This window comes from Cannabis sativa, chromosome 4 (genome assembly GCF_029168945.1).
Source record: "Cannabis sativa cultivar Pink pepper isolate KNU-18-1 chromosome 4, ASM2916894v1, whole genome shotgun sequence".
In the NCBI taxonomy this organism is placed as follows: Eukaryota; Viridiplantae; Streptophyta; class Magnoliopsida; order Rosales; family Cannabaceae; genus Cannabis; species Cannabis sativa.
This window is the reverse complement of record NC_083604.1, coordinates 79820638-79880827: the sequence shown is the minus strand read 5'-3', so window position 1 is coordinate 79880827 and position 60190 is coordinate 79820638. Positions and strand designations below refer to the sequence as shown.

General features: G+C 31.0%; 7 protein-coding genes across 14 annotated transcripts in view; 5 read left to right on the top strand and 2 right to left on the bottom strand.

Annotated features, from left to right (window-relative positions):
* Nucleotides 1–3329, top strand: part of LOC115712951 (RPM1-interacting protein 4) — a 3475-nt gene extending 146 nt beyond the window's left edge. The window contains exons 1-4 of one of the 2 annotated variants that reach the window (XM_030641386.2): nucleotides 1–217; nucleotides 1395–1940; nucleotides 2363–2545; nucleotides 2889–3329. The exon at nucleotides 1–217 is cut by the window's left edge and continues 146 nt beyond it. In XM_030641386.2, coding sequence (XP_030497246.2) covers nucleotides 212–217; nucleotides 1395–1940; nucleotides 2363–2545; nucleotides 2889–2918 — 765 coding nt within the window. In that variant the 5' untranslated portion in view covers nucleotides 1–211 and the 3' untranslated portion in view covers nucleotides 2919–3329. Of the gene's footprint in view, nucleotides 218–1391; nucleotides 1941–2362; nucleotides 2546–2888 lie in introns of both variants that reach the window. The other variant, XM_030641385.2, reaches the window with a different exon arrangement.
* Nucleotides 3330–6503: 3174 nt separating this feature from the next.
* On the top strand, nucleotides 6504–9012 carry LOC115712107 (uncharacterized). Its single transcript, XM_030640343.2, has one exon. The coding sequence runs from the start codon at nucleotides 6825–6827 to the stop codon at nucleotides 8616–8618; it is 1794 nt and encodes a 597-aa protein (XP_030496203.2). The 5' UTR covers nucleotides 6504–6824; the 3' UTR covers nucleotides 8619–9012.
* A 3418-nt stretch (nucleotides 9013–12430) lies between these two features.
* LOC115714715 (uncharacterized) lies at nucleotides 12431–15455 on the top strand. 2 transcript variants are annotated; one of them, XM_030643473.2, is made up of 6 exons: nucleotides 12431–12618; nucleotides 13272–13546; nucleotides 13634–13694; nucleotides 14013–14122; nucleotides 14661–14911; nucleotides 15117–15455. In XM_030643473.2, exons 2-5 carry the CDS (start codon nucleotides 13304–13306, stop codon nucleotides 14880–14882), a joined length of 636 nt encoding a protein of 211 aa, XP_030499333.2. In that variant the 5' UTR covers nucleotides 12431–12618; nucleotides 13272–13303; the 3' UTR covers nucleotides 14883–14911; nucleotides 15117–15455. The 2 variants fall into 2 exon arrangements, with proteins under 2 accessions (XP_030499333.2, XP_060970923.1); XM_061114940.1 differs by having other exon boundaries at nucleotides 12441–12618; nucleotides 14661–15455.
* A 4573-nt stretch (nucleotides 15456–20028) lies between these two features.
* LOC115712947 (oleoyl-acyl carrier protein thioesterase 1, chloroplastic) lies at nucleotides 20029–24680 on the bottom strand. The gene is made up of 7 exons (XM_030641381.2): nucleotides 24085–24680; nucleotides 22305–22438; nucleotides 22115–22228; nucleotides 21072–21167; nucleotides 20862–20949; nucleotides 20715–20783; nucleotides 20029–20626 (listed from the first exon to the last, which is right to left on the bottom strand). Exons 1-7 carry the CDS (start codon nucleotides 24439–24441, stop codon nucleotides 20342–20344), a joined length of 1143 nt encoding a protein of 380 aa, XP_030497241.1. The 5' UTR covers nucleotides 24442–24680; the 3' UTR covers nucleotides 20029–20341.
* Nucleotides 24681–32131: 7451 nt separating this feature from the next.
* On the bottom strand, nucleotides 32132–40519 carry LOC115712941 (probable inactive poly [ADP-ribose] polymerase SRO1). Of its 5 annotated transcripts, none has more exons than XM_061114938.1 (10): nucleotides 40287–40519; nucleotides 39718–39889; nucleotides 38562–38820; nucleotides 37856–37909; nucleotides 35823–37041; nucleotides 34993–35234; nucleotides 34655–34755; nucleotides 33870–34100; nucleotides 33469–33564; nucleotides 32132–32534 (listed from the first exon to the last, which is right to left on the bottom strand). In XM_061114938.1, exons 5-10 carry the CDS (start codon nucleotides 36914–36916, stop codon nucleotides 32478–32480), a joined length of 1821 nt encoding a protein of 606 aa, XP_060970921.1. In that variant the 5' UTR covers nucleotides 36917–37041; nucleotides 37856–37909; nucleotides 38562–38820; nucleotides 39718–39889; nucleotides 40287–40519; the 3' UTR covers nucleotides 32132–32477. The 5 variants fall into 5 exon arrangements, with proteins under 5 accessions (XP_060970921.1, XP_060970922.1, XP_060970920.1 ...); XM_061114939.1 differs by having other exon boundaries at nucleotides 33870–34097; nucleotides 40287–40514; XM_061114937.1 differs by having other exon boundaries at nucleotides 38562–38813; nucleotides 40287–40513.
* Nucleotides 40520–46951: 6432 nt separating this feature from the next.
* Nucleotides 46952–51039, top strand: LOC115714897 (membrane protein of ER body 2-like). Its single transcript, XM_030643655.2, has 6 exons — nucleotides 46952–47269; nucleotides 48094–48489; nucleotides 48592–48642; nucleotides 49201–49335; nucleotides 49470–49531; nucleotides 50112–51039. The coding sequence occupies exons 1-6, from the start codon at nucleotides 47194–47196 to the stop codon at nucleotides 50592–50594; spliced, it is 1203 nt and encodes a 400-aa protein (XP_030499515.2). The 5' UTR covers nucleotides 46952–47193; the 3' UTR covers nucleotides 50595–51039.
* Nucleotides 51040–55865: 4826 nt separating this feature from the next.
* Nucleotides 55866–59866, top strand: LOC133037496 (uncharacterized). Of its 2 annotated transcripts, XR_009687584.1 has the most exons (3): nucleotides 55883–56138; nucleotides 59048–59386; nucleotides 59560–59866. XR_009687584.1 is itself a non-coding variant. In XM_061114936.1 (2 exons), exon 2 carries the CDS (start codon nucleotides 59252–59254, stop codon nucleotides 59615–59617), a length of 366 nt encoding a protein of 121 aa, XP_060970919.1. In that variant the 5' UTR covers nucleotides 55866–56138; nucleotides 59048–59251; the 3' UTR covers nucleotides 59618–59866. The 2 variants fall into 2 exon arrangements, 1 of the variants encoding a protein (XP_060970919.1); XM_061114936.1 differs by having other exon boundaries at nucleotides 55866–56138; nucleotides 59048–59866.
* The last annotated feature ends 324 nt before the right edge of the window (nucleotides 59867–60190 follow it).

Here is a 60190-nt window from a genome sequence, read left to right as displayed (position 1 = left end):
TCTCATTCAATTTCTTTCTTCTTCTCTCTCCATCTCTCTCTTTCTCCCTCTTAAATTCTTTTGGCTTGGATCGTTAAAAGGGTTTTTGTAGAAGAGAAAAAACCAGGCCATAGTAGATTTTGAGGTCTGTTTGGTTACAGAACCTGAATTGGGTATAAGAAATTTTCCTTAGTTGTTTCTGGGTTTTATTCCAAGTTTGGTTGAAGAGAAAATGGCAGTAAGTATTTATATATATCTTAACTGATTTATCTCTTTGATGTTTTTTTTTTATCTTCTTTGAAATGTACAATTTTTGTTTGTTTACAGATTTTTATTTTTATTTTTTATGTTAAACTATAAGTTTTCTGTTTTCTTCTGTTAAAAATTGATTGGACTTTCCTTATTTTGACTTGTAATTTTCCTAATTTGTGATGTTTGGAGAAGCAATATGAGAGTTTGTTTTCTCTGTTTTTGGCATTTAGATAAATCATATATGCTGATTTATTTTAAATGAAATATTTGATACTCAAACTCAATCCAATTATTACCAAAAGTTTTGCTAAAAATCATGACTTTGTTGATCTTGTTTTTTTTTTTTATATTATTTATGAAATTTGAGAAGATTATCAAGATACTAATTAGTCAAAGATGGTTTTATATATTGTACTTCATCTACATTATATTTTCTGCATATGATGATTAATTATGGGATTTTGGACCCCAAGCCCTAAATATTTTACTCTGCATGTGGTTGAATACTTGAATTAGGATTAAAAAAAACAAATTAAAAGAGGAAGATAGAGACAATTTTTTTTTCTTTACAAATAAGTTTGAAGAATTAGTTCAATGCATGGTTTTCTGCATTTTTTTATTAGGAAAGTGTTAGCCCTTTGGTTCATTTCTTTGCCTATTTTTCTTTGGGGTACTTTTTGTTGCCTTTTCTAATCATAAAGTTGCCTTAGTTTAACCAATTTGATGTACCAAACTAGTGGCAAACCAACATAAAGTTATGAAGTTGAAATGGCCAATTGCTTGTCATTTAGCAAATATAACATTTTGACTGAACACTATTGGGTTTCTTTACTATGATAATACGAAAAAAGAGAAAAAGAAGAATTGGGAAAGATGTCTCTAAAAGTATGTCTTTATTTTAAAGCATATGAATTTCTGGTCTTTGATAAAGATGGGCACCATTAGTTGTCTTAATTCTCTTTGGGGTCAAAAAAATTGTTTTGAAAAAGCTTTGTATGCTGTGATTTTTGGTATTTGAACATCATGAATGGTAGTTGTAAAGATTGGTTTTTTGGTACTCTGAAGATTTAATTCTCTTTTTCGGTTTGTACATTTTTGAGTAGAGAATTTTCTTGTTTAGTTCACTTATTATTAATAACAAGCTCTTTTTCTTAATGTAGCAGCAACGGTCACATGTACCAAAGTTTGGTAACTGGGAAAATGAAGATAATGTTCCATACACCGCCTATTTTGACAAGGCTCGAAAGGGCCGAACAGGGGCTAAGATGATTAATCCAAATGATCCCGAAGAGAATCCAGATGCTTACTCATCTTCAGCTGATACTTCTCTTACTAAAGGCAATGCTGATGGTGGTAAACCAGTAGAGCAGCCTGTTGTAGTGAAAACAACTCATGAAAGGCATAGAAGCAAGGAGGATAATGATTTAAGGCAATTCTCAAATTCCCCGGGACATCATAACAACACCGCTCGTAGGGCCAGCAATGACTTATCGAATCAACGTCATGTTGGAGGTGTTGGTGGTGGTGGTGGTCGTGGAAGACCTGCAAGACCAAGTGTTGGATCCGAACAAAGTATTGAAAAGTCGCCTCTTCATCGCCAAGCGAGGGCTGCAGGAAGAGATTCACCATCTTGGGAAGGAAAGAGTTCTTATGAAGGTAGCCATGGTACTCCTGGAAGATCTAGATTGAGACCTCGCAGCGATGATACTGTAAAGTTTCTTTCTTTATTCCCTTTTTAGTTTTTTTGTTCATAAAGTTGAAATTTTTATCTTTTGTTCATATTTTTACTCCAAAAATGACCAAAAGAAAAATCCATTATTAGGAATAATCTGATTCTATTATTGATTTGTTTTTCATTTACAATTACATTTGGCTTTCACCAATCATTACTCATCATGTAGACATAAGTAACTAAAGTTTTGATTTTGTAACCGGTATAAATTCAATAATTTTAGTAAAATCATAATTTTCATCTAGCTTCGTTAGATTCAAAACTTTAAGTACTTATGCCGTTGTTTACCCCTTTCATCTTCTAGTAAATAAACAGGATCACCACCTTAATTAGATACAGCTTTTTGTAAATACTTGCTTCTAATATTGTCTCTGCTAAATTCCTAATGTATCATATCAGCCTGATCATGGTGCTGCTGTTCCGAAATTCGGGGAGTGGGATGAAACAAACCCTGCATCAGCTGATGGTTTTACTCACATATTTAACAAAGTCCGCGAAGAGAGGCAGACTGGAGCAGGTAGAGTTGGCACACCCGAGCCATCTTACCCCCATCGGAGGCCAGATTCTAATGATGCTGCCAAGGTTTGTCATTCATTCCTACTTTACATTGAAATGGAGTTAATCGGGTGTTTGTTGTGGGGGTTCGGGTTTTCGAGAATGAGAATGTAAAACCAAACCTATGATTGGTAGATTTAACTGGAAAACTTATGTTTAAGTGAGTCCTATCTTTTTTTGTCATCTCAACTCCTTCTAATCAGGCCGACTTTGGGCATTGGCGGACTAGGCCTGTGTCTAGGGTCAATTTTTTTCCACTGATTGTGAAAATACCACATTTTTTCTAAATGAAATTCTTACACCGAACACCCCATAAAAGTTAACTATTTACTTCTTCTCTAATAATCCCTTTTGTTTGAAATTTTTTCAGGGCTGCTGTTTCCCATGGTGCAGAAAATAGTGTCTGTAATATTTTTCCTGGCTGGTTGTTATAAGGTGTCAATGACACCAATGTGTATATATATATATTAATATATATCTTTGAAGAGCTCAATCTCCCAGAGGAGTAACTTCTATGAAGTCTCATTCAGTTTCTCAAAGTGTGTTGGTTTTGTATTAATGAAATATTCAATTCTGATTTGGATACACCTCCTCATCTATTCTTCTTCTTCTTCACATTTAGCTGGTTTTGCTGTGATTACTATTTTGATTAAGTTTTTTTCTTTTGGTTATGATATTTGAGTGGGAAAGACCAGAGTAATAGATTCTTTTAATTCATTCTAAATGTATGGCTACTAATATTGGTCTGGTTTAGTGTTATTGATGCTATTATGTTTATATACTTAAAAGAGCCTATAACATTGTTGTTTTAGTGTTGTGTTTCATTGAATTGAGAGAGACCATATCGGACCACTTGAGATTTTTTTTTTTTTTTTTTTTCAGTTTGAGAGAGACGAAGAGAGAGGGGTTGGGTCCGATGGTCGGACCTTGGGGTCCGATTGGTTGGACCCCATTGGACCCCACGGTCCGACTATCGGACCACCGGAGTTTTTTTTTTTTTTTTTTTTTAAGTTTGAGAGAGACGAAGAGAGAGAGGGGGCTGGGGTTGGGGTTTGCTTCGGGTTTCGTGGGTTGAGCGTCAGTGATCGTTTGGGGTTGAGCGTGGGTGACCGTTTCGTGGCCGTTTGGGGTTGATGGGTGGCGTTGGGTGTTGGTGAGTTGAGAGAGAGAGAGTCGGCTGAGAGTAGGAATTCAAAGGGGAGGGTTAGTTTTGGAAAATTAGTAAAATTGTCATATATTATCAATTTTAGTAAGTATGTATTTAGGAAAAAAATAATGGGGTTTTGTAAGTATGGAAATTCAAATTTTCCTTATAAATATGGATAAGAAAAAGTAATGGGAAATTTGATTTTCTATACTTAAAAAACCTTAATATTTTCTTTTTAAACCAATACATTTCAAACTAAGAAAAATATGACACTTTTATCTAAAACCCAAAAATACCCCTCTCATAACTCAACCCCATCTCTCTCTCTTCCTCTGTCTGAAATCGAAAAAAAAAAATCCCCCAGGTCCGATGGTCGGACCATGGGGTCCGACCAATCGGACCCATCGGACCCCATGGTCCGACCATCGGACCGCATGTTTTTTTTTTTTTTGCGATTTTAGAGAGAGGAAGAGAGAGTGGGGTCCGATGGTCGGACCATGGGGTCCGATTGGTCGGACCATCGGACCTGTATGTTTTTTTTTTTTTTTTGCGATTGCAGAGAGAGGAAAAGAGAGTGGGGCTGAGGGGGTGCGAAGTTTGGGTGGTCCGAGAGAGGGGGGCTGGGTCGAGGGTGTTGGTGCTAGTGGTCGGAGGTGGTGGTGAGGGTCGGAGGTGGTGGTGAGGGTGGGCGGTTGTGAGATGTGAGATAGAGAGAGATAGAGATGATGCAGAGAGAGTTTGAGGGAAAGAGAGAGAATGAGTTTGAATTGTGAGGGGGTATTTTTGGGGTTTTAATAAAAATGTCATAGTTTTTTTATTTTGAAAAGTTTTGGTTTAATAATAAATTTTTTTAATTTTTTAAGTATATAAAATCAAATTTCCCAAAGTAATCGTGTAGCATGATGTAGGGATGGAATTGGAAACTTGGACGGTTCTATTGCTTGAACAAATTTAAATATATTACTAAAATAATTTTAAATATGAAATATTAAGAAAAGTGTAAAATTAGGCAAAAATAAAATTAACAGAATTCTTAGTTTTTTTTTCATGAATATTTATTGAGTATAATAAGAGTTTGATACATTATAGAGAAGAGATGGAAAATTGAATTAGAGATTTCTTAGGAAAATTGAATTACAAACTAGCAATGTCATCTAGTAAAGATCCTAAGAGCATGTTTGGTATTGTTTTCTGTTTTTTGTTTTAAAAATTATTTTTAGAAATGAGAACAAAAAATAGTTTTTGAAGTTTTTAAAACACAAGTCACGTTTGGTTAGTGATTTTTAAAAACAATATGGACCAATTTTGAATTGGTTTTTAAAACAGAAAACAACATTTTGTTGTTTTCAAAATTCTTGTTTTTTGTAACTTTGTTTTCTGAAAACTGTTTTTAAAAAGCAAGGCCAAACAAGCTAAATTCAATTTTCTATTTTTAAAAACAAAAAACAGTTTTTTAGTTATGATGCCAAATATGCACTAAGTGATCAACAAAAATAGAATCTCCTAGCGAAGATTCTAAGTGATCAACAAAAATAAAATCTCCTACAGAATGTATAAATCACAACTAAACAATCAAACTCTGAAAAATTATTAGGCAAAAGTGCAAGAACACATAACTATTCTAAAATCTATTGAAGGTAGATCCACTTAATACATTGGCAAAGCATAGATGTTTAAAAGTGGAAATATTTCACCTCTAAACTCTTGTACTTAACAAGTTGATGTTTATTTCATGTTTATTGGTCGTCCACTATAGTTGTATATGGATTAACTTGATACATTCTTGGGTGGATAGATAGCTTATATGATTAGTTAGATAAGATCCTTTCATATTTAGAATTGGCCAACTATTTTTTTTAGTATCTTTAAGAATTCAAACCTTTTTATTTTTATAAAAAATACCGTTGTTTATTTTTACATTGCTACTATATCATACTATGTTGCTGTAATATGAAAATATCCTTATTTTCTATAAAACTATGACTAAAAAAATCTATAAAAAAAACAATGTAAGAAATAAAAGAAATTACATAACACAGTAATGTTTATATTTTTACGTTTAAAATTTTTATTACATTTTACGATATTTTATAAAAAAAAAATAACAATAAAAGCATGTAAAAAAAAATACAAAAATAACATTAAAACAACGTAAAAATTAATATACAAAGAATAAAAAATTAACAATAAAATAATTAGAGTATAACATAAAAAAAAAACCATAAAAATATAGAAAATTCTATAGTACTTTTGTAATTTATTTATTTTTGTTGGTTTTGTATTATTATTATTATTATTTTGAAATTATAAGGGAAATTTACATGGTATACTAACTTTTGCTATTTTTTTACAAAAATACTGCCAGGCGGTATTTTTTACTTTTTTACTGTATTTTTTTATAAGTTTTATACTGCAGTATACAATGTTAAGTTTTCACTGGTATTCTACTAGTGTTTTACTGGTGTTCTACTGTTGTTTTGAGTTGTTCTGCTTTGTGTTTTACTGGTGTTTTATAAAAACACAGTATTTTTGAAAAGATTTCCGTGTGACAATATTTTTGTAAAAATTAACCTAAATTCTAGTATTTTTGTAAGTTTCCCAATTATAAATATAAAGAAAATACATTTGGGTCTATTTTTGGGTCCATTAAGTCGCAATTGCTCACTGATTAATGCAAAACAAGCTTCACTCACTGTAATGAGTCACACCTGATCCCACCTTCACTCTCTCAATAAAGCCAAATATAAAGTCAATGCAGTGGTCAACTTTTTTTATCAAACGATCACCACCGTTGAATTTATGTTTTGACGAGTCAAAGAATCTACCATGTGGACGCTCGCACCGTATCTTTTTCTCTCTTCCCTATAATTTGTTGTAGCGCCAAATTTTCGCGGCGCCTTCTCAAAATTCGAATTTTCACGGAAAAGCATAGAAAGTTGAAAAGAAAATTTTAAAACTAAAACTAGAAACAACTTCATTATCCCTCTATTTTTCAGATCTGATTCTCACTCAATTCGAACTCTTCTCTGAATATCTTTACTTTTTCTACTCAAAATCTTCAATCATATTTTCTTTTCTTCTTGATTCTTTAATTAAATTTATTGCGGGATGAGCTTTGGTTTCTTTCAAATTTACTAAGCTCAAAATCGAACGAAATCAATGGTGAGGGAGCAAAGTGTCGAGTCTTTTTACTCAAAGCTCCGTCAATCGGCGAAGGAGTCTTCTAATTCTCATCTCTTGATATTTCCGTCAACTTCAGATGCGGATTCACTTTGCGCTCTTAAAATCATTTTCAACGTTCTTGAATCTGATTCGGTTCGATATGCTTGTTACCCGGTTTCTTCTTTTCAAGAAATTCACAAATATGCAGGTTCAGATTTGTCTTCTTCGTCTGAGAAACCTGTTTCTATACTTTTGATTAATTGGGGATGTCACCGGGACTTGAGGAAAGTTTTGAAATTAGGGCCGGCGGCGCGGGTTTTTGTTGTTGATAGTCACCGTCCGATTCATTTGCATAATTTGTGTGAGCAGAATGATCGAGTGGTTGTGCTTTATACTTTGGATGATGAAAACCAGTCTGATTTGGCGTATGATTTTGATGTTTCGGCTTTGGCTAATGCGAGTGAGATGAATAGTGATGACGAGGCTGATGAAGATTCGGAAAGCGATGATGATGATGACAGCGAAAGTGAAAGTGAAGGGGAAGAAGAAGCTGGTCGTGGGTCGAGGAAGCGAAGGAGAGTTTCTCCAGAAAATGAAGACGATCCAGTTCAGCTTTTTCGGAAACTGAAAAAGGAGTATTATCGAATGGGTACGTTTCATGGTAAACCTTCTGGTTGTTTAATGTATGAATTGTCACATTCTTTAAGGAAGAACACAAACGAATTGCTGTGGTTAGCTTGTGTTTCGTTGACTGATCAGTTCGTTCATGAGCGTTTAACTGATGAAAGATACCAAGCTGGGGTTATGGAGCTTGAACAACATATAAACAGTTCGGGTAATTTGGATGCTGTAACTTCTGTAACTCTTAAAGATGGAACAAAGATTCGTGCACCCTGTGCTTCTAGAATTGCTTATGAAGATGAGCCTAGACTAATGTTGTTACAAGAATGGAATTTGTTTGATTCAATGCTTTGTTCATCGTATATGGCAACTAAATTGAAAACCTGGAGTGATAATGGGATGAAAAAGCTTAAGCTTCTTCTTGCCCGGATGGGATTTGCACTTGTGGATTGCCAACAGAAGTTTCAGTACATGAATCTTGAAGTGAAGAAGAAGATGAAAGATGAGTTTGAACGGTTTCTACCCGAGTATGGACTTACTGATTTCTATTACAGGAGTTTCTTGAGGCTACATGGCTATAGTTCAAGGGTTTCTGCTGCAGATGTTGTCTATGGAGTTACTGCTCTTCTTGAGTCTTTTGTGAAAACAGATGGCTCTTGTGCATCTAAGCAGTTCGGTGTGGCCTATGATGCTTTGTCGTTGGGCAATCTTGATAAGCTCAAAGATGGAATGCAACATGCTATTAAGATACAAAGAGCGATTCTCAGACAGGGAAGCACAGCGATAACTAAGAGCGGTTGTATAAGAAGTGGAAGGAAGTTCCGGTGGGTGAAGCTTGAAGATTCAGTGGATACAAAACTATTGGGGTACCCACAAGCATTGACTAAGTTTTGTTATTTTTTGATGGATGCTCTGCGGGAAAAAGGCGCTAGAATGAAACCTTTGCTATGTGCTTGCTTGTTGCATGAGCCCAACAAGGTGTTGATTGTAGGGGTTTGCGGAAAGCCTCGACTTGGGGCTGTTCAAGGAAATGCATTTGGAATTGCATTTAGGAATGCAGCTGAGGAGATTGGAGCAGAGTTCTTCCATGAATTGTTTGAGTCTTCTTGGATTGTATTAGATACTGCTTCTGTCAATTCTTTTATGGTAAGGTTAACCGAGAAGCTCTGATGTGGAAAATCTGAGAAGCAACATAAAGTTTGCACCCACAGGCGACAAGGGCTGTCCTAACGGTCAGGCCTATGATTTACTCCCACAAGTTTGGAGTCAAGAAAAGAGAAAAGAAAGAAAAAAAATCAACTATTCAGCTACTTGAAGCAAGTATGTTCTTAACAAATTGTGGCTTGTTGTCTAAGATGTTCCAAAAATGAAATCTTGTAGACTTATAGTTGATCTGTAAGAAAAATGGTGTGTTTTTTCCCCTTTTATTTTAACATTATTTCTGTTGTACCATGATATTCTTCTAAACATTAAGTTAACTTTTAGCTCTCTTAAATTTGTAACAAGTACATTCATTTTATGAACTGAAAAAGTGGCATAAATGTAATTGTAGTTTCATTCTCCACTGTTTTATGTACAACTTTGTTTATGTATTACATATTCAAAAGCCATGCTTCTGTCATAAAATTGTAGATCACATATTTCTTTCTCACTGAATACATACATACAAATCTGCCTCCATCTTTGATTTGGTGCTTCTAGACACATTGCTCTTTGGCATGGTTTGGCTGTTCTTCAGCTACAAGATCTAGTATAGTGACATTGTAACTTGTATTTTGTTCATTTTCTTTTGATGTGTTCTTAGTTCTTACCCCTTCATGTAACTGTTTGTTTAATGAAATGAAATTAAATTGTTAGTTTATCCCATGTTAATATTAGTATCTAGAATTGCTTACAGTTTTCCCTGAAGCTGAAGCTGACCTAAGAACATGTTTAGCAGTAAGCTTTATTCTGATGCCTGGCTTTTGATTCATTTGCCTGTGAAAATTTAGCTGAGCTTTGTTTTGTTAACCACTCTCTCCACCAACACATGTTGATAACGATGCCAATATTTTTCTTGCAGACAAAGGGCCCGTTTGGCACAGCTTTAAAGTTGTGATATAAATATGTTTGGTAAACAGTCAAAAAAATAGTTTTTTGAAGAATTTTTTGTTGCTTTGTAATTTTTTTTTGGTTGTTTCATAGTTATTTTTATGTTGTTTGTTAAGTTGTTTTTTATTTTACTGAAACATAGTATTTATATAATTTTAAAACTTTAATAGTAAAAAATATTGTCAGTAAAAATGACAAAAAAAAATATTTTTGTAAGATCTTACAAATTTATTAGAGGAATTACCTCATGGAGTATTTTCTAATTTATTTTTCATTCAGATTTACGATTCAGGTTGTTCCGGTGATTGAACAAATTTTAGCTGTGATTTAAGTTGTTCTGTTAGTTGTTATATAAATTTTTATGTGAATTTTCGTATAAATATATAAAAAAAAAATATTATTTTAAAGTGTAAAAAAAATATTATTAGGAACCGTTATTATAATTAGTTTAAATGAACATTTATTATTTTGATTGTCAGTTATTTCTCTTTAGAAAGAAAAAAAGAAAGAAAAGAAAAAGATATGCCTAAAAAAAGAGAAGATTTATGACAAAGGGAAACACACTTTTCATCTACCAACAACGTTCAAACTTCAAATTTGAGTTGAGACATTTTTTTTTAAAAAAAAAAAACTCCAAATTTAAGAATCCAAAATACCTTTATTTTATTTTTACCTTACAAAAGAAAATAAAAATATTTTTTAATATAAAGTGTTAAGAAAAAAAAAGTTTTGTTGAATCTTTATTTTTAGAGGATGAAGCCTCACAGATCCTATCAATTCTTAGATCTAATCAACAACAAGATCATTTGATCTTATACTATAATTCTTCAAGAGTTTATATGATCAAGAGTGGGTATTGGAATGCCATAAAATTATTAAAATTGGGTCAAAACGATTTATTTTCGCGCTCATCTTCTTGGTGGAAGTATCTTTGGAATCTTTCTGTTCTTTCTAAGGTGAAGGTGTTTATTTGGAGAGCTTGTTTAGATTACTTTCCTATTAAGTCTAATCTTGTCTCTCATAAAGTTTCCACAAATCTTATTTGTTAAGTTTGTGGGCTAAAAAACGAAACTTCATTCCATGCACTTTGGGGTTGTACAAGTCTTGCTTCCATAGTTAAGCTCGTGGATTTTACTCTTACATCTAAAGAAATTTCTCGGGTTAGCCTTCTTTCTTTCCTTCGAGAAAAGGCTCCTAGTTCTTCTTTGGCATATTTGGTATCGTTGAAACCATTAGGTTCATGACCAAAAACTTCTTGATATCGAAGGCATACTGGGCTGAGCCTTTTAGTTTGCTCAGACCTATCAAGAAGCTAAGGTGAGAATTGGATGTGTACCTTCTGGTCATACTTCGGGTGTTAGTCCGACTGTTCGGCCCTCGAAGGCACCGTGATAACTTCTAGCTGGAGGGTGGTTCAAACTTAATATTGATGCTGGGTTACGACCTTCTGGCTGTTGTATGTGTTTTGGAGCGGTCGTTCGAAACTTTACAGGACATTGTGTGGCGCCTGCAGCGATGGTGGGTCTTTTAGTTCTGTCTGTCGCTGAAGCTATGGCTATGCTGGTTGGGTTGCAATTGTGCTATCATCTTGGATATCATAATATTGAGGTAGAAATGGATTGTCAAATTGTTACAAAACTTGTGAATAAAAGAGAGACATGTCTGACGGATTATGGTTTAGTTTTACAAGATATTTATTTAATTTGGGATAAGCTTAATGTTTCTAAGTTTTTATTTTGTAATCGATCTGAGAACTCTATATCTCATAACCTTGCCAAACTCGCTCTTTCTCCTGATGAGGCAAGAGTTTGTTGGCAGTAATTGTTTTTGAACTTATATTAGCGTTGACCTAATGATAGTTTTCTTTTATTCAAAAACAAAAAAATAATTTTGTAATCAAATTCTCTTATATTTTAATTTGTATACAGTTTACCTTCTCATTTTTTATAGTAATAATTTCTTAAATTTAATTTTTATTTATAAATTTGAGGTATCAATTACTTTTTTATTATATAAATACTAACTGGAATTATCATTTTATGTACATGTGATATATTTAAATTTATCTGAGATTTACAAACAAATGTTAAGTTAAAAGGAAAAAGAATTAAAAGATTAATTATATACAAATTGAAACATGAAAGTTTGACGACAAATTACCTTTAATCTAATAGGTAAAGTTTAATTGTACGTACATGAAAGTTTGGCGGCAAATTTAATTTGATTGGCGAAGCTGGAGCGTGTCGGTTAGCATTGGATTCTGTTGCTTTGATGAAGCACTGTTTTGTCTTAGTTGAGAGTGATTCGAAAAAAATTATCAAAGCGTTGAAAAGAATCTACTCTATTTGGAACATTGATAACCCTCTAAATATTTTTATGCTGTAATTTCTCGTTTATTTCTAGATGTTGTAATTTTGCGGCCCATAATGTGACTAAGTAGACTTTTGCTCAGAATGTTTCGGGTATGGTAGAACCCTCCTCTATAGCTGACTTTATCTTTTGTAATGACCAGGAGGTCTAACTCTTTCTATTTTATAAACGCTTTATTATAAAAAAAAAATAATAAATAAATTTAAAATTGAGGTTTTTATATAGAAATACATAGAAACTAACAGAGCGACTTAAATCGCAATTAAAATCTATTTAGCAATTCACATCAAAATTACTTGAGAAACTAGTAGAACAACCTAAGCTGTAAATTAAAAAAAGAAAATAAAAAAAATAGTATATGATGTATTTTTTCTTTGATTTTTTTAAAAAAAATATTTTTCACCAAACAAAATTATAACGGGCAACTCACACGTGCGATGGAAGTGGGCCGGTTTGGGCTATGACTGACACGTGCGTCAGAGACCCAAAGTGAGTCCTCTTCTGCCTTTCATCGGTGTGTTCTTATATATCCCTGAAACTACTTCATTTCTTCTTCTTCTTCTTATTTTTGGATTTTTGAACTCTGTTAATTTTTGTCTCAATACATATATTTATCTTTAATCTTCTGTCTTTGACCTACTTTCATTTGGGGAAAAATTTGGAGAAACTGCATCGACATTTCGATTCAATTCTCATCCCATACATAAAGGTCAAGCCTTTTCAAATTTTTATTTGTTTATTTTTCTTTTATGTGGTTTCAATTTATCGGAATTATTAGAAAAAATAAAATAAAAATTGTGTTCGATCGTTGATGATTGTCTAGGGTTTTAAGATCCCTCTCTGATTTCTGTTTTGTTGATTTCCCCTTTTTCGTTTCTGATCATTGTTGATGATTTTTTTCTTTGAAAAAATAAATTGTAATTTGGTCTATTAGGGTTTGAATTTTGCTTCTTTATTTCCAGAATTTTAAGAATAAAATTTTCCCGAGGTTATTATCCAATGAGTATTTGCAACTGTGATAGTATTGGATTCTCAAATTATTTTGGCACAAGGTTTTTTGAAATGATGAATTTTTTTCTCTTCTTTTTAGTGGTTTTACTTGATCATCAAACCCTTTTTTGTTTTTCTGATTTTCTTACACTTAGGAACTAGAAAAGTTCAGTTGATTTTATTTCTTTGTTTACATTATATCAATTTCTTTCACATGTTTTGTAGTTCTTACAATTGATTTATAAGAAGTTATGTTTGTAGAATCGACTTAGTTCCTTCATAAATGTGTTAAACTCGCTATAAACATATATTGTTTTGTTTCCAATAGAAATTTTGATATCTTTCTCTTTTTTTTTAATATATTATTCTCAGGCATTATCTTTGGTAGATAAAGGTTCATAGTTATGAGCACACAGAGCAGCAGGGGGTTGAATCTAAGGGGGTACCGGCGAAGGAAGGCTGCATTGGACTTAGACCTTAATAGTGCACCACCAGGTGATATTTGGGGTCAGGAGGGCACATCAACTCAAGTGAGAAGTCAGGAATCACAATCTAGACCACAAGGAAACTCCATTCCTATAACCACAATTGATGTTGAGGCAATTGATGATGATGTCATTGAATCTTCGCCGAGGGCATTTGCTGCGGTATGAAGTAGTTCGTTGCTAATATTTTTGTTGTTATTGTTATTGTAGGTGTAGCTTAAGCCATTTACTTGTCGTGTATTGTTTTAGGCTAAAAACAATAGAAGGAATCGTGGGATCACTGGGATGAATGTTGTTGATGTGGAATCAGGTAATCCTTTTTTGGTTTGCTGTTATTCTCTTAATAATTTAGTTTTCTCTAAAAGTTCTATAATATCTTTAGGTATCTGCTTGTATGTTTTATTCTCATTCTTTCTTTGATGGAAATGAAAAGTTGAAACGATTGGGCTCTGTTTGTGTCTGAAATGAGGGTGAGAAACTGTGGTTTATGTTGCGGAAAATGACAAGTTTGTCTTTTTTAGATTAAGGGCTATCTTTGGTGAAGACATTGATGAATTTGGCCTTTCAATTGAGATTTATATCCCATATTCTCTTTCTCCTCACGTTCTTTTCTTTTCTTTCATTGCAGAAGAGTGGAATAGGATTACTCACATTAACAAGCGCAGAAGAACTGCACCAAATCAGACTATCATTAATTGTGATTTTTACATAAATTTGGAAAGCAGTGCAAACTCCACGGTAATGATAATGGCTATAGATCTTCATCATCTTGTTTGATCTTACAGGGGTTTTACAGTAAAATGAATTCACTCTTGTTTTAAATAATTGTTGGTCTGGTTTCAGTAAATGGTTAAGATTTCTAACTAGCACTTGCTGAGTGATGTTTCTATGTAGTTAATACAAATACTTGTTTATGATGATGCCATATGGAACCTGTTCTTCCTGAAATGCTTCATTGCCAAGGAGATTGGATTGTTAACTCACAAAAATAGACCATAATCGTAATGCTAACTTACATTACTGTTAGTTAAGGCTCACTTGTCTGATCACACAAGTTGATTGTTCTTTAATTGTTGAGATGCTTCATATTTCAAGTATGTGTATGAAGTGCTACACTATTTCAAGGGAGCACCTGCTTCTTTCACAAATATATATTCTACATCATACATTTTTCATTGTGATTGTTTACTTGAGTCTGAATTCATGGAGCTTCCTAATAATTTCTAAAAGTCGTAACTATTATAAAGTTACTGAACTTATCATTCTTTATTTGCAGAGTGAAGTTGTCCCGAAGCCACCTCCACCACCAAAGGAGCCCACTTTTAGCTGCCCAATTTGCATGGGTCATTTGGTTGAGGAAATGTCCACTAAATGTGGTCATATTTTCTGCAAGGCATGCATTAAGGCTGCAATTGCAGCACAGGGTAAATGCCCTACTTGTAGGAAAAGAGTTACTTCAAAAGAACTCATTAGAGTGTTCCTTCCTGCGGCTAGTTGATTGTTCTGCTCTTATGAAAATTTGACTGTGTAAGTTTTTTAATACAGTATTTCATCAATTCCATTTCAGGCAGTGTAATAGAACAGAAGTTAGTGGATCTTAGGAATTGTGGGTGTTAAGCGGCGTGTCATTATGGCCCTCGACGCCATGCATAGTAAACATTGTCATTTAATGTCTTATGTTCGGTAGTTCTTGTATTGGTCCATAAGTTGTGCTTGTTTTGTACTGTTACAGGAGGATTAATCGGAGTGCTTTGGGGTTAGGAGATCGAAAGGATTGTTTTGGCGTCTCAGCAAAATTTATTTTCTATACATTTTATCGTTATCTTAAAACATTCTGTAGCATATTGAACTGTCATTCTATGACTAGAAGTTTTCTCTTATGGAAGGAACAGTGTCTTCTGTAGTTCAGTTTAAAAGTAGCAATGCCTAAATGAATATGATAAGATTGGCCAAATATTAATGAGTCTGCCAATTAATTAGTTCTTCTATATAGTTTGGTTTTCAAGACTAATATGAACTAGAGCAGTGTAATGTAAAGAGAGGAATAAATAGTGGAACACATTTATTTAAAGCCTTTTTTTTACATGGCAATAGCCATACATGATTTATCTTAACACAAGCATAAAGCCATTCAGGCACTTCTTATTTATAACACAAAACACACTTAGTTTAGGGAGATTGGCTAACCAGAGTATCACCTTTAGGAGGGTAGTACTCTTTTGACCCGTCGATCACATCATGATTTTTCCGTGGGTGCTGCCCTCCATATCCACTGTGTCGGAGCAGCCAAGGGACTTCGAGTATAGGAATGAGGGCTCCCAGTCCCAAACCAATCCATGGAAACAGACCACCGAGGACCCAGCCTGGGCCGAAAAGACCTAAGGTGCGCTGTGGACTATTGATGTCGGGAGAGGACTCTCCTTTTGTGGGCAAGTCTCTTCCTCCTTCAATGCGGACCATGAACGACACAAGCAGTGTCAAAGTGAACAAAGCCTTAGTGATTCTCTTCATTGCAACTTGAAGTACTTTTCTATGTTATGGAGTAAAGAGAGTACATTAAGACTCATTATATATAGTGTAGTTTTGGGGGGACCAAAGAGACTGTTAACAGCTACATATACAGATTTATCCTTAATGGGATTTCTTCTAAGGTTGTTCTGATGATGTTAGTGTGAGGAAAATTAGTAATTATTTTGATTAATTAAATTCATGGCTCCCCAAAATGGATTGATCAGAGAGATGAAGTACACGTTATTATTTGATAGATTATAAAATATGTAGATAGAGGAGCAGGGCAGTGGTTTTGGAGGTTAGAAGGTACATAACAATCTTAAAAGGCTTCATAATAATTCCCTAAATTCCATGAACACGTAACGCAATGCAACTGTTTGGGCATAGGGAAGGGATGGTTCTTTTCCATTACCATTCTTTCAGGGTCTGTAAAATGGTTCAGACACAATAACACGATCTAAAATCTGCACGAAAGTTAGTAGGTTTATGTTTGCTTTAAATGAGTTTGGGTTGTGTTTGAATTGATTTGTCTAACCCGTTTAATAAACAAGTCGCATTTGTATTCGAGTTGACTCGTCTAACACATTTATTTAAACAAGTCGTGTTTGAGTTAACACGGTTGAAATAAAATTGACCTGTTAATGACTTATTTAAAATTATTTTAATACTTTAATCGATCATAAATGAGTTATAAACGTGTTGAATATGTCATAAACGTGTTATGGTTGACATGTTTAAACAAGTTATGTTTATAAACAGGTTACACGGGTTGTATTGTGCCAACTCGTTTATAAATGGGTCGTGTTCGGATTTTATTTTCTGACATGATTATTAAACAGATCGTGTTCAAATCAAACATATACTTGTTATATATGAGTCTCAATACGATACGACCATTAATATTACTACCCCTATTCTTTCTTTTAACTAACTTATTACCCGTAATTTATTGATAATTTAAATTTTCTTTATTTTTTTTATATTTAGAGAAGATCCAAACTAAAATCTTTGAAGTGTAATCATTAGACTATGACAATAAAATTTACTATTATATATTCAAAATTTGTTAAGATACAATAAAAAGTAAATGTTTATTTAATATTTCAAAAATATAAATAAAGTAGAGGGTAAAATAAGTATTTTTTTTTGGCACTAAAGGAATAAAGGGAGTTTTATTTACACCACATAAATTTATAAGTATACTTTATTTTAATAATTTTTATTTTATATAAAAATACTATTTTTTTTTTAATTTTTTCGTCATTGTTATATTCTTAAAAAATGTACTTATAAAAAATAAAATATATTTCAAATATTAAGGCAAAAAAATATATATAAAATTTTATTAAAAAAAATTAAAAAAAAGTTGATTTGAAAAATGTGAAAATAAAATAAAACTAACTATTAAATTATTAAAAAAAACTAATGATATTAAATGAAAATAACGTGAAAAAAAAAATTAAATATTAAAAGTAATTTTTAAAAATTAATTTACGTCAATTGTATGGATTGCAAATAAAATTTCCTTTAACAAAGTTTTATTTCCACCCCATAAGTACACTCTAATCTTTTAAAAAATTAAGCTTAAAATAATTTTTAAAAATTAATCTTAATATTTTTTTCTCAAATCATTTTGTAATAATTTTAATAATTAAAATGCTGTTTTTCAACTAGAATAATAAATGTATTTTCCGTAGCTTTTTCTAGTCGGTTTGTATTTCCTTGCTTTTAGCCTATTTAAAGGCTATTTTCTGTACATTAATATTTTTCAATAATATATTTTTAATAAATTAATTTATTTGGCCGAGTAATTAAGGTGGGTTAACCCAAATCACTCTAACTAAAAATTATGTGTTAAGTTACTTGCGTATGTGGTCACTAATGTAAATCACTCTAACTATACAAACCTATAAGCAGAATCACTAACAAATCAATCCCTTAAAGCTAGTTCAGGTGGCTATAGGAGAATGCGTATGTGTTAGAGGTCTTAAATTCGAGTGCCAAATTATATAATATAATATATAAACGCTTATATAAAAAAATGACTAAAATATCCCTAGCCAAAAACCTCTTCAAATAAAAATTAAAAGTAAGGTGACGGTTTAGTTGAGAAAAATAAAAATAAAAGTGAACATGAGAATAAGAATAGAATAAAATTTAAAATGTATAAAATAAAATTGATAAAAGAAAAATATCATTTTTTTTTTCAAATCTTACATAATATTCTTTCTTTTCATTTTAAAATGGAATAATCATTCCACTAAATAGTGGAAAAACCATTCCATTAGAATGATATTCAATACTTAAAATGCAACCAAACAAAAAAATAAAGGGAAATTTGCGGTAATAGTCCTCAAAAAGTTCAGTTTAATACAGATAAGTCCCCAACCTCCAAAAATAGCGGCAATAGTCCTCAAGGTCATGTTTTTTATTTGTCTGTTGGTCTCCAAGTTAACAAATCCGTTAAACCCAATTCAAATGCCACGTGTCGAAATAATATTGGTCTAAATTATTATTTTAATTTAAAAAAATAAAAATAAAAATAAATATATAAATAAATAATTTTTTTTTTCTTTTTCTTTTTCTTTTCTTTTTTTATCTTTTTCTTTCTTTTCTTCTTCGTCTTCTTCTTCTTCTTCTCATGCCAGAAACCCAACCCCAAACCAGCACCACCACCACCAACCCCCTTCGACCACCGTCCACGGTCCCCTGCCATTCAACCTAGCCCTTCGACTAGTTCCCAATCGACCCAGAGCCCTTCTTCTTCTTCGTTTTCTTTGTGTTTTTTTTTTCTTCTTCTTCACACGAAACCCCACCCACCATCACTGTCATGCACGTCTTCTTCGTCTTCTTCTTCTTCTCACTGCCAAAACTCAACAATATCATCACGCCTAAATACCCACAACCCAAACTTGGCAATAACTACCCAAATACCCTCAAAGAAAAAAAAAACAAAAAAAAAATCAAACTCAAAAGCAAATAAAATTAGTACAGTAGGAAAATAGAGAGGCCTTCTTCATGTTCTTCTCTAGTTATAGTCCCAAAAGAGAAGAGTAGATAGCCTGAAATTACCAAAATTGTCTGGATCTCTTGGTGGAACCGCCATTATTATTGCTATAGGAAAGATTGATTTGGGGATTTGGGGGACTGTAAAAGCATCTTCGGCCCACCTTTTAGTGGCAGCGTTGATTTTCATATTTTTGGCCTCCTTTATCTCTGAAAGACAGTGGTTGTTGTTGTTGTAGTTGTACATGCAAGAGGAAGAAGGAGCTGGTGCTTGAGGGACCCAAAGCTCAGTATTATGCGTGTTTTCCATATCACAATCCCAACTGTGATACTAATGTAGCATCACCCTACAAATTAATTAAAGCAAAAATTAAAAAGATTAAATCTTTAGTGAAGGTTGCATAAAAAAAGTATTAAATAAATTAAAAAAAGCGAGAACCCACCTTAGAGCAACCGAAAGCGGCTGAGGAAGAATCGAGAAAATCTTCGGCTGCAGTTGCGGTTGCCTCCGGAAAACTGGTGTTGGTGGCTGCCATCGAAGGAAAAGAACAAAGGCGAAAGGAGAAAGGAGGAGGAAGAAGAAGAAGAGAAAGGGTTGGGAGTTGGTGGGTTTTGGCAGTGAGAAGAAGACGAAGAAGAAAAGAAAAAAAAGAAATTATTTTAAAATTATTTATTTATTTATTTATTTTTAAATTAAAATAATAATTTCGACCAATAATATTTCGACACGTGGCATTTGAATTGGGTTTAACGGATCTGCTAACTTGGAAACCAACGGACAAATGAAAAATATGACCTTGAGGACTATTGCCGCTATTTTTAGAGGTTGGGGACTTCTCTGTATCAAACTGAACTTTTTGGAGACTTTTGCCGCAAATTTCCTAAAAATAAAATAAAAATTATTCTTTTTTCATTCTATTTGATTTCATTAGCTCCCTAAGGAAAGATAAGCCATGTTTTCATGGATATGTATAAGAAAACAAGTGAAGAAAAGTGCTTTAGAGCATAATTGAATGCATTTGATACGATAAGATTCACAAACTTTATGTATAAATTCCACACAAAGATTTGGAACAGCTACAGAAACAAAGTTCAGACCTTTCACCTATTAATTAAACATTATAACAAAACCAATAATAATTATTATTATTATTATTATTTTCATCCAGTTTGAGTTTTTGAGTGGTATATCAAATTATTTCTCTTTCTCACTCTATCTTCTGCCTTCACAACTGATGATCTCTATATCAGTAAGAGGACAAAAACTTGATAAACCTAACTCCTAATGGAAACAAACAAACCACAACTTGAAAGCAAAATCCCAAAAATAAGATAAGAAAAAAAAAGCCTATATTTTTATTGTTCATATGGGAGGCTGATGAAACCAAAGATAATAAGACTAGGGAAGGAGGGAGCTGACTGAGTAGTAGGATTATTTCATTATCTTGGACACTTCTTTCTCCACTCGGTTCGCCCTCGGTTTATTTCAAGACCGTCGCCTGACAATCTCAGTAAATGCAGAAACTGCTTGCAGTCTTGTTGTTTATTTCCAGCTGCTGCAGCGAAACCATTTGTGATTCCGTTAAGAGAATGGATTGAATCCCTTTCCTCAATCGCTTCCACGCTTGTAAGGGATTCAACTATGTCGTCGTGTTGACATTCCCGTCTATAATCTAAAGTGATAGACTGCAATTCATGGCTATCAATGGTTTCTTGAGGTATGCTCTGCCATGGAGACACAACATATTGATGTCAGCTAGGTGTTCTCTAACAAAAAGGTAAAAACTGAAATACACCGAAAATAGATACTAACCTCAAGGACCCAACCAATGTATGTTACATTATTAACATGCTGATTCATGTCGAAATCAGCTCTGCGGGGCTGCCAACAAATTCAAAAGCATGCTAAGAACACATAAAGAGATTAGAATATTGTTTTAGACAAGTTTAGGTATCATACCACAAGCCCCTTCGTGTGATACTCAGCCGGATCTTCCAGTTTTGGTATTTTCCGTAAGCTGCTATTGTTCTCCTCTGGGAACGCTAATCTATAAATACAAAGAAATACCAATTAATACCGGTCTATTCCTGTTAAGCTATAATCATATAAAACTTAACAAACATGAACTCAGCAGACATCCAGTACTGGTGAATAAGAAACAGAACCAACCTAAGTTCTCGAGGACAAAATACTAAGTATTCATCTCGAACGTCATCGCTCACTTTCTGAAGTCGTCTGGTGTCTTCATTCATCATCACCCACTTGCTGAAAAAATACATACATACATACAATCAGTTCTCAAACTGCAATTTGAAAGATGAGACATGCATAGAATAGGAACCAAGATAAATTGATCAGAAAAGTAATATCAGTTGAAGTTGAAGAAATGTCCAAACAGTTCAACTAAGGTCAAAATTAAAGACAATAACAAAATCACAAGAAACTGCAGACAAAAATTCTTCAAGCAGCGAGGCTGGCATAGTTAAATGGCCTAGAAAGCGTCGTTTTCATCAGTTAGTATAATTCAATGGTTATTAATTATTTCCAATCAAGTAATTATAGTGGAAAGTGATTACAAAAGATATAATAGTGCAGGACCTTCAGGTTACGATAAATATCAGCTGCAAGAGACTCAAAATTAATAGTAGTCAAAGAGTATGAATCCTTGATAAGATAACAAACTCCACACTCAACATCACATTATTGTTAACAATCAGATGAAAACTAGACAATCTTTCGACACAGTAGACCATGATCAAGGTACCCATTTAAGCCATTATGTCTAGCAACAACCGAAGATACTACAGCTACATTTACATTTACAAGGAAGAACATTGCAACTTTTCAAAGCCACAAGGGATTAGTTGAAGCATTAATTCCTATAACTTCAAACAAGTCAACCTTCAAGGCACCTACTACCAACTATAAGAAATTTTTTTTTAGGAAATTGGAAAGAGCAAGAAACTATTTTTCCAATTAAATTATGTTTGCATTTAGACATAATCTAAGTAAATGTATTATTAAATTCCACCCCCATATCAATAATTGGAAGAGGAAAAAAAAGGCTAGTTTGGATTTAATTTTTTTTCACTTTTATTTGGGCATGAATTAATTGTTTTAAATATGTTATTTTTCTTACTCGTTCCATTACCGAACCTAATGATTCATGTTTGCATTTTATAGGAAGTACAAAATGATGGCATGATAAGCACCTTGTTGCTCTTCCAATGACTTCACCAGTGGCGTAGTCCTTGAGTATCCAATCACGTCTAGTTCCAATTCTACCTTCACTTTGGCACCATGTTTCTATTTCAACCACATCACTCCTGCCACACATGCTGACATGTTAGAATCACAGTTAAAATCAGAAATCAACTGGGAGTATCGAAAAAGAGAACCTACCAAGCAGGGTATTTATAGATTTCAATGTGCATTCGAGCAGTAACCCATATGAGATGCATTTTTCTCATGGTGGTTGTTGTTGCAAAACCATCAGTTGAAAACCCAACACTCTGTGCATGGTTACATCCAACCTCCTGCACCGTAAGTTTCACCAAGATATTTTATTAAATGAAACAAAACTGAGACTTTTATAGAATAGTTACAATTTATCTACTGTCAATAAAGTAACTGGCTCTTTGCAAAGCTGACAACCTTACAAATTTCCCATAATGACATACAAAGTCTACTAGTGTGATCAATAATGTAAAATATAATCTTCTAATCACAAATCTGCAGTAATCAAAGCATGACACAGTTACAGGACCAGAGGAATGAAAATAGGAAAAGAAGCTTAGAGAAAGAGAGGTGTATGAGTGAGTTCAAGGTAGCTATGAAACTTACATGTGGCAACACTATCAGTCCTTAACAGTAAAAGGACTATCTACTAAATGAGGGAAGAGATTGAGGGAACTTAACAGTAGAAGGTAGCTATCTATTAAATGAGAGTAAGAGAGACAATGAAAAGACATGTAACCCTGACACCCAAATTTAGCAATACTTCCTAGTCCCCCCATTGAGACAAACAGAGAAAAATGAATACACACTGACAGTATGAGACTAGAGAGAGGACATTTATGACCAGAAGGTACTTGGAATTAATCACCTGTCTCTGTTGATGATATATGAGACAAAACGAATACAACATGGATAAATGAGAATTCCACAGCAAAATATTTGTGGGAAAAGATTAAATTCTGGATTGCTCCTTGGTTTTAAAGAGCAAAAAATTTTGAGGGGCTTTCTTTCTTAGATCTTAGTAGGAAATTTTCTGTATTAATTTTGCATTTTTTGTTTGTATTTGTTTGATCCTATACAAACTTCGTGCAGTAACTTGTGAGTGAGGACTCTCAAGAGAGAGAGAGAGAGAGAGAGAGAGAGAGAGAGAGAGAGAGAGAGAGAGAATGATTGCTTATGAATACGAGGAGCAATAAAACTCAACTTTTCTAACTGTCCCTAATCCCTATTGAGTTAGGTGAGAGAATGAATAGTGAGAAACCAATAGTTCTAAGAGTTCCTAGTTCCTATGAATTATGGGAGAAAATGAGTAAAACATAGAGAGAGTGTAATTAGACTCCCTCCTAACAATACCCAAGAATCCAACTTTGACAACAGTACCTAATTACCATTGAATTCATTAGTACAGGAAATAAGAGAGTGAAAGATTTAGCTTATGAATACAATGCAGCCTAAATAAAAATCTCATAATTTGCAATAGCGTCTAGTCCCTATGAATACAAGGTAGAGAGAGAGAGAGAGAGAGAGAGAGAGAGAGAGAGAGTGACTTGAGATAATTTATAAATAAATACAGGACAGGCTAAGTAGCTATGACTCATAAATACAAGGTCACTAAGAATAATGAAAACCCAGATTTTCAAATCTTCCATTCCCTACTAGACTCCCTCCTAATTCCCCTAGATAAGAAAAAAATGATAACTTTACTAATCACATCCACATGAACTTGGTAAAGCAAAAATCTTAACACAACAAAAATTTAACTTAAACTTACTTAAATTAAACTATGTGACTCTTTAATTAATTATTCAAAAACAAAATAACATAGATTAACAACAACAACAACAACAACAACAAACTCAAACACAATTGTTTAAGAAAAAGCCAAAGAAAACAAATCTAATTAGAAAAAAAAAAAAAAAACTAAATTTTCAGATCAATGGAGAACCTGTAAGAGATTAGCAATGGTCTCAACTGTAGCAGTCTTGTTAATCCCAACTTCATAACAACGCACAATAAACTTCTCCTTATACGATAACCCATCTTCAGTTAAGCTTCCAAGTCTCAACCGGTCAGCCAAACTCCCCAATCCAGTATCAACATCTTCAGAAGCAACAACACCACCGCTACTCCGGTCAGAAACCACAGCAAGAACGGAACTTTTCGTCGTCGGATTACAGAACGAGACCCCAACTCTCCGGCGAGTAAAAATGGGCCTGGGCTTTGACTTTGGCGGCCCAAAGAATCGGCATTGGGCTAAGGAGTGAATTTGTTCCGCCGCATTGCACGAAACCTTCAACATCATTCCTCTGTGTCTTCCCCAAAATAATAAAAAAAAAATTGAAAAAGATCGAAACTTTCTCTCTCTAGAAAATCAAAATACTGGTTTTCTAGTTTCTCTAGAGAGAGAGAGACTCAGAAGAGAGTGTGTGACAGAGAAAGGTTCCAACTTTATTTTATTTATATTTTTTTTTCTTTTTAATAATAAAATTTTAAATAATTAATTTATTTATTTTTTTGGCGTATTTAGTCTATTTTTGATCGATGGTAACGAGGTGAAATAGGGGTGATATAAATAGGCTTGTATTTGAGTTTAATTACGAAAATGCCATTGGCGAGTGCCAACTGTTGTTATGTATAAGAAAGTTGTACAAGTGGAGCTAATGGTAACTTCCACTCAACCACGTGGTGGCTTCAATCTGTCCATTTATTCAAATATTAAAACGGTGCCGTTTTGCTTCGTATATGTTGTCGTACCCTTTTTTGTTTTGTGTCGTAGTCATTAAAGCATAATTTTGACAATAATTTTATAATTAATATATTAATAATTGTCCCATTAAATTAGACAATTAGAGCTAATAAAATACAATAAGTATATATTTATTGCATGTTTACTAAAAGCATCTCTAATAAAAATATTTTATGAAATCAATCTTATTGTATAATATCTATATAAATGTTTAGAATGACATTTATGTATAGGATCTCAATATTTTACCATTTAAAATATGAGCATTGTTATTAGGCACCAGTGATATCTAGCACCTTCTCGACATGTCGCGTTGCGATTGGCTAGCGATACTCTCTAAAAGCTATTACATTAAATTATATGAGACCCGATAATTAATTGAACCAATAACGATATTGACACATAGGAGGGTGCTAGACACTAGGGGTGTTCACAAAGTATCCGATCCAATCCAATCCGCACGATCCAATCCAATCCAATCCGCAAAATGCGGATATCTGCACTTGTGCGGATTAGATTTGATTGAAAAATCCAAAATCCACACTTGTGCGGATTGGATGTTGTTTGACCTCAAAAAGTAACCGATCCAATCCAATTCGCACTTAATTATATATATATTTTTAAAAAATTATAATACATAATATATATTAATCAAAACAAGACACAAATTTCTAATTTCTTAATTTTTTTTAGTAATATATTGAGTTTGTGCATTTTATTTATTTTATAATAAAAAACACAATATTTTTCACATAGATACATACACATAAATTTAAATATATGTATACTAGCTTATTTATTTTAGTAAGATATACATATATATTTTAGTATAAATCTAAAGATAAGTACATATATATTGATATATATATATAAATATATATATATATGTATATTGGTTTGATTTGTATATAAATAGAGAAAGAAATAGATTATTATTGGAGATTAAGAAATAATAGTCCTTTTTTAATTTTTTTTCTATGAAATATTAAATAATTTATTATTAAAAAAATAACCGATCCAAAATAACTGATCCAATCTGCACTATTGTGGATTGGATTGAATTGGATTTAAACTCTTATGCGGATCGGATTGGATCCAAAATATGAAATCCGCACTTAGTGCGGATTGGATGTTGTTTGACCAAAAAAGTGTGGATTGGATCGGATGAACACCCCTACTAAACACCATTAGCGCCCTTTAGCATTTCTCTAAAATATCCACCTCAACAAGTATTTTTTAAATTTTTACTATTAGAGATACTCTAATAAGCCATACAAATCAATGGTAAGAAGGGTCGACTCTCAAAATATATGAGGGTTATATCATGAGAATCGAACTCATACCATTGTGTAATGTGTCATACACCCCAACCAACTAAACTGTGAATTTTTGTTGTTTACAGTATCTTTAGGTGGCGTTTGGTTGGAGGTAATAAAATAGAATAGAATGGAAATAAAACAATCTTCATTACATTCTTTATTTGGTTGTATATTAAAATATTCAAATATCATTCTAATAGAATGGTCTTTCTACCATTTTGTTACAATGACTATTCTATTTTGAAATGAAATGAAAGATCATTTCAATGTATGATGAGAAAAAAAATTTAAAATATTTTTGTTAATTTTTTTATGCATTTAAATTTTATTCTATTTCTATTCCTATTTTCATTCTTATTTCTATATTTTCATTCTCTAAACATTACCTTAATTTTAGAGAAAATTACATCAAAATACAGGTATATTAAATTATTTACAAAATTACTCTTCACTCTATTAATATAAATTAATACCAATTTTTTTTAATTATTCTTTTTACACATACATCGAAATGAAAGTTTCAACTCTTTCTTTTTTTGAAAATAAAATCATCATTTTTTTATATGATTAATTCGGTTATCAAATAAGGTAACAACTCAATGGGAACATTGTCCAAGTTGAAACGACGATCAAGGTGGGATATAGCAGCTCTAGCGAAAGAGTGAGCTACTACATTTGTTGATCGCTTTACAAAATAAAAGAAACATTACACAAAACATGAAATAAAATTTTACAATCACTAATCACTTTGCCAAACATTGAAATCATGGTCATTGAACTTCGGATAGCTTGAACCACAGAAAGACAATCCGTTTCCAAAGTCACATGGGTCCACGGATGGTCTTTGATCCAACTCAATACCTCCCGAACCCCAATAGCTTCGGCCACCTCAGGAGTAATTGAACCATGAAAAAGTTTTGTACCGCCTTCCACGAGGATACCACCAGAATCTCTAGCCACAAAACCAACTCCATATATTGAGGAGTTACTAAACACCGACACGTCGACATTAACCTTAATACTATTGCCAATTGAGGCACTCCATTACTCATCACCGTCCCCCGAGATGTACCTAGTGAATAACAGTTCATTGCTTGATTTTTGAGCGATACACCATTGATTAAGGTAGTTCGTAGCCGATACGACAATGCTCTGAATTCCTAATGTCTTGTTTTGCCATACCTTATCATTTCTAGCGTTCCAAAGTGCCCAACAGACAGCCACCAACGTGCATGACTGGTCTGTATTCAACACAATAAAACATTCCATGCACCAGTCGAGGAATGAGGCCTACTGCTGGACAAGACACAAGGGCATGTAATATGGTTTCAGCATCCATACTGCATATTGGACAGCTCAACTCTTTTCTTTCTTTGTTAAGCAAAAATAGAACTCTTTTCTTTCTTTTTCTTTGTTTTTTTTTTCTTTCTTTTTTTTCTAATGAAGTGACACAACACATTGTTTTGCCACTTTTTCTTCTGATTGAGAGTTTCTTTATTAAGTTTTCTTTCTTTTCTTTGTATTTTTAATTGTTTTTGTCATGCTATTTTCTTTCTTGATTTCATTACTTTTGTATTTAGGATAAATATCATTTTGGACCTTGTGTTTTGTAAAAGTTACCAATTGGATTATTATTTTGTTAAATGACAAAATGGACCATGTATTTTTAAAAATTGTACAAATAAGACCCTGAACTGATTTTTTATCAAAATAAAACTAAATAATAATCCAATCTAAAGATGTTATGACAAAACTGGTTACATTTTCTGTATCTATTCGTGTTAGAAATTATCTTAAAGTTGGTTATATTAAAAAGTAAAATTGTTGAAAATTGAGTTCAGAGTCCTATTTTTACAATTTTGAAAAATATCAGGTTTATTTTTCATTTAACAAAACAGAGAGTCTAATTGGTAACTTTTGCAAAACATAAGGTCCAAAATAATATTTACCTTTTTATTTAATATTTTGAGAGGTTTTATTGTTTGTGTACGTTAATATTAGTGAAGAACTTTTTTTTTTGTTTTTTTTTAAAAAATTTACTTTCATAACTTTTTTATTTGAAAGAATTTTACTTTTATAACTTTAAAAAGAATATTTTAATATTTGAGAAATATATTTTTTTTCACCTTAAAAAGAGCAATATTAAATAAATAATCACTTAGTTTTTAATATATTTAATTAACTAAAATGTAAGTAAACTTACTGGTAAATAAATTATACTTATATAATTTACTGAAAAATATTTTTATTTATATTACAAATTTAAAAATTACTAAATTATATTTTCATAAATTTATTTCTAAAAAAAATTTATTAGACTTCTAAATAATTTAGAAAGACCCATAAAAAAATAATTGTAGTTATACAGTTATCGTTTGAAATTTCTCTCAATATTTTATTATTAAGCTATACCTTATAATATTTTCAAAAAAAAAAGTTATCCCTTATAATCATGATGATAACATAGGAGCATAATCAACTAAGAACAGAAAGATGTGACTAGATAAAACTTGTTTAACGTTTAATACGTCGTATTAGATTAGATTATATTGTAGAGTAATTTGCGGTATAAATGTCTAAGTTTAACTTCTAGTTGTAAATAAATACTTAAATTTAATTTTTGGCGGTAATAATACCTAAGTTATAATTTTGGAACTTTTGTAGGTGCCTAGTTAAGTAAATTTCCACGTGGCAATTCTTGATTGGTCAAAGTCATTAAAATTTTATTATTTTTTTTTAAAAAAATAGTTCAAATATACTAATATAAAAATGACATGTGGATTTAATGGCTTAATATTTAACGGTTAGGTACCTACAGAGTTCCAAAAATATAACTTAAGTATTATTACCTCCAAAAATTAAACTTAAGTATTTATTTGCAAATAAAAGTTAAACTTAGGTATTTATACTGCAAATTACTCTATATTGTATTAAATTAAAATATATATCATAATATTATATAATAATATATTAAATTTTAATTTATATTAAAATATAAGTTTATATGTCTATAAAAATTAATACTACATATAATTTTATATAAAATATAATTTAATATAATACAATACAATATAATACACATATCTTTTCATACGATAATGTACGTCATATGAGACACATTCAAATACCTATAAGGCTAAGTGTCACTCGTTTGGACATACAACCCCTAAGTCGTGGAACATGGTTAGAGACTCGTAAACCTTTAATGATAGCTTAATTATATAAGTAGTCAAAATCATTTTAAAGAAAAACATTAATAGTAAAATATTTTTAACGCAAGCACCCAATTTGAGTACTTAATTGACCTTACATTTTCCATTTAGTTAATTAGATTTTTTTCTTTTACTAAATATTATTAAATAAATAAGTGGGCATCATTGCCACCACTTCACAATGATATTTTATATATCTCAAAATATTACTTCTCTTTTTCTTTCATTTTAAGTGGTTTCAGGACAATTTATGACAAGCAACTTAAATGACACTCCTATCATTGTTGCCCTTGTTGGATTCTTGTTCAACATTCAAGTTCAAGTACTTCATCCACTACAACCACTTTTAATAAATCAACCTCAATCCCGTTTCCTTTCTGCCATAATTCTCTTTGTGGACTTGTAGATGTATGAAATTTTATCTCAAAATCAAATGGTTACGAGAGGAGTAGTTCATGGATTTTATATATAAGATAGTAGAAAATATAAGATCAATGAGCTACTCCTCTGATAGTCAATTGGTTTTGAAATAGAACTCCATGCACCTTATCAAACTCTAACATGGTATCAGAGCCAAATTGAATTCTAACGAGCCAAATCTCAAAATCGGTCCAAAAGAAGTCAAAAGAGTCGCTGGTGAGCCAAAAACAGCTGTTGTCAGCCAAAAAGTCAATTGTTATTGATCCGTGCAAGATTGGTGAGAAAGAATAATCACCATCTTAAAGACGACATTAGAGAATTCCACCATTTTAGTTTTGAGATAGAACCTCATACACATAACACATAAAAACAAAACAATTATAGCAAAAGTATTAATTTTAAACTTTTGTACCATTTTTTACAATCACAACATCAAAATACTACTTTTACAAATTAAAAACACATTTCCACAGCGGATGTTCAAAAATACCTGAGGAAAATGTTGCTTTGATGCCACTAAGACCCTCCAATATGGCAGCTTGTTCAATTGGTTCCTACACTAATATTCAGCAATTAAATAAAATCTACAAAAATAAATTCACAAACAAACTCATCATCAAATTTTTACTTTATTATTAATTACAAAATATCCTTTAATCCTAACAAAGTGTCAAGCTCACACCCCAATTCATATATCTATGATTGCAATTAAAATGAAACTTGATTGCATTAAGTCTCACCTCAATGCTAAAAACCAACCCAATTACCTAAATAGTTTCTTCCATTCACATCCCACAAAACAGGAAATTTCCTTTAAGATTCATTCAAAGAGTATTAAGAAGTTGAACCTAAAATATTATGTTTGGTGTAATTAAATATGTATAAAAGAATGTTCAACCTTCAATCCAAATACAAGAATAGCTAATCTAAAGTACACTTGTAGTAAGTAAAAATAATTATTTGGAATTTTTTTAAAAAAATTTACAAGTGCTCCTAATTAATTATAACGCATAAAACCAGTAAAAATAATTAAAACTATAAAATTCTTCTAAATACCAAAACGGATAAGAAACAAATTATTTGAGGATATTATAGATTTTCCCATTAATGTTTAGGTCAAATAATATTTAAGTGTTTTGATATACCCTATATCTGTATCGACATCTAAGATATATGCATTAGTTACTTTAGATTATTTGTAAAATTTCATAAAATTCCAATTACTTTGGTATTTTATTACACGGATTACTGTATTTGTACTCACTGCATGAACTTAAAGTTAAGCACTATAAATTATTCATACCTTTTTTAAAAAAAAAACACATATGATTCTAAATAGAGTAATTTGCAGAAATTTAATCCCAATTGTAAATAAATATCTAAATCAAATTTTTAAAAGTAATAATACCTAAATTATATTTCTAAAACTTTGTAAGTACCCTTAAATATCAAGTTATTATCCACGCCTTATTTTCATATTAGTATATTTAAATCAATTTTTTTAAAAAAAAATAATAAAAATTCATAAATTGGACCAATCAAAGATTGCCGCATAATAATTCAAACATTTAACAATCTGATACTTACAAAATTTTAGAAATATAATTCAAGTATTATTGTCGCTAAAAAAATAAATTTAAATATTTATTTACGACCAAAAGTTAAAATATTTTAAATAACTACAGAAGAAACAAATAAACTAAATATCATTAGGAACCGAAATAAATTGGATTTGTAGTGTAAACATTTTTCCTAAAACACTAAACAAGATTAAAAGGATTTCAATGGATAAGATGGTGATGGGTGCTCGAGATCTCACCTTCAAAGTTCTCCTATGGGAGATAGAGATCAAGAAAGAGGAGGCTCAAGTGGAGTGATATAGAAAGAATAAGAAAGCTAGAGAGAAATAGGAATGGAAATGGGTGGTATTTTCTTCTTTAAAAAAAAAAAAGAATATATGTAACATTAGCATATTTTATAGACGGGTGTAATATGTAAGATTATTTTGTTAAAAAGTAACTACAAACATAAGAAGTCAAATTCCCATTTGTTTTTCAAATTTTCACACTAAACATGATAAAAAAAAAAGGCAAAATCAAGTATCACCATTACAAGCTCATTTTTATTTATTGATGTTTATTCTTTAAAAGTAAAGATACAATATTACTATGATGATTATGAATCGTAATTCTCAATTCATTATCCAAATACTACATACATGTTTATATATGATTAAATTTAGGATAAAGACTAAGATGAGAAGTTATAGGAAGAGGAGCTACTAAAAAACACATATGTGCAAAAGATAAGAAGTAATTATAATATTTGAAAAAACACTACTCAACCTGGCTTAATGTACCATACAAAAGTTAAAAGCAAATGAATGTTCCTTACTAAACTACTAAAACATATATATGTATTTTAAGCATATAATAAAACCATACTCAACAAAGTAATTAATAACTAGCATGAAAATAGAACATTGAACAGGTTTCTTATTACCTAAAACCTACCAAGTTATCCAAACCAGATACATGATAGCCATCACAAAAGATTATGTCGACACATTTCTAGCAAGCTAGCGCAAACAGAGCAGGCAGCATACCAGTACGACTCCTCCAACAACCAATTAAAGGCATCCTCAACCTTCAGCTTTTGTCCCGAATGCTTCTAATTCGGTCTTCGGTTGCACTGGAATCTGCAATTTGCAACAAAATTTAATTATTAGAATTCACAGTAAATCCTTCACCAAAAGATAATGGATATTTGGAAATAGGCTTCAGGGACATTAAGAAATAGGCATGACGACAATGCAAAAGATAACAAATACCAGTACCATGTGCTAATAACACAACTCAACTAAGTACGTGGCCATGCCACCACCGTTCACTTTGTCAAGATCTGTCTATTCGAACGTGTTGTGTTTTTCTTTCCCCAAATTTTTGGCCCTGCCACTTCGACCGTGGCCCGAAAGTTTTTGAGGGTAGGATTCGAACCTTCGAACAAACACACCTCCTTAACACTAGGCCACCCTCGGGGTTTGAATGTGTTTTGTATTTAGAATTGCCAAATGGTAAACTACTGAATACGAGCTCTCACCATTATATTATATCATATCAAGATGTCAAGAATAATCAAATCATGAACCTCTAGTTTAAGATGTTGGGGCTGAGTTTCTCGTGCGAATGGTTGGCTATTAAATATAAGAACCTAATTGGTAAAACGAACAGATGGCAAAGTTTATAGGATGGAAGGCAAGTGGGTAGGGAGGTAAAGCAATTTTTTGGTAGTTCAGTCATAACTTCTCCAATTATATTAATAACAAAGTACAATTATTTTCATATACATTATAAGTTATAACCTCTCTTTATCTGTAGTTTTTTTTTACTACTACTCCACGTTTCAATGAAAAAAGAAGTTGCATGATGTTGATGGGTACTTTTTAACAAAAAGGTCACTCATTCACATCAATTCAAATTATGTTAAACCAAAGAACCTTGATATGACTTTATAGAGAATATTGAGCAAATGGTATTGAAATAAAAACAAACATTAAGTGTATAGTACTACACATCTGAGATTTTCCAAATATGATAAGCATTCTTGCAAAAAGAATAAAAACAAAAATATACCTTGCATTGAAGCTTCGTTATGGTGGACCTCAACAAATTATCTCCAACTATCAATCTCAGCTTTTTAACAAATTCATCACGATCTATCTTCTTTGCCTGACAATATGTCAATACAAGGAAAATATAGAAAATGAAAATAGTTTAAACAAGGCTTTAGGACACTTCCAGATTACAATGTATTTTTGCAAAGTTGACAAACATACCATTGTCTATTTGGAAATTACAAAATCTACAGTCTACACATCACATTTTATATGTCTTGCAAGTTCCTTTCGTTAAATAAAAATACAGAAAATGTTTCAAAATTCTTTAAAAATAAAAAATGTGTGTGTGTGTGTGGCTATACATTCAAAGCACTAACTGTATAAAATATAATTGTCCCAATTGATAAGTAGGCATACCCTAAAAAGTTCATAATGCTTATTTATGAGATCCATATCTTTTGGAAGAACTTCTTTTGAGATAGCAGTAAACAGCATGGGGAAAGGCATCCAAGGGGATTTGGGAATTCTTGAAGTGCTAGAACCCAGACTTGCCGCATGTCCCTGAAACTTTCCAGAATCTGAAATTAATTGACCTCGGCTTCCCAGAGGCCTCCCAAAATCTGACATTGGCTGCTGCTTATTATTCTCCTAAGAGATAACACAACGTTAATATCACTGCTAATATAATCCAACACACCCTATAGAAGCTTACACTGAAAATGTGAAAAATCACTCGTACTCCAATTGCATGGACAAGAACAATGAACTACAAAAAGACACATACACCTACAGCAAAAACAAAGTATAACCAAACAAGTTTAAAAGCCAAATGAATTTGACCGGTATTCAGGTTTGCATGAGAGGTCACAAACAAATAGTCTTTTTTTGTGAAACTAGCATCCCCGCCTTGCTTTACCATATTGGGGATTAAAACACTAAAACAATTGCCATCCCATTACCTCACACCATGTGGGAGCAAACCACATGCTTGACTATTAGAGCTACCCTTCTTGGGTATAAACAAACAACCTATTATCTGATGTAAACATTTGGGTGTAAATCAGTAGTTGATGAAGCCTAATTTGATTAACATTCAGGTAAATCCAAATGAAAAAATCTCAACTCAAGAGATAGCATCAAAGCTGATTGCTCATTGCCATTATCATTATTAACACAAGGCATAAATATGATTGGGATGATACCATATTAACTGTAGAGCGATTTATTTGTAGCCGGCCTAAAGGCTGTGAAGATGAAGTAACCACGGAAGCATCATGCTTACTCTCAGTTCCAACCATATACCCTATAGGAGCAAATCAAAACACTACCCATAAGCATTCATTAAATTTCAGAAACAAATTTAGGTTACTTTTACAAATCTGCAATAGAGAAAACTGACTGCTTCGCTGACTTTTGCACAGCCTAGAGAGAGAGAGAGAAGGAGGGGAGGAGGAGAGAGAAACAAATGTATCTACTAAACTTTCTCATGTTAATGTCCAAAATCAAAAAAGAAAGTACCAGAAAAAGATAACTAAAATACCTTGTGTGAAAGATGGAGCCTTGAAACTAACCACAAATTCAGGATAGATGTGGGTATTGATATTCATGTTCCAGACAATATAGTGTCTTGGATTCTGGAGATCATCTACTCCAGTATCATACTCATTGCTACTAGGGTAAAATTGTTTACTTCCAGGGTGAATAACTTCAACATTCCCCGTTATTACGCGACATAACACTATGTGCTGTACATTCTTTTCGTCAATATCACAGTAACTTGCACTGTGAATAAATTGAAAGGTCAATTCTTCTCTTAAGCGTGTTTACAAGAAACAAAACAAAAATATACATTTTACAGATGGAAGTCATACAAATATCATATTTATAGAAACAAAAAAAAATATTAATAACCAACCCATGAAATCAAGCTAAAAAAGAAAACCCATATGAGTGCAATAATATATTAAAAACATTAATTACAGCCTCTCAAGCCTGAATATACAACCAGAGGAAACAAGGCCACTTATATGGAGTTACTGCATCGTCTACTAAGATCAGCCAAGAAATAACACAGTAGGATGATACACATCTCCAATATCACATAGCAGTAATACCTTGAAGCTTGACTACAGTGCCAAAAAGAACTATTCAACAGTTCCTTTTGTAGTGCCCATCACAGAAGCAAAACAGCGAGAGGGCACAGGAAAATTCACCCGTGATGCTTTACCTTTTCATGTGTATCCCATTTTATCCAGGACGCAAGGCTCTCACGCCAACAAAGAAATACCGTAATAAACACGAAAACAATGAACATTTAACAATAGAAAGGAGGGACTGAAAATAAAAAGAAGAGGGGAAAATTTTCCAGACCTCATTGATGGAAAGCTGGCAGCTGTCATGTGAACACCAGTGCCATATCTGGACTTAACTGAAGCTGGTCCAGAATAACCAAGCCCATAAATTGTTAGTGCAGATATTGCTTCTTTCGAAGAAGGCAGCCATGCATACTGTATATTTGCATTACCACGGCACTTTCTAGTAATTTCAGCCTGCTTCTCAAAAAGCTCCCATCTAGATTGCATCAAAGAACTTATGCAAGGGTGTATATCAACTATGTCTACACAGCCCAAGCCTCCCATTCCCACCAAAAACATATTTCGCACAGTATCACAATCTATCTTCTTATTTACAGATTCATCTATTGACAAGGATTTGACTTCCATCTCATCACACTCAACTTTCATAGTAGGTTCTCTGTTGCAACTATCCTCAGCATCAACAATAAATGCATTACTAGCAGGCTCATGCTCAACGTGAATTTTCTTAACAAGAACGTTGGACTCCCCGCAACATTCATCCAGCATAGTATCAGCCACTGCATTTATTTCAATTTCCACTTGCAACTTGAAATCACGAGACCCACAAGACTCAGCTAAAGCATCGTTATCATCGTAACCAGCATCATTATTGTCATCTTCAGCATCATTCGAGAAAGTTTCAGGGAAGAAGCAACTTCCTGCTTCATCAATCCAAGCAATGGGTTGCTGGAATCCTGATCTCAAATCCACTTTGAACATGTGCAAAAAATCAAGCACATATTGCCGACCATGCAACTCAATTTCACTAGTTGCCTTCTTCGCAATAACATCTTTTCGGACCATCTCAACAAGATCTTCAGGGAAATCAGTCCATTTACCATTCTGATGAAACATTAGACGCTGTGGTGCACCACTTCTCATAAAATTCAAATAACATTTCAGCAAAGATGTCCTAGAATGAGATCCACTGCTTGTGCATCCTTTTAATTTCCTTCGCTTGCCATGCCTACTAGAGTTCGGTGACTGCGGCAACTCTGAGCGGGTAGCTCCTGTAAAATATGCAGCACACCGGGTTGACCGCTTTCTTTTTAAGTTGAGTGTGACTCTTGGACCACTATCCAATGCCTCTTCAATATTTGCATTCATTTCTGTTTACTAGACTAATATCTATCCACAAGTTGAAACCCAAAACTATGATAAGAAGACTACAATAGAACTCTAACTCCAGATCAGTCTTAAACAAACTGGAAAATGGAAGATATTACTAAACCCTGTGATAAACGGAGAAAATGTCAGTATATAGTAAACCAGTCTATGATAAATCTGCCTATTACAAGCTTTGAACATAGGAAAGTATTCAACATGAGGAAAAATAAGCAGCATTTCAGATAAGAGCAACAGGTGAAGTACAACAATATTTCAATCTAAAGCACCATTACCAACAACACAAGAACACATTGGGAAATGAAATGATATGTTAATTTAGAATCAATATCAGAATAAAAAAAAATGACCCAAACTCTTGACAAACATACTGAATAAAATTTAAATTAAATAAAAGCTAAATCAGCTTTCCTTTAATTAAATGAGGTAAAGCGAAAATAAATCCAAAATCAAGAACATCAATTTCGGGTTCATAATATTCTTCATATTCATCAATTTTGATTTAAAAAGGAATTCAAAATGAAGAACAAGCATGCATTTTCACTAACACAAATAGAACAAATCGTTCCAGTAAAAAAAGATAGAGCAATCTGAGAAACATCTCAATCACAAACTCATAACAATCTCCAATATCTCAAATGCCACAAATAAACAAGAACTCATCAAACCCAAAAAAACAAGCTCAAATTTTCAGATTTGCACATACAAACAAGATATATCCTTGCAAACTTATATCTTACCATTTTCTCAGCTTCCAAACAAAAAATAAACAGAAACCATAAATCAATGACAATGAACAAGTACCAGGACGAAAATCACTTTTTCCCAAAATTCAAGATCAAAACTTTAGAATAAATTCATATCACAAATCAATATTCAAGAATGATCCATATCAAAAGATCTATCTCATTAGAAGCGAACCTAAAATTGAAGATGTATGTCGCCTGACTCGAATTGGATCTGTTCTCTGTCTCCCTGCACAAGGTTGGAGAAAAACAAAAAAGAAATTGGAAGAACGGGTTGTTAGGGTTGAGAAACAAAACCAAGGGGAAAAAATGGAAGGGCAAGGGACAATGTGGTGTGGGTTTTATCGCATTTAAAAGTGAACAAAACTTGCATAGCTTAACATCAAAATACAATTACTCATTGGTTTTAAATCTCAAAACAAAACATATATTGAAAAAGCACAATTTGTAACCACAATACATACAAAATTTGATTTAATCAAACAACGTAGAGAAAATATGTTCCTTTCTAACCTCTTACATAGGTGTGATAACTACTGTCCCCAACTATATAAACTGAATCCCTTACATTGTTAATAGCAATCATCAAACTATGAGTACTATATAGTGTACAGCAAAACTAAACATCTAATAGGTTCCAAAAATATTTCAGCTTCTGAACTTGGCCAAAAATTATCAACAAAAATGAAAGTAAAAAGAGAATTCCTAAACATTAATGACTACAGACAATTCAACTCCAATTCTCATCTTCCCTCTGAAATCCTTGCCTATTTTGGAAGGCAATCCAAAACTTTCAAAACCAATGGAACAGCCAAACAAGGTCTGGCAAAAAGCAAGAACAACACAGTTGGCTGCATTGTCCTTACTAATGGTAAACCAACCTGGAAATTAATCATCCGAGGGAAAATTTTAGTTAACTTCTGAAGCCAGAGCCCCCTTGAAGGATCACTACCCTTGGACATGGCTGCTATAATCATCATTTCTCTTCTGAAGTTGAAGCTACATTCGAGTTATCATTCTCTTAATCTATAAGAGACTGCAACTCTTCGTTTCTATAATGGATGAAAAAGTTCAACCTGAGTAATCGAAGAATATGAGCCCTCACCATTGATCCATCAACCACAAACTGATTCCTGAGATCTTGCAACCATGCATGGTCAGATTTCCATCAGGGTTAACACAAAATCTAGGAACAGGGTATATATAAACGTTGTCATTGCTTCTCCATGAATAAAACTGAAAATAACTCCTTGTTCCATCTCTGAAGTTGGCACATACCTAATCTTGAGGCATTGGTGCTTCGATGGAAAATAAAACTGAAATAAAACAATTAAAGGATATTGTAGACTATACAATTTCTATTTGTTGGCTTCCTCTTCATTGTATCCTTTTCTTTTTTAGGCGCACAAAAGGGTTAAAAAAAGATAGCACTAGTCTTTCTTTAAGTTCCATTTTTGAGTAACTTAATGCCCTTAGCTTGACCACCACTAGTAGAAGAAAATGTTTTAATGTGGGAAAAAGAAAAGCTGAGTTCTATAAAGGCCTCTATCCAGACTCAGACCACTCACACACCAGTCTATAACACCAATTCTTGTGTGAGATAATATATCCAAACGATATATTCAAATTAAACAATAAACCTTTTTCACTCCTAAAAAAAACAAGTAAAAAAAATGATTACAACGTAACAAAATAATGAGAAGTTGAATTTTATAGCTGCATCCAGTACCCAACAGCAAAAACGAATAATGATTAAATTAAAACAATTTTTATTATTTTGAAAATTTGTTCGTAAACAATTGCTTGAGAGTATTTCAAGGCCCTTAAATACTGTAATTAAACAACAGAAAATCTAGCAAAAAACTCTTACCCTAAAATATTCAACATCAAAGCATATATCAGCATGCATGAAAAACATATACATACATTATTTTTCAACAAAAAAAATGAATCATACATATATACATACATAAAAATATACATAAATATATATATACATACATAAAAACCGAGATATATAAAGTGGAAGAGATATACCTAGGTTTGCAGTTGCCGTTGATGTCACCACTAGGTATATACATATGGGTCATCATGATGTTTATAAACACAGAGCTGAGCTTTGATAGAATTTTCACAGCTTAAAAGCCAACTCTATATTTACTTACACCCTCAATTCATAACTAGACCAATCCGATCTGATCTTTTTCACCTATATACAACCACAAATTCCAACTAATAATAAAAAATAAAGTTTTTTTTTCTTCTTGCACAAATCAGACCACAAAAACTACATCTAAATAAATTAAATAACTTATTTTCAATCTTCCAGTAAAAAAGACCAAAATCAAAATCAACAAATCATCAGAACCATAAAAATCTAATCTTCAAATCAGTAGAAGCTAAATTCTAAACAAATTTCGAGAAATTAAACCAAACCTCAAAACAAAAAATCCTAAACCAACTTCGATCTAATCGAATTACTAAACTTTACACCCAAAATAAAATCTAAGAACTTCAACGGGAAGAAAAAAAAACAAAAAAAAAGGAAATGACAAAAGATGGTAAAGGAAAAATCAGAGAAAAAAATCAACAAAAATATATATTACCAGCTATATAGATAGGAAAAATTGGCTTAGTGTGATGATTTTCATAGGGAAAATTTGTGTGGAGGGGCGTTTGGAGGAGGGAAGAGGGAGCCGATAATCAAAACCCTAAGTCTGTGAAAATCGATACCAAACGGTGTAAGAAGACAAAAGAGGAGTTAACGCCGTTAATAAACGGAGCAATAGACGACGTAAGTCGGCGGGTCTCTCTCACACCAGTCACGCCCAACGAAATGAGAGTGGGTTTCTTTTTATTTTTATATTTATTATTTTTTTTTTTTTTGAACTATTATTCTTGCGCGAAAAGCAAGAGTAGCCCACCACCGTGGATAATCATCACGAGAGAAGATAAAGTTACGGGTAGGTGATTTGTTTCTTGTCACAGCTGGTTTTTATTGGTCTAAATTTGTGGGGCCGGGTAATATTTGAGCCTTATTGGTGGATATATTGTCTGTGAGTAAATGAGTTAATTAGTTGACTTAAGTAATTTAAATTGGATGTTTTTAGTACGTTTAAGTGGGGCCCTCAGCGTATTGTCCAGTCAGCTCACAACAAAAAAATGGTGGGTCCACCACTATGAAGCTTCTTCTAAAACGACTCAAAATTCAAATTTATATGATTTGCATTTTATTTTATTTTTGTTTAATTAGAATAGAATAATAAATGAGATAAATGAATTGGTTTAAAATAAAAATAAGGAGAAATAATATTTTATTATACTTACGAAATTATAGTAAAAAAATTGGCCGACCCTAGTAAAAAAAATTATACTTACAAAAAATTAAGAATCATATTTACATAATTTAAAAATGTAATTAAAATACTTTAATTTAATAAAATTACTGTTATTATAACATGTAATTATTTTTTATTAAGTAACTTACAGTATAAATACCGAAGTTTAATGATGTAATTAAATATTTAAGTTTAATTTTTGGCAGTAATAATACTTAAGTTATTTTTCTGCAACTCTATAAGTTTTTATTTAACGTATGTATTATTACTATCAAAAATTAAACTTAAATATTTATTTACAATTGCGAATTAAACTTAAAAGTTATTGCACAAATTACTCTTTTTTATTTGTAGAATTTTAAAGAGCATATTTTTTTTAATTAATAAAATTAAAATTAAAATAAAATAAATTAAAAAAGGAAAAGTATTTCCTATAAAAATAAAGAGAATCTTTTTTTTTATTTTCTCCCTAATTTCTGTAGGCCTCACTATTTCCTCTCTTTTCAAAATTTAGTAAATAATTATATAAAAATCAATATCATACCATTCATTTTCATTTCCTCTAAGTAAACATATCATAAAAGTATTAAAATGTCATTCTTTTATTAATTTTTTATACATCTTAAATTTTATTTCATTTAATTTCTATTCATATTCTCATTCATATATATTCATTCCTCTTATTCAAGTGCCACTTAAGGGTGGAAAAGACCAATGATGTTATGTTTGGTAACAAGGGAGAGTAGGATAGACAGAGAATAAGAGAGAAAGAGGAGAGTGATAATTCTTTTTTATTGTTTGGTAAAAAATAGAGTGATTGGAGAATAGATACTTACTAATTTATAAAACTATTAGTGTATTATACTTACTAATTTATAAAACTATTTAGTGTATTTTTATAATTACTCTTTTAATAATATTTGTTGAGAGTATTTTTGTAATTTATAATAATTGAAGAATAGGGGTTATGATCCTTCTATTATTGGAGGTAAGGATGTACATCAGTCGATTTGGGCGGTTTATCTTATATATTTTCTAACCCAATCTAAAGTTCGGATTGCTAAAATTTAAGTGCAACCCGCTCAATTTAAAAAAAATAATAAAAAAAATTATAAACCGACCAACGGTTTGTACGGTTTGGTCGGGTTAACCCGTCCAAACTAGGCAAACTTTTTTTTTTCAAAGTCAAAGTCAATAAAATTTAAAAAGATAAATTAAAAATATCAAATTCTACCAAAACACAACACAATACATATGACTTTAAAACTAACAATTAAGTATATAACTTTATATTATTATATATTTAATTATTTAAAATATATATAATAAAAACTAAAAGGTAAAAAAAAAATTAAAGTTGGGTTGGTCGGGTTATTTGGTTTAATTGGGCGGGTTGGACTTATTTTCAACCAGCTCAATTAACAGATTGGACGGTTTGTAATTTTTTCAAGTTATTTCGGTTTGTAATTTTTATCGGTTTTTTCAGTTTAGTTTGGGTGTGTTATTCGATTTTGGCGGTTTACGAATTTTTTGTACAACCCTAATTGGAGGGATTCTAAATTGGGGATTTTAGTAGATTTAGTATCCTCTCACTTTTCATTTCTCTCTTTTGTGATGTAAGTTTGTGTGTGACGTGTTGATCCAACTCATATTTATTCGTATTTTTTTTAAAAAAAAAAGTTCGTATTGTGCCATGCTACAAAAAAAATATAGGTCGTGCATTATCGTGCAAAATTTTTTAAAGAGTAGGCCCAATATTTTTGTGTCGTGGTCGGATCCGTGGCATGTTTCACTCGTGTTGGCCCGTATTTCTTAAACAGGTCAAACCATTTTCAAATCCCATTTTAAATTTGGTTTTATTTTTTAATATTTTTTTTACAATTACTAAATTATATGTATATTGTAAAGCTTTAGTTATATTTATATAACTTTTGAATAATATTTTACAAATAATCATATAAAAAATTACTAACATTTATATTACATCATATATCAACTTTTATAAATTATTTATTTAATATATTTTAAAAATTAAATAAATATAATAAATTACAAGAACCGCTAAAATTATATTACCAACTAGGTTCCGAGCTTCATAAGACCTGTTAATCCACTCATCAAATTTCGAGGGCTAATAAACTTGCCCCAATTTAACTAGTAATTTCAAGAATTACTTTAATTGCAGTCAAAAAATAAGTAAAAGTGAGATTCATTAACTTCACAAGAGACCAAACAAAGAGAAAGCTCAATCGAAAAAAACATTCACTAAAGTCTTAAGTGAGAAGGTTCTCATTCAAAGTTTGCCACAAGATCAAACGATCTTTTAGGATCTAAAGCAAACTAATAAAATAGATATTTAAAAAATAGCCTCATAAAAAAAAAAAAAAAAAACTAACAAAGAATATTTTTTGTTTATTTATTTATTTTGTGACAAAAATATTAATTTCATTATTAAAGTAGCATATAAGTGAAAAATGTGTGTGACTGTTAAAGCAAACTTTTCATATGTCAGTTATTTGGGATTGAGAAAATTACACTTAGTATGGGATTTTAAAAGTTCTTATGATAAATATGGCACATTTAAGTTTGGCCAATTTATATGGTATTTTTTTATTTTTAGGTTTTTTTATGGTATTTGATATGCCATATATATGTAATTAGATTTCTAAATCTCATATTTAATGTTTTTATTTGTTTAGGAATTTTTATTTGTCATTGATGCCGGAAAAGTCACCGGAGTTCTTTGCCGTCTTGGGAAAAGTCACCGGAGTAGCGGTCGGTCTTGGGAAAATTCGTCGGAGTTCTTTGCCGGCGCCGGAAAATTCGTTGGAGTTGGCATTTTTGCCGGAAAAATCACTGAAAAATCACCAAGAAACCGGTTTCTTGAAGTCTAAGAAATCGGTTTCTTGGTGATTTTTCCGTTGACAATGCCAATTCTGACGACTTTTCTGACGCTAGCTCTCCGAAGCGACTTTTCCTAGCGACAGTAAACTTCAGAAAAGTCATCAGAATTGGCATAGTCGCTGGAAAAATTACCAAGAAACTGGTTTCTGGTTTCTTGATGAAGAAACCAATTTTTTGGTAATTTTTCCGGTAATTTTTCTGACGACAATGGCAATTATGACGAATTTTCTAGCATTGGTAGCAACTCTGACGACTAATACACCGACATCTACTCCGGTGACTTTTTCAGTACCGACAGTAAACTCTGAGAAATTCGTCAAAATTGGCATTGTCACCGGAAAAATTATCGGACTAATCACCAAGAAACTGGTTTTTTTTCGGTTTCTTGGTAATTTTTTTTGTATTTTTTTTTCTCTATTTGGTTGATTGATGAAACTGGTTTCAATTATTTTTCAGTGTATATCATTTTTGTTTTGTTTTCATAATCTTTATTATTGTTGTGTAACAAAATTAGTTCCTTGATGAAGAAACCACTTTCTTGGTGAAGAAACCAGTTTCTTGATAAAAAAACCACTTTCTTGGTGATTTTTCTAATGATTTTGCTGGCGACAATGCCAATTCTGACGACTTTTTTTACGCCGGCAATAACTGCGGCGATTTTTCCAACACCGGGAACTACTCCGCAACTTTTTCGCACCGACATCAAACTCCAGAATAGTCGTCGGACTTGGCATTGTCACTGGTAAAATTACCGGAAAAATCACCAAGAAACTGGTTTCTAACATCAAGAAACTAGTTTCTTGGTGATTTTTCCAGCGACAATGCTAATTCTGATGACTTTTTCGGCGCCGGCAGCAACTCCGACGACTTTTCCGGCACCGACGGCTACTCCGGCGACTTTCCGGTGTCGGCAGTAAACTCCGATGAATTTTCCAACACAAGTGACAACTTCGGCAATCACTATAGTATTATTTGTTTTATTTTTTTAAAAAAATAAATATGAAGAGAATTTTAATATTTTTTATGGTAATTTAATTAAGTTTTTATTTTTTATGAATTTTAAATTCAGATTTCTTTTTAATGTCTTATATGGTTTTTTTTAGAAAAAAACCCATATTTTTAGTTTGATTGGTTAGATAATGCCATATTTAGTGACATTTACTTTTTATGCCATATTTATCATAACCTTAATAATTTTTCCCATATTTTTGAAAATAGCCCTTTGGGATTTGATGGGATATCCCATCTTTTTGGGCCAGCCTAACAATTCCATTAAACTTCAAACCGAAATGGGCCTCAGAATTGACCTCTAAATAATAAGATTATTTACACCCTCAAATTTTTAACTTTTTTATTTTTTTTACGCGGGGCGGAATTTATATTTTATACTGTGTATTGTGTTAAGTTTTTACTGTTATTCTACGGTTGTTTTTTAGTCGTTTAAATGTTGTTTTTAGTTATTTTGTTTTGTGTTTCATTGTTGTTTTATAAAAATATAGGATTTTTTTAAAAAAATTCGTATGACAATATTTTTGTAAAAATTAACTAAAATTTCAATATTTTTATAAATTTTTCAATGAAAATCGGTCATTTAAAAAAAATCACACACAACTAACTATGCAATAATTCACAAGAGTATATATCACGTGTACATGTAATGGTAAATAATAAGAGAGACCTTATATTTGATAACGTTTCCTTACAAGAGTATAGCCAAAAAAAAAAAAACCCAAAGAATTAGCTGTGTAAGAACTTTAAGCAAAAAATAAATAAATAAATAAAATGTGTAAAAATAACAATGTATTAAAATTTAACCCCAAATTACTCTAAAAATATTTTAGTGTTTTCTGCTTTTATGGTTTGATGACAAAAGTTAAGAAACTTTATCAAAGTATAATATACTATCAAGGTTATCCATGTTAGGGGTGTTCATCAAACCACCCAAACCGCTTAAATCGCTCGCAGTGCAAAAAAAATGCGGTTTGAAATTTTTTGCGGTGCAGTCGCGGTTTAAATTTTTCCTAAACCGCGCGGTGCGGTGCGGTTTGCGGTTTTGAATTATTAATATACGGTTCAAACCGCACCGCACCGCATATTATAAAAATACCAATTTTTATATTTATTTAGGTCCGATATATGAATGTTCAACTTAAAGTCTACTATTCTTTCAAAAAAAAACTTAAAGTCTACTAATTATTGTATTGTTGACACTTAATTTTTTTTTAATATTTATTTTCAAGCCTTATGGTATTTTGACAAATTTTGCTCAAAGTTTGTTGTATTTGTGATAGTTTAATTATTTAGAGATAGTCCAAACTGCATAAACCACAAAAACCGCACCGCACCGCACTATTTTTTGCGGTGCGGTTTTTGCGGGTTTTCAATTTCGCGGTGCGGGTGCGGTTTGAGAAATTTAAAAAACCACATGTGCGGGTTGGTTTGAAAAAATAGTCAAAAACCGCACCACCCGCACCGCGAACACCCCTAATTCATGTGGAGTGTTATGAAAGCTGGTCTGAGATTAAGTGGGCCCTAAAGAAAAAAATTATTGGATCATTTATTTAAAAAAAATATGTAGTTATTTGGAAAGTTACTAAAATATATGTATAATTTTAAATGAAAAATATTTTTTTGGATCTTGAATTGGATGAGCTCTAAGCACGGATTTAGACCACCTTAACCCAAACACAACCTTATATGATTAACTTTTTTTTAAAAAATAAAATAAAATTATACCACCACATTATTTAGTGAAAAGAGAAAGTTTATTCGTAGCACGATTTGTATGTTTAATGATTAAGTTATTATTTAAAATTTGTATCATAAAATATATTTAATATTTCCTTCTTTCTAAACTCAATCCAGCACAAATAAGCTGGAACACTACATAGATTTATAAGACTTATTGTTTTTCTTAATTCAAATCTTAATAACAATTATTGTATGTAAATAAATATTTAAAAAGGAACAATTTATAATTTGGTCAAAGTTGTAATATGGAATATGTATATCTGTTAAAAAAAATAATAATTAAGTTTGATAGTGGTATCGATCATTTTATTAAATAATAATAATTCTTTAATTGAGAAATAATTAATGAAGTAGAGGATCATAGTGTTACCTACATTTGCAAGAAAAGTCTATTTAAGTAGGATTTTGCATAGAGAGAAAAGAAGGCCTTTTGTCTTTCTCACTCATATATATTCTCAACACTTTCAATCTCTTCTTTTTGTTTTTTTTTTTGTTTTTTTTTTTTTCATTTTCACCAAAAATGGAAGTAGTGATACAGCGGGATAAAGTCTCTTCAAAGATTGAAAAAGAGGTTGGAAGCCTGCCAGTTCATTATGGTAAGAGTTAGTTTTATTTTATTTATCTTATATTTTACGAGGTAGAATTTTGTTTCGGAAAGATTAATTTTGTTGGTCGAATTAATGATGGGATTCATTTGACAAATATTAGTTATTACAACACTAATTACATCCCTTTCAAAAAAAAAAAAAAGTGCTAGTTACAAAAACCAAGCTTAAAATATATTAAAGCTAAACATATATAATCATATTTTTTTGTATTGTCCTACACTTACAAATTAATGATATTGTTCATGTTTTTTTTTGCTAAATTGGCTTTGACTAGAAACATTATTTAAATTGAAATATATATCATATTCATTGTTGTTTCAATTTGGAATTTGTTCCAACTAATTTGTTATTTTGTTTAGTAACAAAAGTTGTTATTTAATAAAGATCAATCTTGAAAATGATATATTGCAAATATTAAAAAAAAAATTGATAGTTAGTGTCAATATCATTATAAATTTTTAATTTTATAATTTTTAAGGTATACATTTGAGAAAGTATGCTTTTTTTTTTAAAAAAAATATATATATAAATATTTTATGGATTTTTTTTTTAAAAAAAAATATATAAAAAAATAGTATAAGATAATTAGTTATTCCTTTAATTACCCTTGTCTAATGTTTCCATGTTCTTCAACTTTTTCTTCAATTTTTTGATAAAATAATTTTTTTTTTAAAAAAATACTATATTTTTTCACAAAAGGTATAAAAATTTATAATGTCATCCTTTTATTAAGTTCACATAATATATTTTAATTTAATAATTATTATAATAAAAAAATAACTCGTAAATTACATTTGCGTGTGTGATTTCAGATACTAAATCCAAAAAGGTGTATTACCGAACATCGGAAGATGGAGTAGTTGTTAATATAACCAAGGAAAATGTTTCAATAGAGATATTAGATTCGGAATCAAATAAATTAACTAGTTTTCAACTAAAAAGTGATGATCCTTCATCATCTTCTATGAGCAGTACTTATCATTACTTAAAAGAGAAAAGTATAGAAGAATTAAGAGAATTATATCTTGAAAAATTATATAAAGAAAAACAAGGGCAACATGAGTTTTACTGTCCTAATTGTAAGGTGTGCATCACAAAGGTTTTTGTTAAAGATTTAGATCATCATCAGCCAAAAATTCCTGATCATGAAGATGATCAAATTAGACCAATCTGCACCTCATGCTTCAGTTTCCTCATTCCTGCTTTAGGTACTATATTTACATATATTTAACATTTTGATTATGATTCTTGAATATGTATTAATATTATGCTCTAATTATTATATAATTGGTTTATTGTTTATATAATAGGCTGGTTCTTCTCTAAACTACAGGGATCATCAGCTGATCTTACCAATCCAGGTACTTAATTTAATTAACTAAGATGTTTTTCAAATATGGATGATAATAATACAAGTGAGATAAATGATTCCTAATTTTAAAAATATCATTCTTTTATATATATATATTTTAGAAAATTATTGTTGTTTGGACTAGTCTTAACTTGTTTTAAGCCTCCGCTAACTACGGATCTACTATATAAATTATTAATGATTTAAGAAAAAAAAAAAAACATACCAATTTTGTCATAATTTTTGTACCAAAATATTTTAGTGTGTTGACTCTCAATTCTCAGCCGTAGCTAGGGACGGAGGGACTTAAGCCATTGTGTAGGCTTAAGTCCTCACTCAATTTTATAATATATAAAATTTTTTTATGTTACATATATGTATTTAAATTTTTGTTTACTATAAATGTGTATTAAGCCCTCACTTAATTTAAAGGTAATACTACTAAAATTTAACACTAAATTAAAAATAAAAAGCAATATATCAACATTTTTTTTTTTAAACATATATGTAACACTCTATTCAAGCCCTCACTGAACTGAATTTCTGGCTCCGTCACTGGCCGTAGCAGAAGTGGTTCCGGGAGCATCAAGGGAGGGTGGGAGTGAGTGGGAAATGATGAAGAGCGTTGTGTACGGTGGTTTAGCTGAGTCAGTTACAAGCTTAGGCATTATCACTTCTGCTGCCACTGCTGATCTTTCTACATGTAATTAATTACATATTAACCCACTTCTCTATTCTCATTAATTAATTATTTTTATTATATATTTAATATTTTTTTAATAAAATTACACCAAATATAATATTTATTCTTAATCAACAAATTTTTCATTTTTGCAGTGAACATTGTAACTTTGGCATTGGCAAATTTAGTTGGGGGATTATTTATCATTGCTCATAACGTAAGTAATCACAAAGATATGTAAAAGAAAAAAAAAATTGTGTATTTTTTTTTTTTAATATTTGTTTGAATTGTGAGCTTAGCCCACTTTAGCTTATAACTCTCATCATCCTCATCTTCATTACTAAAATTCTTTCATTGCTTCCATGAAAAATATGACATAGTTTATTTAATACTAGGAAAAGAACATAACATCACATTATTTGTGTATGCATATATATATTTTCTAACAATTAACGCATATTTATATAATATATTATTTTTCTTTAATTTTTTACATTTTTACGTTTATTTTATTTTTAATATTTTTACAATGTTCTATAAAAATTACACAAAAATAACATAAAAATAATAGGTAAATAAGAATAAATTAACAAGAATACAACATAAAAATAGATTAAATAAATATATTTTCTATAAATAAAATTATAAAATAACAAAAATATTTAAAATTCTGGACAACCATATTTCTTTTTTTCGTTATTGTGAATTAATCATATAATTAATTTAAATGAATTTACAAGTACTAATTATATTTTTTTCCTTTCAAGTAAAAATTGACTACACTATATTGTATACAGCTTTGGGATCTAAAACATGACCATTCAAAAGTCCCAGCCAGTGATGACGTCACTGAAGAACAGGTACTATTAGAAGTGGAAAGATACGAAGAAATTCTTGGAAATAGAAGGCATTTTGCGTTACATGCCTTTGTTTCAATACTGTCGTTTCTAGTTTTCGGGTTAGTGCCTCCTGTCGTTTACGGCTTCTCATTCCGCGATGAGAGAAACGACAACAATAAGGACCTCAAACTCGCTGCCGTTGCAGCTGCCTCTGTCGTATGCATAGCTTTGCTGTCGTTTGCAAAAGCTTACACCCAAAAGCGGTCAAAGTATATAAAAACGGTGTCGTATTATGTTGTCGTTGGGTTTGGAGTGTCGGGTGCTTCTTACTTAGCTGGATTGTTTATAAACAAGATGATGAAGAGGCTTGGGTGGTTTGAACCAACTACTCATGCTATCACTATGTCTCTTGATGAAATGAGTTGGAGTTCATGGCAATAAATTAAATTCAAGTTAGGTAATATAAGTACGTACGGCCATGGATTTTTTTTCTTTTAAAAAAATTGTTTACTTTCTTATGTACAATATGTGTATGATGTGTTGTGTAGAGTTGATATTTTGCTTAAACAATATGTTTGGTAGGAATTGTTTGACAAGAAGAAGGAGGTCCTCTCAAATTTAAAATATTTAAACCTTCTAATTTTGGGAGGATTGAAAAAAAAAGACAAAATAAAAAAATTATAAAATTATTTTTTACAAAGTAAAATATTAATATTTAAGGGCTCGTTTTTTAACATCACATTAAGTGATCGTATTGTATAAACTTTTATGAACACCTAAATATATAATATTTTAGTATAAATTAAAATTTAACATAATATTATATAAAAATGTGATATATAATCCAATTAATTCAATATAATATAATACAATACGATTTAATACGACGTTCCAAACGAGTCCTAAAAGGATAATATTGTCTTAAAAAAGGTGGATATAGCAATAGATAATAATGTTTAAGAGAATACTTTTTCTTTAAAAAAAGAAAGTCGGACAAAGCAATAACAACGAGCTTTGTGTGTATTGTCGAGATTGTTTTTTTTTTTTGGGATAATTACATGATATTTTTTAAAAAAAATTATTTATATTTTTTTACATTTAAAGATTTTTTTTTTATATTTTTATAATTTTTTTATATAAATAACATCAAAATAGCATGAAAACTAAAAATAATTAAAAAAAATCAAAACAACAACAAAAATAATATACAAATAATAAAAAATCAAAAATAAATTAATAAGAGTACAACATAAAAACACATTAAAAGACCGTATTTTCTATAAATAAAATCATACAAATCGTAAAATTATTTAAAATTCTATACAACCGTATTTTATAATTTTTTGTTATTTTTATGTATTTGTGAAATAATTCATTTTTTCTTTTGCAATGAAAATGGACCAACCTGCCAAGATTGGTCCAAAATTTCCAGCCGTAGGTGTGTCTCGAGTCCCATTAACCAAACACAACAGACCAATTTCGAAGGGCCTATTAAGGTGATGTAATATCTGAAAATTCAATACGATCCAATATTTAATTGAATTAATTAGTATTTTTTATTTACTTTGAATAAGTAATTAGATTTAATTTTACACTTAATATATATGTAAAATGTATATATAAAAATTAATATTTAAATTTTACTTCGTTTCGATCATGTTCAGTATCTACGGAGTGGTTTCGTTATTCCGTTTTTATTTTTGAATTGAATAGACCCGATCTAATTAATTAAATATTAAATCTAAAATTGAATGGATTAAATATTAAATATTAGATATATAGATTTAAATTAGTCCAATAGAGATACATAAAATATATCTAATAGATAGAACCAGTCCAATATTCCATTGAATTAGACCTAATCTATTGATTGAAAATGAAATTAATTAGATTATCAGTTGATAAAATTCAACATCCAAAGTATAATTAGATTGAATCTAAATAGTTCTGAAAACTTTAAACGTGGTCCAATAAATACCCTGATTCAGATCTCTTAAGATACAAGCTTGCTCTTTCTTGGTGGTTATATTAATGTGGGCAGAAAGAACAACTTTATTAGGCATATCTGGGAAAGAGACAAAGGTCCAACCAAGAGATCAAATACATATGGTTGAGTCTAGACAACCGACCAAACCATATTGCCTAATTAGTGTCAACGACAAAGCCTGGCCAGGTTATGGGCTATGGAATATGGTCCTGGGACAATGCTCAAACTCAACTCAACTACATCCAACCTAGTACAAAATACTAAATATATGATCAGCTAAAACAAACCCAATAACTGCATAATCAACACTCTTGTCTTTTAAAGCATAAAAAGAGCAGTCAAATTGGGTAATAATATTAAGAGCATTGCTATTATGTACTGTATGATACCTAATCTAATACTATACTGATGTGGAGCGTTACGATTAATTAACTATTTTTTATATTATGTGGGACTCGATATAAATTAATTTACACTAATAGTAATATATTATTTTTTGTGGTGATTGATAAAACAGGCATTTCTCTAATATTAATAAAACAGGCATTGCAAAACAACAAAAGCTTGGGCCACATCCACATGAGACTCTATTTGATGAGCTGGAATATTGGTGAGGACACGAGGCATTATCATGACATTAATCTCATTATTAAGAACATTGTTAGCAATTAATTCCCATATATTTATTAATTAACAGGTAAACTTGTTGATAAATATAATAATAATATAACTTATAAGTGTGTTGATTATATATGCATGACTTTTTTCAATGTAACGTGTAGAATATAGATAATGTTTAATCATGTTTGATTTTTTTATTTATGTGTACATGTGGGTGATGCACGTTAATATAAAAAGCTTAGGTATGAGTAGATTATAGATACGTGACAGTAGAAACTATTTATTATTATTTATTTTTTTTTAAAAACAAAAGTGAATTTGGGTAAGATTTAAGAACAAGAACAATATATTAAAAAATAAAAGAAAATAAACGAATTAATATGCAATATATTTTTTTGATATATTATATAATTTGTTGTAATCTCTTTCTTTTACCTTTCTTATATATACAAATTATAATAAATATATTTATTTAATCAATTTTTTGTTGATCCTTATATAATTAAGTTGTAAATTTTAATTTTTATTTTATTGTAATAAAATCTCTAACAATATGTACATATGGTTAAAGCGTATATGATTGTGTGGAATGAGTTTTTATTGAAAGGGTAATGTTCAAATTGGATTACTATCAAAAGTGGATTGTTAAGATTATCAGGTGTGTTCGATCAGTGAAGTTCTTGATGATTCTCAATAGTAATATAGGGGCGAAGATTGTCCCTAGTGATTCCCCTATTATATGTTTCTTTTCTCTTTTGTAAGGGTACATTTTTTGTTCTCATTCGACAAGCGAAGAGGGAAATGGTGTTAATGTCTCTTACTAATTCTTTGTCGATGATAGTTTCATCTTCATGGAAGGGTGTACTAGAGCTGTAAATAAATTTTTGTAAACTGCTCAACCTAAATAATCCGTTCAAATTAAATTGAAATAACCCGACGAAAAATAAAAATTGAAAAACTAGACGAAAATAAAACCCGTTGAATATTTATATTGAGCGGGTTATAAATAATATCAACCTGCCTAATCAACCTAAACTAACCTGACCAACCTGATTAAAATAATTTTTTTTAACATATATGTTTAATTATATATAATATAATTTACATAAAATTTAAATTACTATGTTTCTTTATGGTAGTTGATTCCCCCTTTCAAAAAAATAATAATTAATATAGTGATAGATAAATGAGTATGGGTGTGATCTTTATAGTTGCTTCAAAACTACTTTGCCTATGAAAAGTAGCACAACCGCAAACAATTTAGTCTCCTGTTTGAGTGTATTATTTCATGTCATTAATGTAATTAATATAAATTTTTAATAGAGCAAGAGAGTCACTGATATTTAACTACACAAAGTCATGTTCAAATTAATGTATAACTAATATTTTTCTTATTTTTTCCAATATACCACCAACCTTTTCATGCTCCTCTTTATACTTCTTCTACAAGCAAAGCAATAATGAGTTTCATTAGAAAAAGATAAATGCTACAAATGTCGTGTTAGAGTGATGCCTAACACTATTAAAAAAATATCATATTTAAATAGAATTAAATATCAAATTTTCCTGTAAAATATAATCGCTAGTCATTTATAAAGTGTTATATGGGATATCTATAAGGGGAAAATTTGAATTTGTTATTAAATCAACACCAAAAAACTACTATTTCAACACTAATTTTTTTTTTCAATTCCAATCGCAACACTAAAAATTACACTAAATTTTATATTCTTTATTATTTTATTAATATAATAAGAATATTTTAATACTAAATATATATAATTATTTACTTTTTCTTCTTAAAAGTATAATTTAATTATTAATTTTTTTTTTAAAAAAAAATAGTGTAGTCTACTTTTACTAAATTTAGTGGAACACTGTAGATAATTAAAGCTATTTATGAGGATAGCTTTAATGTCTCATTAGAGTAAATATAGTGTGAAACTACACTATATTTAGTGTTTTAGTGTCCCGGAGATAGCATCACTAATACTTAATATAATGTTTTGAAAGAAATGTCAAAAAAGATATAACTTGGATATTTTTTCAATTAGTTGCCCTAGTACTAATATTATTCCTTTTTTTTTTTTTAACAAATTCTGCATTTTATATATGATATTAGGTGCTCATAAATGTTCACACCATACACAAATTGCAAGTGGACAAAATAACTAGATATTATTGTCACTTGTTGAATTATCATTTCTAGATATTTATTCATTTATATTTTTCATTCTTAATATAAGAATAAAAATTGGTTATTAGTGGTTAAATAAATTCAGTGATGTCCCATACCTGAAAATTAATGTTTTCTTTTTTCCTTTCTTCTGGAAAAACTATTCTCTTTTGGAATTTGGAAAGCAAACAATATTTTTGTTTTTGTCATTATTATAATTATTTAAATCAAATCAAATAAAAAACAAGTATGTATACTTAATATTTTGTGTATAAATTTTTATGTGGTGGTGCTACTGATATAAGTAAATATATAATTATTCGATTAAGATGTCACAATAAAACTCCCTTTCGAAAAAGAAAAAAAATATATCACAAGAAAAACATGGATTTATTAATTATAAAGTCACACTCGCATATCAATATCCATATTTACTATCTTCATCCATAAAAAAAAGTGAATGTAAAGATAGGATAAGAGAGCTACCACAAATAAATGATGAGAGAATTAATTTCATTAATAATTTAAACAATATACAATGGAAGAGATTGATTGTTATTATTTATTTATTTAATAAATTATGTAATTTTATTAATAGTAATAAGTTAAAATAATAGCCTACAATTTAATTAACAAGCTAAATAATCCGTTGCTTAATTTCGAGATTATTTTACCAAAAAAAAACTAAAAATAAAACTAGATTAAAAAAATTGTAACATTATAGTTAATTTTAAAAACACCTATATTCAATTTCATTTAACGCTCAAAAGACACAACAGTATAAACTGTTCAACAGGTTCATTCAACTTCGTAGCTTGATCACTCAATTATTGTGGAAGGTACGTAACTGCACTATTAACAATCCCTTTAGTGCAGAGAACTTAGGGCCCGTTTGGTTGATGGTAATGGGCCAGAAAGGAATGGAATGGAATACTAATGGGCCTGATTATTTTGTTTGGTTGAAAAATAACAATTTTGGAAAAGAATTCCATAGTAATGCTATTCCCCCAAACTAATGGAATTGCTATTCCATTTTTTATTTGGTGGAATTATAATTCCATTCCAGCAGCCATGGCCCAAGCCCAACAAATCCTAACCCTAGCAAACTGAAGATTAACCATTGTGACCGTCCTCTTCGTCTTCTTCGTCTTCTTCGATCGATCAAACTCAGGTTGCAAGTACCGGGGTAGCGTTGCCAGAGGTAATTCTCTCTCTCTCTCTCTCTCTCTCTCTCTCTCTCTCTCTCTCTCTCTCTCTCTCTCTGGTTTGGTGGTACCGCCATATAAATCGCAAGTTCGCAAAGCTTTGAACAATCCCATCAAAGCAATTTATGGTCCTCATTCTAAGGAGTTGGATAACTTCGATTGTGCATTAAGGAGCTAATTCCCTCATTTACATTTTGCAATTTTGACTTTGGTTTTTTCATGAAGCTTAGAGAGTTTATTTGAGGTACTAATTTTTCTTTGATGGAAAATATTTGTCTGCTACAGTGGACAATAAATATATGTGTATATAAATTAACAGGCTTTAATCTATAGTTTGATTTTGGTTCATTCATGACAGCCCTTGAGGCATCAATTTCGTTTGATAGAAATAGTTCAGCTGTAGTAAACAATAAATAGAGAAGGGCAGCTCTGCTCAATGATATTGCTTGTATGATTACCTTTGGCTAATTGAAAGTGAGGAGAAACATTCTCACTTCACACCTTTAGATACTTTTCTCCTCGATACTCAATAGAAAATACTCATTTTGCTTATTTATGAAAACATGTAATTCATAAGAACATTCATACACACATTCATCTGGGGTACTCTTTAAAGAACTTTGTTATAGAGCTAAGTGGAGATAGAGTGATAGCTATGTGGAGATAGAGAGTGATAGAGAGGTGTGCTTTAATACACTACCACATATTCTGACTTCATTCTTTAGTGCTTTTGTATCTTTCTATACTATTCTTTCTCTTTGGGTTCTGCTGGAGATGTAAAATGCTAGAGATATTGTTCTCCTATCTGGTCTGACCACATTTGGGTCCTCTTTTGTTTTTGTGTAGATTTTTAGGGTGCTCAACATTGTACCACTATCCTAAGTTTGAGCAACTCTTAATAGATAGTACAGTTCACCTTTTCTATGTTCTTCCTAATATTTTTAGTTTAAATTAAAATCATTTACATATGCCAAAGAGACAAAATCACCTTATATTACTACAACACTGAGAAAAAAAGTTTCAATTACTTGTGTTTTCCTTTTTCTTTTTTTAAAATTATGTGTTAGAAGTGGGAAGAGAAGTCTTCATGTTAAGTTACTATCAGTCATACCTGGCCTCTTTTCTTGTTTATTTGTTTGTTGATATTATCTTTTCTTTTTCAAATTAAAAATATACATAATTATTTTATGTGAATATCTGATATTTGAAAGGGTGGTTAGTAGGAGAAGATGAGAGGGTTAAGTACTTCTTGGTATGCTGGGTCATCTGGTGTTTTTACCATCTAACAAATGTATTAATGTGACTTATCTGTTCTGTTAAGTACTTATCTTTTATGTGATATGATGAAGAATTATTCAGTGGGTTGTATGAATAATGGTAAGTTTGTTTTGCTCAATTATTGTCATTGTAGGATAATGGCTCGCTTAACTGTAAGTGAAAGACAAATTTTGAGAAAGAAGAAGATCATGACTCTTTATATGTATTGGATGAATGTGTTGCATGTAGTGCAATGGTTTTTTAAACTATGAAAAAAAATTATTGAACATAGTATTGAATCAAGCTCTTTGAGAAGATAATTATACATACTTGATATTTTTGTCAATAGGCATATTGTGCACCAAATAGCTTATGAGAGTGATGTCATTTGTTTTGATCAACTTAGGATGAATAGGAAAGCATTTAGCACTTTATGCATAATGCTTGAAACTAGGGGTGGGTTAAAAGCATTTAAATATTTACAAGTAGATGAATAAGTGGCTATGTTCTTATATGTAATTGCTCATCATGTGAAAAATAGAGTCGTTAGATTTCGATTTATAAGATCGGGTGAGACAATTAGCAAGTATTTTCATAATGTGTTACATTCAATCATTCGGCTACATGGAGAGTTATTGAAAAGACCTGAACCTGTTCTTGAAAATTCAACAGATGAGAGGTGGAAATGGTTCAAGGTATAATATATATTTCTTGAATTTCTTGAATTAAAATGGTTTAGGTGGAAATGGTTTGTTTGTTTGAAATACTAATGAAAAAAACTTTGTTTATGATATGGTAGAATTGCTTAGGAGCACTAGATGGAACTCATATTAGAGTGAGAGTACCTATGAATGATAAACCAAAATATCGTACTCGAAAAGGTGAAATAGCTACAAATGTCTTAGGTGTATGCTCCCAAGACTTGCAATTCATATATGTGTTACCTGGTTGGGAAGGCTGCGTGAGATGGTAGAGTTTTACGTGATGCCATACGTAGAACAAATGGTTTGTGTGTTCCAAATGGTAAGCTTGGTGTTTTAGATTGTTCATTTTTTATTTTTGATTAGTAGCTCATTTAGGAGACAACTTAATCCCCATCTTTATTTTATTTTAGGTTATTATTACCTTGTAGATGCTGGATATACTAATTGTAAGGGATTTCTTGCTCCATATCGAGGCCAACGTTATCACCTCAACCAATGGGAAGATGGAAATCCTCCTAGAAATTCACAAGAATTTTTTAATATGAAGCATTCATCTGCTAGGAATGTCATTGAGAGATGTTTTGGTGCAATTAAGAGTCGATGGGCAATTCTTAGGAGTCCGTCATTCTATCCAATAAAGACTCAAAATCGAATCATTTTGGCATGTTGTTTGCTTCACAATTTTTATTAGAAGAGAAATGCCTACTGATAATACTTATATGCATTCAGAGAATGAGATTAACAGTGGAACTTCTTATAGGTATTTATGTTTATATATGCTATATTATAATATAACTAGTGCTTTAAAAATGTTAAACTTTTTAACTTGGCATAATGTTTGGAACTTCTTATAGAATACTTTGGTATGTATACTTTAGAGATATGTGAAGTAAAAGATAGGTTATGCAGTGTGATTTATTGGTTTTTATTTTGTATACATGCAGAGTCATAAGGAAGCAGCCCCATTCAAGATCAAGTCATTCCCTTGGTATGACGACTTGTGTGCAGTTTTTGGCAAAGATCGTGCAACTGGAAAACATGCAGAGACTGTAACAGATGTTGTTGAAGAACTTGAAGCTGAAAAGGAAAACACTACACTTGGAGAAGATGATTTTAGCAATGCTAATAATGTGGATGAAGTGGAATCTATGTCTGTTTCAGATGCAACAAGAGGTGCTCAATCTCACACTCAATCAGATGGGTCTTCAAAGAAGAAAAGGAAAGCTGCAAATCATGAAGAACTTTCAAATGCACTTACACAATCAGCTTCTATTCTCGCAGAGGTAATTGAAAAAGCTTCAATTCGTTTGAGTAAAGCTATTGGTGAAGACTTGAATGAAAAGCACATGCAGCTCGGGAAAGAGTTAGAAAGGAGCACTACACTTACTACAACTCAACGTCATAAGGTAGCTCGCATGATTATGCAAGATAATGCTCTGGTTTCTTACTTTTTCAGTGTCCCAGATGATGAGAAGGATGAATGGGCGAGACTTCTGATTGATGGCTCTCTTTAGTACACAGCTCGGGAAAGAGTTAGAAAGATCATGGTTATTCACTTTGGTCTAAAATAATTTGCAGGACAATATATATTGCCTTTGACATTCAGTAGTATACAAATTATAATCTTTTGGATTTGGTGTAATGTGTTATGCTCATAATTTTGCAAACAATTATGCTCATAATTTTGCAAACAATTATTTTGAGCATAAATATGGGTATTGGACATGAATACTTATACTTTTGAACAAGTTTTTATGTGATTATATAGTTTTTTTAAAAAAATATATGTTAGGTTTTTTTTAAAGAAGTAATATTTTATAGTAAATTCAATAAATATAAATTTATATATATCAAATTTTTTTAAAAAAATATATATATAAGTTGAATATATTTAATTTAATTTTTTAATCATGTTTTAAAAATAATAGTATTTTTGTTCAAAATTAATTTATTCCATTCCATTCCATTATATAGTCAACCAAACATAAGAATTGTATTCAATTATTGATTCCATAAATCTAACCAAACAACCTAATCCTATTCCTATTCTTATTCCATTCCATTACCATTCCTATTCTTATTCCTAT

What these genes read in the sequence shown, in the direction of transcription:
- LOC115712107 (XM_030640343.2), top strand. Translation starts at nt 6,825, where the DNA reads ATGGTGAGGGAGCAAAGTGTCGAGTCTTTTTACTCAAAGCTCCGTCAA.
- LOC115714715 (XM_030643473.2), top strand. Translation starts at nt 13,304, where the DNA reads ATGAGCACACAGAGCAGCAGGGGGTTGAATCTAAGGGGGTACCGGCGA. An exon ending in TGTTGTTGATGTGGAATCAG is followed by an intron (nt 13,695 to 14,012) that starts GTAATCCTTTTT and finishes CTTTCATTGCAG; the next exon opens with AAGAGTGGAATAGGATTACT. An exon ending in AAAGCAGTGCAAACTCCACG is followed by an intron (nt 14,123 to 14,660) that starts GTAATGATAATG and finishes CTTTATTTGCAG; the next exon opens with AGTGAAGTTGTCCCGAAGCC.
- LOC115712947 (XM_030641381.2), bottom strand. Translation starts at nt 24,441, where the DNA reads ATGATGTTGAAGGTTTCGTGCAATGCGGCGGAACAAATTCACTCCTTA. An exon ending in CCATTGCTAATCTCTTACAG is followed by an intron (nt 22,439 to 24,084) that starts GTTCTCCATTGA and finishes CTTACGGTGCAG; the next exon opens with GAGGTTGGATGTAACCATGC. An exon ending in ATCACACGAAGGGGCTTGTG is followed by an intron (nt 20,784 to 20,861) that starts GTATGATACCTA and finishes ATTTGTTGGCAG; the next exon opens with CCCCGCAGAGCTGATTTCGA.
- LOC115712941 (XM_061114938.1), bottom strand. Translation starts at nt 36,916, where the DNA reads ATGAATGCAAATATTGAAGAGGCATTGGATAGTGGTCCAAGAGTCACA. An exon ending in GCCAGCTTTCCATCAATGAG is followed by an intron (nt 35,235 to 35,822) that starts GTCTGGAAAATT and finishes ATTTATTCACAG; the next exon opens with TGCAAGTTACTGTGATATTG. An exon ending in GGCTCCATCTTTCACACAAG is followed by an intron (nt 34,756 to 34,992) that starts GTATTTTAGTTA and finishes TTGCTCCTATAG; the next exon opens with GGTATATGGTTGGAACTGAG.
- LOC115714897 (XM_030643655.2), top strand. Translation starts at nt 47,194, where the DNA reads ATGGAAGTAGTGATACAGCGGGATAAAGTCTCTTCAAAGATTGAAAAA. An exon ending in AAGCCTGCCAGTTCATTATG is followed by an intron (nt 47,270 to 48,093) that starts GTAAGAGTTAGT and finishes GTGTGATTTCAG; the next exon opens with ATACTAAATCCAAAAAGGTG. An exon ending in TTTCCTCATTCCTGCTTTAG is followed by an intron (nt 48,490 to 48,591) that starts GTACTATATTTA and finishes TTTATATAATAG; the next exon opens with GCTGGTTCTTCTCTAAACTA.
- LOC133037496 (XM_061114936.1), top strand. Translation starts at nt 59,252, where the DNA reads ATGTCTGTTTCAGATGCAACAAGAGGTGCTCAATCTCACACTCAATCA.